This window comes from Mixophyes fleayi, chromosome 12 (genome assembly GCF_038048845.1).
Source record: "Mixophyes fleayi isolate aMixFle1 chromosome 12, aMixFle1.hap1, whole genome shotgun sequence".
Classification (NCBI taxonomy): Eukaryota; Metazoa; Chordata; class Amphibia; order Anura; family Limnodynastidae; genus Mixophyes; species Mixophyes fleayi.
Window position 1 is genome coordinate 9,870,962 of NC_134413.1, and position 57,820 is coordinate 9,928,781.

Consider the following 57,820-nt stretch of genomic DNA (forward strand, 5'->3'; position numbering starts at 1 on the left):
CTAACCACACAAAGTACAGTATCTTCTGTCCATATAAAATAAAAAGCTGAACAATACTTAAGATGTCACGCAAGAGTCGGTATTCCTTTATGTATTGTACTGTGAAAATATGGCACCTTATCACCTGAATTAGAGTGGACTGTTAGGTAGAGTGAGACTAAAAGTGGAACTAATCCTAAAAAAATAAAATACTTTTGGTACTTGTTAATTATACAGACACTGTGCAGGGGCAAACGCAGGATTTGCAGAGGGGGGTTTCCACAGCACGCCACCAGTGGGCGTGGCCAGCATGCATGGGGGCGTGGCTATAATTTTAGGCAGTGCTTGGCTGCTCTCCAACTCTCCCTATCCCCATAATACACATGAGCAATGCTGCGTGCACTACTGTTAGGTGCATGTAGTTTTCCCTTTTCAAGCAGAGCCGTGTGAAGCAGGGGCAGGGTCCAGCCACCTCAATTATACAGTGCCCCAGAGTTGGAGGGCGTTTCCAGGCACTAGGAACCCCCCCTCCCCTCAGTTTGCGTATGCTGTGTGAACTCCACCCACCTGTCGTCCTGTTCTTGACATAAATAGGGATCCTCAACTGTAGCTCTCCAGTATTCCCCCAGCTCCATTCTCCAGCCATATACTGCCCACCGCATTCACAATAAACAGCTGTCAGGCTTTCAGGGATGGGAGGGGTATCTATAAGCATTGCATGGGAAGCCAATATTTCATGCTTGCCAACTCTCCCGGAATGTCCGGGAGACTCCCGCATTTGATCTCTCTGATCTGCCCACTTCCTAGTGAAGTGGGCAGAATTCGGTTCAAACGCCGCGATTCACCGGGAATCGCGGCATTTGGCTCCGCCCCCGCTGTAAAATGACGCGATTTGAGTCATTGCATCACGGGGCGGGGCTAAAATGACGCAGATTTAAAAAAAAAATTGGGGGGGGGCCCGATCCCTACACGCACACCTCTCCCTGGCAGCTCCCGGAAGAACAATTTTAAATGTTGGCAAGTATGCAATATTTGGGGTATGTGGCTACCGCTAAGTGCATGCTCTTGATAACCAAACAACCAGCAGACGAAATCCATTTGGCATCCGTATTTTAAATTGTGAAACAACCAGATCTCTGCCAATTTGGCCACTCAGGCGTGTGATCAAGTAGATCTGTGCAGGGCTCCCATGCTGAATGACAGGATCACTATATGTGTGGCAAAATTAAGATTGGCTTTGGTTACAGCAGAAAATGGTTTATACGTTGCTCACTACATGCTACCATTTGATGAAAGTCCATCCAAAATAACAACCATTGAATTTACTCAATAAATACACCTATCCACTGATCTACTGATGCTTTTCCGTTTATATATCGCACTTAATACATAATAGACAAAACAACGTCATCTCTACATTAATATACAATTTTTAATTTCTCCCAGTATTGAGAAGTCATCATCGCAGCCACCAGCCAGCAAAGAGACTGTAGAGTTACGTCATTTATATATTTTACAGAAAGGAATTTTGTTCCTCTGTTGAGGGTTAATTGGAAACTTGTCATTTTGTTTTGTCTTCTTCTGGATCAACACAATTACAATTTATGAAAGGGCGATCCTGATGATGTGTCTTTTTACAGACTAACTATGTAACATGTATGGACAGAGATATGGGGTAGATTTACCAAATCGTCTTAAAAGAAAAAGTAGAGGCGTTGCCCATAGCAACCAATCAGAATCTAGTTATCATTTATCCAGTACATTCTATAAAGTGATAGCTAGAATCTGATTGGTTGCTATGAGCAACACCTAAACTTTTCATTTTTAGAAGGTGTGTAAAATCTACCCCATGGAGTTATAAGTCCTTCAATTGATTTGCGTTTAGTTTCAGTTGACAGTCCACTTTCTAAAAAGTTATTTAAAAAATGAATGTGCCCTCCCCTTACCTGAACAGGACTTACATGGGACCCCCTACCTGTCTATCAGAGAGGCCCACTAATTAAATTAGACCTGTCACAGGAGAGGGGATCGATGAGGAGCATAGGGGTCCAGTACCTCTCCTACTGCCTCAATCATATACTTACGCTCACAATCGTAATTACATTTCAAAGACACAGCTTGGTAACTATTGATGCTGGGAAGAGACAGAATGACCTAGCAGAGGGGCCCAATATTGAAGTCCGCTGCAGCCCACTCTGCATATTAATACATTCAGTGAACGTCCAATTTCAACAAGGGCCCTCCTTCTGCACAAACAGAGAGAGGACCCCGTTATTTACATAAGGAGGGTGGAAACTTGATAAATAATAAAAAAAAACAAAAAAAAAAACAACAACAATTTTTATTAGAACGTGTAATTAGCCATTAAAGACAAGAAGAGCAAATAAATGTACATCCAAAACAGACACACTAACAAATAGCTACCATGTATAAATAGTCAGCGAGTGCTGATTTAGTAACATGATGCAAATGTATGGCAACCCAGAGGAACCAACCAGGGATTTACATTCATTAATGGGCTGATCTAAGCTGATTGCTGATTGCCTGTGTATTGTTTTGTGATTACACAGGCTGCAGCTGCTCTCTGCACTGTACAACTTTATTCTGTATGCATTATATCACTGCTTCTTCATCAGACATTCATAGTTCTGCAACTACTAGCAAATGGCTCTATATACAATATATACGCTGCACCAAACTAAGGGGGCCCCAGAGGTTCAAATACCAAACAATAGTTTACAGCATACTTGCTAACTTTTTCTAACTCCCCTCTGGGGATCTCTGTGGTGGGGGTGTGACGATTCTGGCCCCGTCCCTCGCGGCAAAAAGCTGCAATCCTGCCATTGTATCACGGGGCGGGTTGACAAGATGCAGTTAGCCGCAAATGCGGCACTGAAGCTCCCGTTCCCCTGGGAAGTGAGCAATACGCTAGATGATGATGATGATGACGACGCAGGACGGTGGCCTGCTCGCCCAGGCGAACTACCCGAAATTCTGAAGTGTCCTGGACTTTCTGGGAGTTTAGTATGGTTTACAGGCTACAGAAGCTATGGAGGCATAAACAACGTTTGACGTTGACAGGGGGTGGTGGGTTAGGTAAGAATTGCCCTGGTCTGGGTCTCCCTTGGGGCCATGGATGGTGATCATGGTGATTATAGGGCAGCACGGTGGCTCAGTGGTTAACACTTCTGCCTCACAGCACTGGGATCATGAGTTCAATTCCCGACCATGGCCTTATCTGTGAGGAGTTTGTATGTTCTCCCCGTGTTTGCGTGGGTTTCCTCCGGGTGCTCCGGTTTCCTCCCACACTCCAAAAACATACTAGTAGGTTAATTGGCTGCTATTAAATTGCGCTTAGTCTCTCTCGGTCTGTGTGTGTATGTTAGGGGATTTAGACTGTAAGCTCCAATGGGGCAGGGACTGATGTGAGTGAGTTCTCTGTACAGCGCTGCGGAATTAGTGGCGCTATATAAATACCTGATGATGATGATGATGATTACAGGCTGCACATTTGTTCTATATTAGTAAATCACTCCAACACAGTCAGATTTGATTGGAAGGACCATAATGCGATTTCGATCATTTGTATTTAATGCAATCTACAATTCAACTTGTAAATTACTTATGTAAATTGTGGCCTATTTTTCTAAGCACCCTGAACCTCTTGTGTCACTAAGTACATAAAATATATACATGAAGATAAGACTCCTACTGACAAACTGATAAGGACGGACAGACGGATGTAAACAGATAGACTGCAGAGGAGAAGGACTGCAGTGTCTTTCCCTATCTTAGTTTGCTGTGTGTTTTATTAAAATACTGTTGTAGCGTTTTTCTCCTGCAGTGAACCGGCGAGTCTTGTCAGTGTTGGAAGAAGTAATCATGCACTGTAGTCAAGTTACAGAGAATATGCTGCTGTTCTGCAAGGAAGAAGTCTGCAGCTCGATCCCAGCAGCAGGAAGATGCAGTACAGCAACAGGCAGATAACACAGCAGACATTGCGTAACTGCCATGTACATGCGAGAAGCTGGCCAAGGGTATAATTTAGTGCTAAATGTATGCAGCTCTGCACAGCTGAATTAGGCCAAAAGAGCTTAATATCTATTTAGTTACCCGTAACATTCCTGTCATGGAATTATGTATTGTTTACGTGTTTCTTCCCTTATGCTTCTGGTTTGCAGTGTTTTAGTGATGTCGGGGCAGCACAGTGGTTAGCATTGCTGTCTCGCAGCACTGGGGTCATGAGTTTGATTTTATCCATGGTTCTAGCTGTGTGGAGGATGTATGTTCTTCCCGTGTTTGTGTGAGTTTTCCCAGGTTCTCTACTGTTAGGTTAACTGGCTTCTGACAATATGGACCCTAGTCTGTGTGTGGTAGGGAATTTAGACTGTAAACTCCAACGGGGCAGGAAACTAATGCAAATGATTACATAGCCTCTGTCCAGCACAACGCAATATGATTGGCGCTATATAAATAAATTAAATTATAATAGCGATGATGATTTTGTATTGCTTGTATTTTTGTTGTGGTAGTGGCATTTTCTGTCTACAACTGTATTCTGTCATATTGGCTGGTTGCTGAATAAGCAAATCTATCAAATCGCACAGTTCCACTCATTCAGATATTGAAATGGGTTCCCAATATTATGTTATCATTCAATCTGAATAAAAGTTAAACTGAAAACACAGACTACCAAATTATAATCTATAATAAGATTTTTTATTTTTTTTTAAAGGACCTCCGTCGTTTTCTTGGGTTAAAAACTATCTACTGCAGCCCAGCTCAACACCATTGTTTTACTACTTGATTATGTGCCTTCCTCTCAGTTATTTTGAGTTACAGTTATTTCCTCACATTAGGCTTTTTCCGCCCACTGGATTTCAATATGTGTGGATGTATCAGGGCCCCTGTAACTGGAATCAAATGGGTAGATTCACTTAAGTACCTAAAATGGAACACTGTAGGTGTTGCCCATAGCAACCTATCAGATTCTAGCTATTATTTTCTAAAGTGTACTAGATAAATGATACCTGGAATCTGATTGGTTGCTATGAGCAACACCTCCACCTTTTCCTTTTTAGAATCTTCAGTATATCTACCCCAAAGTATGACAAGCACAGACGGTGGGAGATATTCTACCCTTCTAATGATGCTTTTTCTACATATAAATAATTTAAATTAAAAAAAGACAGTAGGAAGTCTTATTATAGATAGCTCTGTGACAGGTGATCATTGTTTTCTACAAAGCTTTTTATTTGCAATCAATCATTTAATAGGAATTTATCTATTGATAAACAATATTAGCAGACACAACCTCATTTGTCTAATGGAGCACTGACTGTAACAACAATAAAATGCTAAGTAAAATGTATTATTTGCTAAATAACTTTTTCAGTGATTATCAGGTTAATATGTTTCAGAAATCCTTGTAGTTTGAATAATTTTATATTGCACCTTCTTAACCAGGGACATTGATGAGGGATTTTGCATCTGCACTCTTATAGTAACTGCCTCCACTGCTTGTAGATGACAGGTGCATTTTAAAGAAGGTGGGGGTTGGATGGGGCTGAGCAAGTCTACTGACTGACTGACACAAGCTAATTGATATATTTCTACAGAACCGTCCCTGCAAAATTTCTATTAAATTGGTGATCGCACCATTTTGCAGAAAGACTAAGTACGAGAGGATCTACCACAATCTCTGGGCTGTAGAACGGTAGCAGCAGATTCATCAACTGAAAATGTAATATACCGCAATAAATTCCCCCTTTCTTTTTTGTGCTCCTGAGGGACTTTGACAAATGACTCCTGTAGTATTATTTTGAGCAGATCGTATAACACTGGTATACGAATAAAAGGTGGGCTTGTATCAGAAATTGCATTATAAGTCGTGAACAATTTTCACCTGGTACAGCCATTCATCTGAAAAAAAAAACCCTGGCTCCTTCAAGGTCACCCAGAAAATAATCAGAAATGGAGGTTTTCTGGCTCCCATTTAAATCTCCGAATCAGATTTCCAGGAAAGCTCCTTTTACAGGGCCAAAATACCGAAAAACTTTCATATGACTTTTCTTCTCAAGAAATAATTTCTTGACGTTAGCCGGATAGGGTTGAACAATAACTCCTCTACATATTTTTGTTCCTCAATAAAGCCTCTGCTTGAGTAGAAATTGTCTGCTACCCTGGATCTCATCAATGCTGGAGAGTAAATACCCCAAATGAATCATATCTTGGAATCTTGGCTAATTTTAAAATGATCCGGTCAAACTGGAAATGACGTGACATTATCTATAAAACACGTATGTGTGCTGCATGCAGAAGTGTAACTGTAGTATGTTCAACACTAAGGACCATACGGTGTCCATATATACTTTCACTTTACTGTAAACACTTGTCTTAACTCATTCATGGCTGAAGGAGCCATCGCGTTTCCAAAGAACTCTTAACCTATTACTTTACAGACCAAGTGCATTGAGAACGTTAACCCCTGCCAGTCTGCTGAGCTCAGCTGAATACATGCTTCAATGATAAATCGGCAATGTCAGCTCTAGTGTTTCCTTATGTGAGGTTGGAAGAGTCCCCTGCAGGATTATGAAAGAGATCTATGTATAGTCTGCACAGGAAGTCAATGTATTACTGCTTGAAGGAAGCAATAGGCTATGACCTACCAAGCACTGAAGCTTACAAAGCTGAAGCGACAGTTATTAGATTGCAATCATATATTTTACCTAGCACTGTCCCTTTAAAGCAGGATTCACAAAACATGGCTGCTGCTAAGATGCACTGGTTTCAAAGGACAACTGCAGTAAGAGATTTGGAAATGAGGGGATTGTTAATATACATTGTAATCTGCAACCCCATTAAAATGCAGCCATAGAATCATTTTAGGTCATTTTATAATGAAATTCCATTTTCCTTTTTTCTTTTTGGAAGTGTCAACATAAAAATGAAACACTGTAAATATTTTATGCTTCCAAAACTCATATGAAATTCCAAAAGTAATATAGAGTTTTATTGTTTAATCAAAAGAAAGATTACAATGGACATGGAAAAAAATAAGTAAATTGTTATCCCTATTTCAATGGGCAATGTAACTGCACCATTTGCAATTGACTCCATTACTTCTATCCTTTTCTGGATGTTCACATGAGAGTTGTATAGGTATTAGAAAAGCAAGCATGGAAAATAAAAATAATCGATTCATACGACGTTTCAAGTTTTAAGTGGCCACGTTTTTGTTTTCCCACACGTTATTTCTGTTTTACAGAATACTGCATTTTTAGAGCGCAAGCTCTTTTGAGCTCTGTTCTCGTTTCTATTATATATCATGAGTAATCTATTTACATTGCTGAAAGATACAAGTCTGCAATAAAACTAAAGCAACCAATCATCAATCAGCTTTTATAGGTCTAGTTCAGGTTAAACAGTAAGGCTCAAACCCATTGCGAAAAAGCTCTATTGCGACGTCACGCCCCTAATTTTGCGCAAGTGAACTTGACTTTAAAATTAAGAGCATAGATTGATGGACAAGATATTAGAGTCTGCGGGGGCACAAAAGTGAGTAGATGGACGTAGCTGATGTTAAAACGAGAATTTGTGGGGACAAGATTATTTAAATGAAGTAAAAGGACAAAAACCAAAAACAAATTAAGACAGTGTTTTCTTCCTTGCTTTAAATGGCTAAGAGTGAGCCTCATCCTGTCACTTCTAACTGGTGAATTGAGCACATTACAGTTATAGACAAGCCCACTTCTAGCTGACCTTTGTCCACTATAATAAAAACCTTCAAGCACACAAAACTGACACATGAAACAGAGACATTGTCCCCTAACTGTCATCATTAAGTTCAGTCAATGAGTGAAGGTGAGCTGAGCAGTATTTAAGAAAAAAATATAACTGTTTAAATAAATTAACAAAAGGGGGTTATCCATTTTCAGGTATTACCGGGTCGGTGTTCCCAGCCTGGGAAAATAAACCTTCCCCTTATCATGTGCCGGTAGGAAGAATAGGCGTACTTGCACAAATATAAAGGCAATGAGTGTCCATGTTTTTTTTCAGGTCATAAATGAGCTTTAGTGAAAGCCAAATTGTTTTAGTACAGATTTAAACTTTTTAGCAAACCCTTCACGTTTGTGTAAATGTTACAATTATGCAATTATTCCAATAACCTGTATGTGCTACTTCCTTTGTACAGCACTTATAGCGGGCATATTAAATTGTCCGCGGTTTCTGCCGCGGAAAAACTATTACCGGTATTACGGTAATAGTAAGCCTGAGCTGAAATCCAGCGAGAAAGTACCGTAATACCAGTATTTACGCGCACTATTACCGTAATGACTGTAATAGTGCACGGATAATCAATCACCCAAAATAAATATTGGAAAACCAGACAATTGCAAAATTGCCTCAACATGTATCTGATTTGAAAGAAAATTATTTTAATAGCAGTTGGGTATTGTAGAAGTCTTTCTGTTTTTCCACCATATTGTACACTAATGAATAGATTTACTAAGACATTCTAAAAAGGGAAAAGCGTAGGTGCTACAACCAATCAGATTCTAGCTATCATTTAACTAGTACAATCTAGAAGATGATAGCTGGAATCTAATTGGTTGCTGAGGGCAACACCTCCACTTTTCAAACTTGCAATATGTATACATATAGTATAAATTTTGTGCATATCTGAGCACTTTGTAAAAACCTAAAGAGCACCAGCTTAGTTTGCTGCTTCTTTTTGTGCATTTTTTATGAACTTTTTGAGCAGTTTCAATGCACTATAATCTACAGGCGTTTTTTTTTTTTTTTTTACAGTTCTCTTTCTGTGTCGAAAAAGGGAAATCAAACCAACTGTTAGTGTCATAAGGGCACGAAAACATGTCCTATATTCACCTTTACAGTGTTCGTATTAATTGTTTCATGTTGGAGCTAACAAATATAACATGTGCTGTTGACAATACTGCATTGCATTGCTACTCTGACTGATGACTATTAAACATATCCAATACACTTCAGTGTGTTCTTTATTTAGTGGTATATAGTTAATGTGCCTTAAAGTGACTTACATATGAGATAGATTAAAAGTACTTAAAGATAATATAAAATAGCATAGATGGGAAGTAATACAAACAGAAAACAAAATTGCTGCTTTTAGAACTTAAAATAAAAATGTTACACTTGGGCAGTTAGTAAAAAAATATAAAGGAAGCTCAATTGCCTTTATTTGTTTATTTGTTTCCCACCAAAGCTTCAATGATAGGGGGCAGCTTTCTTGTTAAATGATGTGTCTGCTGGAGTCCTTGCTTCATTTTCTTTGTATAAGGTGTTAGGGTTATTCTGACAAAAAAAGAAAAAGGCATTTAAAATAACAAATTAAAAATGAATGAGGATATTGCAGGTATAGTTTAGGTGCAATCTCGAATCAGATGTGAAAAAAAAACACTTTTTTTTTTTTTTTAACATGTTAACTACTGTATTTTGTTTATCCTCTGCATGCTTGAATTGCCCTATTGTTTCACTCTATGTCACTCCAGCAGGGGAATCTGTGCCAGGAACCCACCAGCCTTTCACTAAAGGTCTCTTGAAGCCATTCTGTCCCACACCCATTTTTTGGTGGTGAATTGTCCCTAATCAACAGACTCCAATGTGATATTTGTAGAATGGTAATGTTATAAAGGGTTAACATTGTATAAGTAATAGCCTCACTTCAGTGCATAGGGATGACTGTGGCAGACAATTGCCCACTAAGGGTTACCTAATCCTTCCCCACCAGCACAGAGCACCTTCTCTGAATAAGCCCTTTTATAAATGTTTGAAATGTCCCAGAGGCATACATCAACAGTGAGCAGAGCTCTCTGGGTGGGGCTGTGGTGTTTGTTTGTTTTTTTGTCTATTTATTTGGGTCATCATTATTAAACGATTGGCCTTAGACAGAGGTCTCCAGAATAAAGTTAATGGAAGCTGCAGAACCTCTTGGGGAGCAAGAGCTGTCAATCATCACTATTGCAATCATGTCCATACACAGGCATTTGGTTTGAAATAAGAAAACTGACTTGCAAAGCCCACCAAGGCTATTCTGCAGCTGCAATTCATTCCACAAGTTGCCCTCTTCAAGAGGATTAGTGCATTGCCAGCCCTGCTTATTATACAGTGGAAGTGTGTGTGAGCTTTTTCTCTGGGTGGGGCTGTGGTGTTTGTTTGTTTGTTTGTTTTTTTGTCTATTTATTTGGGTCATCAATATTCAATGATTGGCCTTAGACAGAGGTTTCCAGAATAAAGTTAATGGAAGCTGCAGAACCTCTTGGGGAGCAAGAGCTGTCAATCATCACTATTGCAATCATGCCCATACCCATGTATTTGGTTTGAAATAAGAAAACTGACTTGCAAAGCCCACCAAGGCTATTCTGCAGCTGCCAAGTGCAATTCATTCCACAAGTTGCCCTCTTCAAGAGGATTAGTGAATTGCCAGCCCTGCTTATTATACAGTGGAAGTGTGTGTGAGCTTTTGCTAATCCTTCACTACCTGTGACAGTACAATTAATTTGTCCTTCACCTCTTAAACTTACTCTCTCCAACACCTACTCATCCAATAATAAAACAGTGTCGGTCATCACTAATGTTTCTCTCTCTTTTTTATATATATATTATATTTATGGATAAAGAAGTCTGCTGTGTGTACCCTTCCGCCGCAGTGAGAAAAAATAGTCCCCTTCACTTCTAATTCTTTTTATTCCTTATAAAGTCTCTCACACAACCCACAGAGCCTCAAATATGACATGGCTGTGAGGTTTCTCAATAAGTTTCATTCATATAACCCCTTAAATCAAAGGAAAAAACCCTTACTCCATAATAAAAAAAAAGAGACCAGATATCAAGGGGCGTAGAGATTGCAAACCCCAAACCCACGTACAAGAGAGAGGAGAGATGCGGCTCAACCGAACCAGACAAACGGAAGCGCCGGCTGCTGTTGGAGTGACGGGCCCGCCAGCCAATCGTGAGAGAGATGTGTTTCCAAAATTCCCAGGCGGCCAATGGGAAGGGGGAGAAAGGCGGGAGTAAGGAGGGGCAGCGGGTTAGGTTGCCTCCTCCCCCCCTCAGCCGCTGTGGCTGTGAAGCAGCAGAGTGGCCAGTGCTGGCGACGATGTGACGGAAAGTTGTCCCGTCTTCTCTCTGCGGCTGTAACGGGCACCGGAGGCGGCCATAACCGGCGGAGCTGAGGTCACCAGGCCTTACCCCACCCGCCTTCTGCACCCAGTTTACCTCAGCGGACCCCCCCACCCCCCACTTACACCAATGCCAGCCATGATAGAGAAGGGGGCAGAGGTGTCGGGCAAGAGGAGGGGCAGGAATAACGCCGCCAGCACCAAAAGTTTGGCCCCCAACGGCAACGGCAGCAACTCCTGGGAAGAAGGCAGCTCGACCTCCTCTAGTGATGATGAACATGGTAGGTCAGCCCCAGGTGGTAGCCTCGAACTCCCCCCTCCCCCCCTAGATCCCCCCCAGCCCCCCCTCTGTTCCTGACACCCCCTCTCTCTCTATCACCCCCTGCAGGTGGCGGGGGCATGCGGGTCGGGCTCCAGTACCAGGCGGTGGTGCCAGAGTATGACCAAGGTAAGTTCTGCACTATTGTGGTGGTAGCCTCGAACTCTCAGCACTTGCTGCCCCCCCCCCTCCTCCTGCTGCTGCTGCCAATCACCCCCCACCCCCCCTCTGCACCAATATGGGGCAACTCCAGGGGCTGCACTTCTTATCTCCTTCATATTTTCCCTTTTTTTATATACGGATTTAATGAGGAGAGAGAGAAAAAAAAATCAACTTTTTTTTTCTTCTCTCTACACCTACTGTTCAATGGGAGAATAGCAGCAGAGGAAACGTGTTCTGCAAACGTGCCACCACACTTCTTCTGCAACACAGGATGGGCTTCACTGCAATGTCTTATTATTGTTTCCAAATAAATACTGTCATCGCTAGAAGCACATTTTGGGGGTTTTAAAAAAATAATAGATGCTGGGTGCAGTTGGGTTTAGCTTGGAAAATATGCCAATAAGGAGAGGGGAATTACTATGCAAATGAGCATAAAAACTTAATCTGTACTTTGTTGCAATACAGTTAAATATTGGCATTGGTGTGAGTATGTAGGAGTCATCTGCTGTTACGGTGTTACTGCCTGATTGTACTAAATATAATAAGAGTATCAACGTTGGGCTACATGGAGGGTGAAACTGACTGAGGCTACCTCTAAAAATGTTATACATACTGTGTGAGGCTCAGATGTTTGTTATGACTTCACAGCATCCTTTATAACCTGTTTTTAATATTGTGGAGATTATATATATATATATATATATATATATATATATATTACACATATATATAAAAAATCTTTAAGAAATTGTTATAATGCAGTGTATTAGGGTTGGCTTGCACCATTTTTTTTTCCCCTTATTTGACGGAAGTTGTTGACATGGATTGAATGTGCAGCATCTGAGCCTACGCTGTCTGGGAAATGCACAGACTAAATCAAATACCTCTTACTGTTGTTACTTTCCTCCGTTGCTCATTGCGTTTCCATTGTTAACCGTTTCACCACTAGATTTAATCTTTTCTAGATATAAATGCATATTTATCTATACATCACCCTTATGCATATTTATCTATACATCACCCTTTACCCCTCTTTATTAACTTTGCTCATATTTTATCACCCTCCCTGGTTTTTCAATGAGGGTTACTTCAGATATGCAAATGGTGACTGCCTCAGCCAGGACAGATTCAATCACTAGTTCCCAGCATTGTATTTTTTGTGAGCTGTGAAACTATCCTCCCGCCCACTATACAATATGGTGAGCGTGAGCTACACAAGGGGGTGGTTTTGTAGCTATGGATGATTTGTAAAACATCTTTTTATTTTTTTAAAGTTGTCCTGTAACAAATTTTCCTGTTACATATACACATGGCTATCAAGGTTTCATGCAAAATGTTTTTTATATACCTTGTAAAATATAGGTATTTCTACATGCTGGATTCATCCCTGTACTGCGAGTGCTATGTTTAAGTTCCTTGGTCTCCTTTTTATTTTAAACTTTTTAGTTTTTATTTAATGTGGCAGCAGTTGTGTGTGGTCTAGTTAAACTGAAAATATATTTATATGTTCATTTACTCTTTATGAAGTAGCTTTACTCTTTATGAATGTCTACCGATCCTCTGCTAGACATATTGTTCTGTCTTTTTACATGCTAATTCCATTCATGACGTTTGAGTAATACAAGGGGGAACTCTTGTTTTTCCCATAATGATTTAGAGCATTACTTATTTCAAAGTATTTGTTCAGTGATAATATGAATTGCACAAACATATAAAAAAAAGCTCAATTTTCATAAGATTGTAAATACCACATACTATGCAAGTAGTGCACCGAATAAACCTGTTGCAACATACCATAGCTGTGACTGTGGGTAGGCCATAACACAATTGCAAACGGATTTGCACTGCAAAATGGGGTATTTGCGAAAAAGCAATAATTCTCTGTGGTTGATGGAGTACCTCAACGCACTTCAATCTAGTTGCTTATTTGCAATTGTTAACACACCAAAATAATATAATTGTTCTGGGCACAATATACTAACAAGAGCTAATATGAATAGGATACAGCAAACTAAAAGGCGTTACCATTTTTGCAAAATGTTACAGAGCATCTTAACCACACCAGATGTTAATAGTGTGTCAGATATGGTTTTATCCACTATTGTGGAAGGGATAATGTTTGATAATATCATGCACCTAGAAAAAAAAGCAAAGTTCACAAAAACAAATGTATTGTAAATATGAAAAATGATTCTTTAAATGAGTAAAATAAACTTAACGGAGTGCCAGAGCTTCAGAGGGGAGATTAATTGTGATAATGGGCATCAATTTGCCCTGTCCCCTTTAACTTTTGCAATCTTTTGAATGATCGCGACCCCCACAATTGAGTCTCGGTGGTCAAATTGGCTATTTGGCATGTGAGTTTATTTTGCACTGTACACAAAAGCAAGGGCTAAAAGTCACAATATTTTACGTTGTCGTTTAATAGTAAATATACCCAAGTGTTGTCTTGGTTTTCTCAACTCATTTTGGTGAAAGCCTAAATTAAAATAACTTTTAATGGCGCCAACTAAATTTGTATAACTGAACTAACGGCACCCAGATTTTTTCGGGAGTGTGTTAAAATAACACTTGGTTGCCTTTGTTATAATCTTGAAACAATCCTTTTTAATACAGAGATATTGGTGTGCCAGAAGTGTTGGCAATTTAGAGATGCTTATTTGCATTTAAAGGACAAATCTTTTTATTTTTAACAGATGTTAACTTCTCATAAACTGGTTCTGTTCCAGTGCTTTAGTATGACCTTGCTTTTTACAAACTATTGACCATGTGCTTGTGTGATAAAGTCATAATGGTGTTCTGCATGGAATAAGGCAAATTCAATCCTAACAGGATTTTCAAGGACCGCAGATAGCTTTTTATTTATTTATTTTTTATTAAATTTTACAAAACAACATAAGCAAAATATACCAAACAATATACATATGGGAAACAAGATGTTTACAAACATTGAAGAAAACTCAGAACTACAAGAGGCGGATAGGTATGCCATAATTAAGGAATAAGAACGTTTTTTTTTTTTTTTTGTTTTGTTACTTGAGGGGGTAGAGAGACTGGGGGGGGGGGGGAGGAGGGACATAGGGGTTTGCTACGTATTAAACTATGAATCAAATGATGGATAAGAGGATAAGTGATGCACATAGTTATGAGAAAGTGGGACTCGATTATGTAAATCTATCATTTAAGTGTATGTCATTCAAAACCTATAGAGATGATGTGCTGTGAATACGGGGAAATGTGAAGCGGTTGTTAATGGAGGTTCGGCATTGTAGTAATTCGTCCAGGAAGACCAAATGTTTTGGAAATTCAATGGTTTGTCTTTGAGGCCAGCTGTGATGCTTTCCATTCTGTAGATTGACCAAACTTTGCTGATGGTGGCTGAGCGTGAGGGGGGAGAAGTATTTTTCCAGAGAGCGGCAATTAAGCATTTAGCTGCATCTAAAATGTAATTGAGTTTTTGTGTGGGTCGGGTAGTGTCTGGGAAGAAAGGAGTATAGAGGGGAATCGGGCATTTTAATCGGTGTAATGGATTCAATAAGGTTATGAATTTGCCACCAGTAAGATTGTAGTTTAGGGCAATTCCACCAAACGTACAACAGGGTACCACGCAATCCGCATCCCCTCCAACATCGGTCACTGGAAGTAGGAAAGATGGTGTGGAGACGGGAATGGACCAAATAACACCTGTAGTAAATCTTGTAGGAATTTTCTTTTATTCTAACTGAAATTGATGTCTCTAATCTTTGACCATTCTTTTGGAGTCGGGGATCTCCCCAGTGTCCCGCTCCCAGGCTAACTCATGTGGGTCTTTGTCTGGCTGATCAAAGTTATTAATCAGTTGGTATAAAGTGGATATCAAACCTCTGGTAGTGGGAGGTATGCGGGATAGTTTCCAAGGTTGAGCAATGGTTCGATGGGAGAGTTGCTTTTAGGGATCAAAAAAGGTGTCTAAGTTGGAGATATTGGAAGAAAATTTTGTAGGGCAGGTCTAATCTTTTCTGTAAATATGAAAATGTAAGGAAAACCCTCATTGGGGCTGGATCCCAAGTAGGTTGAGAGAAGTCCAGTGATGAAATGTTTTATGATCTATGCCCAGAACAAAATTTTTATTGTTCCAGAGTGGGACAAGAAGCTGGTATTCAGATCGTAATTTATCGGCCCTAGTCGCTTGATCCCAAATGGAAACAGAGAAATGTGCGGAGGGAAGTTGGGCTAGGCGTCTTGTCCTGTGTTGGGATAATATACAGAGCATGGAATATGGGGAGTATAATTGTAATATATCTGATTCAATTTGAATCTATACTCTGATGGGGAGGAGAGTGCCAGAGAATACACTGGAACATGTGTTGCTTGATAATACTTTATTATATTTGGGAGACCCAGGCCTCCAGCAGTTTTGATGTTTAGAGAGAATTCCCTTTCGCACTCTAGGCTTTTGCCCTGTCCATAAAAATTTGGATATAATTTGTTGTAAGTGTTTAAGGATATGTAAGTGAACTTGCATTCAAAGCGTTTGCCATAAGTAAAGTAGTCTGGGTAAAACATTTATTTTAACAGAGGCCATTCGCTCAATCCATGAGATGTGAAACTTTTTCCATTGAGCTAGATCACCTTTTGATTATATTAAGAAGTCTGGGAAAATTGGCCGAATATAGGGAGGAATAACTCTTGGTTAAATAAATAAATTCCCAAACACTTAATCCTTTTTATGTTGCCATCGAAAACTATAATTTGTTTGAAGTGATTGGGTAATATGATGAGGAGTATTAAGGTCTAATATTTCAGATTTGCCCACATTTATTTTGTAATACAAGAGAGAACTGTAGAACGAAAATTCTTTAAAGAGGTTGGGTGGAGAAATGTGCGATCTAGATAACGTAAGATAACATCATCAGCGTACAAAGCTATCTTATGATCCCTAGAACTTGTGGAGATGCCCGTGATGTCCGGATTGTTTCTAATTCTGGCCGCTAAAGGTTCCATAATGAGGGGGAAAAGTAGGGGAGAGAAGGGGCATCCCTGGCAGGTGCCATTATTTATATTGAAGGGAGAGGAAAGGAAGTGAGACCGTTGGCTAGAACTGAGGCTGTTCCCTTTTGCTATTATAACAACCTCCACACTTCTGGAAATGCTTTCTAGATTTTGGAAGATGGCTTTGAGGATTTGCATCCATTCAGACATTAGTAATGAGGTTGGGTTCTGATGTTGGGTGGTAAGTCCTGGCGTGCATTCAGTATTTCAATTATCCTAAAGGTATTCAGTGGGGTACCTGTCCTCAACCCCATTGGCTCTGTGCAGGTCAGTCACAGTTTTCCACAACAAACTCTGAAAGGATTTACGTTCCACGATCTGTTCACTAGAAGTTATACATTGGGTCTAACTTCTCCCACAACCTCCACTCTTCGTTTTCCACCTGGTTCTTGTTTGACACTCTAGCCAACTCTATATATAATCAGTTTTCTAGGGCTTGTCTCTTGTCCTGCACTGATAGTAATCTGGTTTTTTAACCAGTAAATTCAGGAGGAGTCAGCTGCAGGTTTTGAAGAATGTATGCGTGTGTTATATCACATTCTATAGACAACATTCTTTATATCTTTAATGTAAAATCACCTGCCCACAAAACTGCTATATACTAATTTTTATATAATATTTAAAACATTTCGACTGTCTCTCCATAGAGATCAATTATCTTTTATGCTCATTTCTATTTCTCCTCCATTCTCTGGTGAAAACCCAGAGAAGAGACAGAATTAGAAATGGCCGTGTCCACATTGTTTAAAGGTAAAATCTCCTTTATATCTTAATCTATCAGAGGCCACTTTACTGTGCAAAATGATGACCTACTTATTTTTGCTTTTCAGGTTGTTGAACACATTACATGGTTTTTCTTTTAGAATCCATGCAATAGAGGTAAATACACTGTATGACACATGTCTTGCATTTTTGTTGTAGGAGGAATTTATTTTCTAAACAAAATGAATAAAATGTTGCAGCCGTTCAGAGATGTCGCTCCCCACATCCCCTTTCAGTTCACATTATGCTGACATTATGTACACTCTTCTGATATGAGGAGGTTGCTAATAACAATGAAGCATTAAGTCCTTTCCTGGAGTTGATGTGTTAAATCCTCCTCTGTAACAACATGTTCCCTTCTGTACGAAAACTCAGTGCTGAGGCAGACCTGACAACGGCTGGAGCATCCTAGGATGACGTTCTATTGAAATGTTACACACACAATTTCCTTGGTATAAAAGAGAGTTTGAAATGCCAGGCAGTCCTCGGGACTGCACAAACACAGGCAGATAACTGAACGCTGCATTGTAATGTATGTTCCCAAAGCAAAAGACCTCACTTTCAACATCCACAAATATCCAGATAATGCTAGGCTTGAAAATATAATCACGTCCTTGCTGTGCTCTGGAAGTTTTTTGTAAAATGATTATATTTAGAGCTGTTCTATTGCTATGTTCTTGGTTTTTAATACTGCATATTACGTTTTCACTTGGGCTAGTAAAAATTTTATACAGGGACAGACTGGGCTTTAAATAGGAGAACACAAACATGAAGGTATCGGCCCTGGTAGAGTTTTCTCGACATTCCTTGTATTTTCAACTGTGAAACAGATGGATCGTCTTCTCTGTTAGTGTTTATCAGGCAGTGTTACCAATATGGGGAACTACTGTTTCTGTACCATGCTTGTCAATTATTCATTGCTTAAAGGGGCATCACACTGAAACATGACAATTTTGTTTTGTATAATTCTTATTCTCATTGTGAAATAAAATATTGGGTCATGTTTCATTTGCCGATTTTGACAGAATTGATTCAGTGGGGTGTATATGTATTTTTATTTAGGATATGTTTGTAATTCCAAATGGCCAAATTGGGTGGGTGGCTATAATGCTGGCCACGTAGAACTGTTTCTTTTGTCACGTTAGTGTAAATTGCCCCCAGATCTGTGCACGTAACGTTCTATCAATATTTAGGTTTTGGTGTGTATTTTGTAGTTTATTTTTTTTATTGTTTATGTTTACATATATATATATATATGTGTGTGTGTGTATATCTATATCTAATCTCATTACTGGTGGGTAAAAAACATTGACAGATCCAATTAATGTCAATCTGTAAATCACTAGATCTAAGTGTATGTGGCCTCCTTGTCTGTCCTATATACAGCTCAGACTATTCTTTCTGATGATATACTCCACTTAACAAATGTAATTACTGTGTCAAACACCAAGTTGTGTATGGGGGAGCTGTTATCTATCTAACATTTATACTTCACTTCCTGATACAGAGCAACTGTATCTTTTGACTTCAGTTGTCCTTTTTTTAAAAAAAAAATAAAAAAAAAATGGCATCTCAAAAGATTTATAGTCCAGGCTTACTTATAAGATAGCAAAATGCACACAACTAAAATTTCTCTCTAGACTTGCTCTGCCTGTTTCAAGCATGACAATTTGGGTGCCAATGTCCCTCCCTATGAATGGCTCCATTGTGTAGGTGACCGGTTAAATACTGCAGGACAGTGCCAGAAGAGTCTGTTACAAAGCAGTTGTGGTGCCCATTGGTTTAGGGGGGAGGGGGGGCTATCCCAAGTAGGCTTAGCGTAAACTTGCCAGGCAAAGATTGGACCCCGGTTACTGTGGGGTAATAATGTTACCACAGGGTTTCTCACTGAAGTCCTGCACAATGGATAGGGGAGGCAATGTTTATTATAAGGGGAATATGGGGGGGGGGGGAATAACTAGCCCATAAAACTAAACTCTAGGAGATCATATGTACTATTGATGAGTCCAAGTAACCAGTCTTAATTCGCTGTTCAAAGGACACTGAAAATCTGCTGATCTATAGACCATCTGTTAAGAGTCTCCGTTGGGGCTGAAAGATAAATCAATTTTTATTCCTGGAAGTCCTGACTTAACTTCCTGTTAGGGAAGCATTTGTATACTGCACCCAGGTGGCTAGATCCCCCCTCTCTGCTTTACTGCAGGGGATATGCTCTCCATTATCACAGCTGCATACGTTAAGGAACGCTGACTACATATCCCAATCCTTTATTAAAGGCTTGTAATATCACACATAGTTTCTTTTATTGCTGCTTAATTATAATAGACCTAGTTGTGTTATCTCTTTGCACACGGTATTTATAAGCTTTGCCTGCTCTCACATTCTGGTCCTTTCTGAACATGCCCACAAGCTGTAGTACTATAATAGGTTTATCACACCTCAGTAAGATTCATGGACAACCTCTGAGAGGATGTAGAGAAGGGAAACAATGGCAATGTATTGAATGGTAGACTCTGTGGGCACAGCTACCATCTTCATCATAGAAGCTTGGTACAGTCCTATGATGAGAATAGTTTGATATTTTTTCAACCATTCCAGACCGCTCATTTAACATTAAAGTTTAAAGCTCCACTCCCAGTCAGGTAAGAGTGTACTAAAGTGCCCCGGGGGCTTCCGCATGCTGCCATTTTTCCTGGATCGCTACAGTTCTGTAATAAAGAACAGGCAAATCTATTCCATTCACCAACTTTAAATGGTTGGTCCTCTTGCTGTAATACCCCAATCACAAGCAATGTGACTGATCCTCCTGAACCATGCATCTGTCATACACTCTGTCTTACAGAATATGGATTAACCCCCCCCCCCCCTCCCCCCACAACTGACTCGATTCACCATTCACCCTTTAACACCAACATCCCCCCCCCCTCCCCGACTCTGCCAAAAAATCTTTGTCCCTGGCCAGACCTAGTCATTTTCCTACCATAAACAGGACTTTTTGCACCTGTGTGTAGATACGGCACGTATAAGGGGTTAAAAAAAATAGTTTACAACTACAATAAGTACTTTTTGCTCCTGGACCCAGTGACTGTCAAACCGTGAATAAAGTGTACATATTTGATATAGCTGAACATTACACAAAATAAGGGAACTAAAATGGGAACCAATTTTTTTATTTTTTTTTTCAATATTTTTTTTATTTGCTCTGGCTTCACCAGGGACATCTGCCTTGTGTTCAAACACTGAGGGATGTAGTGACGGCAAATCTTAACAATTTTCAGTCTTCATCAAAGTGCTTCCCCATCCCCCCACCACAATACACTAAAATGTTGCATCTTCCTGTCAGCATTTGTGAGCTGTAATTTCCATCAGAAATCTGGCCTTATTGCTTTGTGTATTTCACAGTTCGTATATTCTCTTTAACCATATCACAATGCAGGACATGATGGAAACTGAACAGGTAGCTACTGTAACACATTGCAGCCAATCTGAAGGTTTGATTTTATTCTGTAAAATAGAGAAATCAGTCTGGTTGCTGATGTTTTATATAGCCGCTTTTTTTTGCACGCTATATTTGTTTGTATAATTAATTGTTTAAGCATTATCACATTGGCTCACAGATCATAATCTCTGAGGTTTTTAACTATTATTCTATCAAAATCTGGCTCCACACTTCTATCTGGACGCCTGTGTGGAAGAGCCGTTACTCCAACAACAGACAGCTAGACTGACTTTACCCTGACTGTATTTGTAAGGTAGACTAAGTAAATTATTTATAAATGTCTTCTAGGGACTTGTTTAGTGAATGCAGATTTGGTTTTCCACGCACAGATAAGCAGACATTGCTGCCATTGCATTTATTCTGTGCCGCCTTCGCTGTGAGATGTTTTGGGGGGCTGATTGGGAGTAGGGGACTGGCACAACAGACGTGTGAGCTGCTAACTAGGAAATGTAACATATTGCTTCTTCAAATAATGGGGGGGAAATAATGATCTCTAAATAGAGCCCAGTTAGGAAGAAGCTGGAATGGGAGATTATTTTGCTTTTTTTTTTTTTGTCTTTGCAGCACACACTCTTGGCAGCCAAAGAGTGTAAGAGCAGATTGATTTGTACGCTTTCTATTTCATTATCAATGTATAAAATGAACTGAAGGTTAATGCAAGTTTGTTTTTTAGCAGTAGTGCATATAATCCTTCAGATTTGTGCCTTCACATCTCCTTGCCTCTGCGGTAGCTGTTTTGCTAGAATCATCAAAGTTTCCTCCAGCATCTCTTGCCACATATTTATATATAATTTTAATTTTTTAATGTGCAGCTCCAGTTATCCTCTCTACTGTACACACAGCACTACCTGATCTATGGGCTCACTTCCCCACAAACCTGAGTAGAATCTGCAACCTTCAGAGTTAAACTATCTACCAGCTCCCATTAAATTCACTTAGTACAGTAAAACTCTTGGGTATACTTTTTAAAAAACAAAACAAAAAAAACTTGTTCATATTGATTTTGTCACACAATAAACAGATATATTCGTCTTTAATCCAAGAGGGCAGGAAATACAGTGTGAAACGGGAACCAAAGCATGAAGATCATGTCCATTTGGGGCGGTTACAAAACGTAAATAGGTTGAAGGATTTCACCATAATAAACTATTGAAGAACCTTAAAGAGATGCAGGAAATGTGGAACCTGAGGTATACGATTTCACCCATTTAAGGTTTTAATAGGATGGTCCAAGAGTGCACTGCAGCAGCCCAAATGACTGTGTCCACCATGATCTGTCTAGAAGCACTTTCTATGGGATGCAAGGGAAAATCTGCTCTGTTGCTTAGCTGCTGAATGTCTACAAAACTATCCCAGAGGCATTCTGCAGCACATCATTATTAATTGAATTGTCCACTATGTGAAATGTCTTCAGACGCAGCTGCTTTACTTTAGTCAGTAGATCAGGGGTTCTTTGGAGGAGGCAACAACCCCCCCCCAAAAAAAAAATAAGTACAATCCTTCTTAAAGGAGATACTGGCAGTCCTTAAGGTAATGGGTTCATCTCTTCCAAGGTGGACGAAGTGCAAAACAAGTCTAAAGCATTTCCTGTGTTCAATTCCATTTTGGATATTTAAGACCAGGGATGGAAGCACTTGTAAAAGTACACTCCATTAGGAAAAAAGTTTTTGCCACAAACTTCCAGTGCCTAAAGGATTCTCACAGGTTTGGAACAAACTTCAAGATATTTTTTGGGGTCTGCTACTCACGGCATGGAAATGTGCATCTTTGACGTTCCATCTTTTTGCAAATCCCTATTTACCCTTCTTACCAGAAATATCTCCCAATTCACTGTTAAGCATCAACATTTTCAATCTCCATTCCTTCTCTTCGGTCTCTCGACTGCATACAAAAATCTTCTCCAAAATAGCTGTCCAATCATTGGGAGATGGGAATATAGCTTTAATCCTACTACGGGCACCCATCTATCACCAGGCTCTACAGGACATGTTAGCATGTGTTCAGCTCTTGTCAATTTCAGGAGCATATGAGACCCATTCCCATTTCATATTTCCTCTAGAGGTGCAATTCATAAGGTGCTGAAAAACTAAACCTTTTGTAGATATTTTTATTTCACATACCCTTCGCTCTGTAGTTGCTTTGGTGGACTCAACCTGCAATGTAAATCAAATTGTAATGTGGCCATATTGTCTCTCAAGATGCAGAACTGTGGTAATGTAATCTAATTTTCTTTTGGTGTTCCCAAAGGTGGGCAGCCTTTACTGTGATGTGTGTGGGTCTGAACACTGCTGTAAGGGAAACTATTTAATTAATTCCCCTTAGACGGAGGTCAGTGATTTCCACTTGTCTGTCAGACATATCTGTGTCACGGTGCCAGGATGAATGTCACAAGGAACTTTGTATATGTCCTTTGTATATACATTTGGCATTATACATTGGCTATAATTGTGTATGACATCCAAGAGCTGTTATCCACTTTGGTTTTCAAATACAGCTAAAGACAGATTCTGTAACACACATAGCATTAATAAGTTGTATCATTAGTGTGTATTGTGATATCCTCACAGAGCCCAGGATGCATTATGCTAGGTGTAACACATTTCTCTTGTGCTTCCTGCTTATTTGTGTGCTTCTGGTAATACTGATGGGTTAGAATAGTGTGTGTACTTCAGTATTGCTTGTCCTTACAGATCTCCATGATGGATCATTGGACCTGCCACCTAGAGGTGCATATTGAAACCTACCTCTAGTCATTTCTCACATCGTAGTATGGGAGAGGCTTACACTTATAGGCTATCGTGTGTGTGTGTGTGTGTGTGTGTGTATAGTTACAGGACATGCAGAAAAATATAAGGATAACGTATTCCATAAATAATAGTGAAGTTTCAAGACCACACACAATTCGAAACATTGCTTTCACATATGAAATAAAATTGTTTTTCTGCATTCCCTGAGTACCGTATATATATTTTTTTTATTTTTTTTTTTTGACCCAGCCATCAGATCTTTATTTACATGGGGTGAGTGCCCATTGTGTTCTAATTAATATAATTTTTTTAATTCACAGTAAATGGTCGGTTTAAACCAGGTCGTCCTTGACCTGTGATGCATCTACTCCAAGGGGTACTTCCATCAGTTAAACTGAAAACTTTATTTTTGACCTAAATATTAAACTGATACACCAAAAGGTACACAGTAAACTGCACAAGGGGGCACATGACACAAAAAGATTGAGACCAGGCAGTCTGTCATGCTCTGCACCGGGGCAGATGTATATCTGTTTCATTTTTGTATGAACTGAGGGTCTCTTGATGGAGATAAATAGAAAACGTGGAGCTGCTGTAATTGTCACTTCCTATTGCTACTAAAGGAATGAGAGAAAACGTCTTGTTGCTATGGATAACTCTTTCCATAATTGTTCCGCGCTACAGGTTTATTTCCTATTTCACAGTAACTAAGCATCATGAGAACTGTAGGTGCCCAGTTGTGGATGTAACCGGTTATCATTCCGGTCTATAGCCCCATGTATTCTGTCTTCATTTGCTGCTTGTCAGAGACTATTCTCAGCTTTTTTGTTGGCGGAGATAGAACAATCAATAGCCAATCGGACCACTGGAATATTGGCAACACAAAGTATTTTAATGGTTCCAATGATCCAACAACCACTAGAATTTGATTACGTGGTCACTGTCTTCTCCAGTAAAACCCGCCCACACGTGCAATTGCGTACGACAGTCTGTGTGTGAGTTTAACCGTGGATAAGGGCCTTGTTTGTGTCCTTTGGTTTTCAGTTTGGTTGAACTCTTCTACAAGTTCTGTTTATTTGCACTTTTGAATTGTAATCCTTTCTTTTACAGAAGTGGCAAAAGCCTGTCAGGAGCGTGAGAACCTGGGTATGCTGGTGTGGTCACCTAATCAGAACCTGTCCGAAGCCAAATGTAAGTATTTAATAATACACAGCACAAATAAATGTGTTCTGTAACTCTTATAGTCCGTAAGTAACCATAGTACCCTAAAACACAACTGTGCACTACACTAAAAGTGTGTGTGTGGTCCTTTGAAGTATCACAAGTTGTGATTTTCATTATTGTGTTCATTAAGTTATAGAACTTTTTGGGAGAAAACAATTTATTTTTGTTTGTATTATGGAGATATTCACAAGCTAATAATTCATAATTGAATTATTGGCTCTAAAACATCTTAAATTTGCTATCCTGTTCTAGGTTAGTTGAGGAAACCTGGTATGTAGTACCAGCTTACAGCCTGTTGGGGGTGGTTTTAGCAAAGCATTGTTGTCTAAAATATACTGTGTTTCCATGAGCAGCATTTATATTCTCATTAGTGCCAACTTATTACACCGTTCTTTACAGAGAATGTTTCACATCAGTCGCTGCTCCAGTACAGCTTACTGTCTAAATTCTCTAATGTTAACCTACCGGTATGTTTTTGGTCCATGTGTTTCCTCCACAATCATGGGGAGAACATATATTTCTGAGCAATTAAGATGACCTTTAAATGTCTGCTGTTTATGAGACCTTGGTGATGGAGCGTTAAAGATAACCCTGTACCATTGTTGTGGTCGTGCCGTGTCTGCACTACTTGTACTATGTACCCTCTGCCTATGCCAGCATACGTTAAAGCAGCGCTCCTGATTGCCCTTCTTTCCTGACCTAAATCATATCTTTACCGTTCCCATCAATTCTGTAGTACAGCGCTGGTCTTTCAGCCTATGGGGGGTGACTGCAGACCAATGAGAAGCCACCAACACAGGGCTTGTAATTTCTTATTGGTCCTTCTGCTCACATCCATCTCAGCTCCTGTTCTAGAATGGTGAATATTACAATATTAATGATTGTGAATTCTAGAAGATGGGGCTCAGCATTAGTAGTTCATCTGCTAGTGAAATGTTCTGCATCCTAATGGGAAAACTACTATCCACTATCCTATGAAATCTGTCTGTAACACTTAGATTGTCCGTCTAATCATGATATAATTTGACATTTTGTGTTGGAGGGTCCAATAATTCTAAGCATTTGAACCCTTTAAAGTTCAGTAAGGTTTGCTGGAATGTCATATTACAATGGGAATCCTAGCTCCACATTTCCAGAGTTAATCCTTCAAATGTGTAGAATCTTAGGTCGGTGAAATGCTGACATTGCAGTGCTATAAAGAAATGTCGTCTACTTGTATCTGTGTTTCTGCCACTAGATGGCAGTTGTGGTTTGTTTACATACATTATTCCAGTGGATCCCAAACTTTTTCAGTTCAAGGCACCCTTAGGGTCTCCAAAATTTTTTCAAGGCAACCCTAAGCCAAAATAATTACCAAGTAGCTCTTTGCCTTGCTTATTACTGGCCCTGACCAAGGCACCCCTGTGAGATCGATCGCCTAGGTGCCCAGTTTGGGAACCACTGCATTATACCCAATAATGCTGGTTTGTGGCCGTTTGCTACATGTACTGAATGACACATTTACACGTTACATTTACCAATTGTGGTTGCTCCAGCCTTGGTTTTGTAATTTTGAGTTCTTGCTTTGCGCTATTTTCTAAAGGTGCTCAAAATGTTTAAAAAGACGTATCCATGTCGGTGTGTTAGATTCAGTGCTGATGATTTGCAGTAAAATGAAAGAAAAATTAAGATGCTTTCTTGGGTGGAGCTTGAAATAGATTTGGCTGGGGTTTTCTAAAATATCTAAAAATGTGTTGAAGTCCTCCATAGATGGTTTAGGATCTCCCCTCAGTGGTGGTTTTAACCAATCAATTGTTCCCCCCATCTGTGCTTCAAGGAATGCGCAGAACTGGATACTTTCCTCTGGTAGCTTCTACTTAATTGGAGCAATGTGTTCCACACGTTAACTTTGACCAGAACCTTCCCCGATGCTGGACCCCAAAGTATCGTTACTGTCCCCACATGTCATTTGTTTATGCCTTTAGTCTACAGCACTGATGGTGTCTTTCTTTTGGTAAGCTTTTGTTAAGGCTCGTCATGTAATTCTGTGCTCTTGTTGTAAATAGTAATTTTGCTTAAAGTGTTACAAAGCAAATTAATAAAATAAGCTGCATATTAACTTTTGACTTCTGGGGTTGGGCATAAGGCATAGGACGTAAATGTAAAATGTGACTGAACAAGGTTATTTGTTTTGGCAGTCCTATTGGGTGACCATGTGACAGATACTGAGATTCCGACTTATTCGGAGACCTCTCAGGCAGTAGTGGCTTTGCTGAAACTGGTGATTGTCAGGTGGAATATAAGCACTTTATTCTCACCATGTGGAAAAGTGATCTGCACATCCAGCGTAAACTTTACTACGTTCATGATAACACGCATGGTTTGGGGTTTATGGCGCAGGGGACAGACTTACTAACTTTTCTGTAATTTGGTTTCAGTGGATGAATACATTTCTGTCGCGAAAGAGAAGCATGGCTATAACATGGAGCAGGTAACATTTTTTTTTTTTTTCCTTTTTTATTAAATGTAGATTTCTGCCACAACTAACAAAGTCCAAGTATAGAAACTATTCTGTTCTATTATTAGTAGTAGTTGTGTTCTAATTGTATCTCTCTACCATCTTCTCCAAGAAGCAGTCACTGTTTGCTGTAGCTCCTACCTTCTGGTGGGGGAAAGACTTTCATGGAAACTGGCACATAGAATAAAAAGAACTGTAACCCATAGCAACCAATGTGATTCCATCATTTTTCTAGTCTAGTAAATGAGGAAAAATGTCTGGTGCTGGTGATTGTTATAAATATCTCGGAGCTTCTTGGTTTTCCAAGCAAGATGAAGTGCAAATGATATAGCGCTGATAGAGGAAGTTGGATCCAGAGAAACACTGATTGATTTGATAAATGGGTTGAGAACAAGGATAGGATGTTGTCCTGAAGACCTAAGGAATGTAGTTGGTAATTGAACAGAATGGTCAACGATGTCAGATGAAGCAGATGGTCGAGGAGAATTTAGATGTGAGATTTAACATTATCAAATCATCGACCACCTTAGTCAGCGCTGGGAACCAAAACTTAACAGGGTCCAACAGGATATTCCTATTGGACATCACGTGTGGTCTTCTGTAAGAGCTTCAAAGTCAAATTCCTTAAACCCTGAGATTAGTCACATGACCACCGGGTTGCTTCTGTGGAACAGACAAGTCTGCGTGTAAATATTGGCATCTTACGTGTGACATGTCATTCATCCTCCTGCTCCGGCTAACATGATTACACGCTTCCCTTGCAGGCTCTTGGCATGCTCTTCTGGCACAAACACAACATTGAGAAATCATTGGCTGATTTACCGAACTTCACCCCCTTTCCTGATGAATGGACGGTGGAAGATAAGGTCCTGTTTGAGCAGGCGTTCAGCTTCCATGGTAAAACGTTTCATAGGATCCAGCAAATGGTAAGAACTTCTCGCTGGCTCGGATATACCAGTGACCCAATGTTTGTTAGGTGACCACAGAAGGCCGAAGCCTGATGTTCCAGATGGGAATAGATGCTTATTTAGCGTCCGTCATTTAGCTTTGGAAAATCGAACATTAATGGTACAGCCTGCGTAAAGGCCTGCTTTCACTATAAAGTTAATAACGCCCATACTAATCTTGATATAAAACTGTTCCCCCTCACTTTCTGTTTTCAACTTCCAAGCATACCATAGGCATATAATATTTTAGCTTTGGTAGTAGGCTGAAGATCTTGTGATACTAATCAATTGGGATCATTCTGAGCCAATGGGGAAGCCTGTGTTTTATATATTCAGGTCATTCCTAGCCAATGGGGTTCTCTTGTAAGTATAAGACAGGCTCCTGATTGGCTCAGAATGATTAGATTTCCTCCCGAGCAGTGAGCGTGCTCCAGCCAATACATGAACCACGTTCTCATTATTATACATGAATATTTATCTGTCCAGGCTATGGCTGACTACATGAAGTAATGTACATGGGGGAACCGTACAGGTATAGCACACAGTAAATGACATAATTAAAAAAAAAAAAAAATGTTTTACGTATGAAGATGACAGGTCCACTGTAAAGAAACGTGTTTGCTAAAATTGAACACACTTCTCTTGGGTGCATTTGCATCAAATTCTGCTCTTAAAGTTGTATATACATACTGGTTTCTATTGCTATTTTTGTTTTTTGTTTTTGTTTTTTTAAATGGTTTAATTGTACTTATTGAGGGCTTTCTCAGAGTTGTATTTCTTCAAAAGATGTGTTTTTTTGGGGATGAAATACAAAATTAAAAATTAATTTGGGAGAACATCATATTTTAAATGGATTTAGATAACAAAGGCATTTTCATTTAAGATCCTTAATGAATCAGGCCCCTGGTGTACAGGACATTTGTTATATCTCCATCCTACTCTTTGCCATCTGACTGATGTGCTGGTTTCCTGCACTTGCCACAGTTACTATAACTTTCCATTGTTCAACGTAATGTAAATTGTATTGTATTATCCTCACAACTAAATCTCTACCTTTCTTTAATACTTGCAGCTTCCCGATAAATCTATCGCCAGCTTAGTAAAATTTTACTATTCTTGGAAAAAGACGCGGTCCAAGACCAGTGTGATGGATCGTCATGCTCGCAAGCAAAAGCGGGAACGTGAAGGAAGGTAATTTCTACAGACACTGTTTTTGTACAGGAAATGTCAACAGAGGGGTTATATTTTTTGTTTTGTGAGAGGTGATTGTTTTATCATACAAAACACAATGTTCAAATAAACAGAGTTGTTGTCATCAAAATACAAAAGTAAACACTGTATATACCTCTTAGGCAGACTGAGGGGGTGCTGTAAGTGGGGCAGAGAAATGGCCTGAAACAAGAAGATGGTAGCTCTAGAGCATGGGGGGAGGGGAGTGTGCCGGGGGTTGTCCCCATGGGGGGGTGGGTGTCCCTATATTCGGTATCTGGGGGGGTGGGTGTCCCCATATTCGGTATCTGGGGCCTGATTCATTAAGGCTCCTAAATGAAGAGGATCCTTATTTCAGTCTCCTGGACAAAACCATTTTACAATGCAAGGGGTGCAAATGAGTGTTCGGTTTTGCACGTAAGTTAAATACTGACTGTTTTTTCATGTAACACACAAATACTTGATAGCTTATTTGTACACTGAAATTTAAAGTTGATATTTGTGTGTTACATGAAAACAGTCAGTATTTAACTTATGTTCAAAACATAAAACTAATTTGCACCCCTTGCATTGTAAAATGGTTTTGTCCAGGAGACTGAAATAAGGATCCTCTTCATTTAAGATCCTTAATGAATCAGGCCCCTGGTGTCCTTTTCATTAATCATCTAGGAATAGCTCTTTAATTAGCTCTTGATTCACTAAGGAGAATATACCGGCATTATCTGGTGACTGCTGGAAACTGGTGGTTTGGCCGTTACATGTAGAAGTTTTAGTATTTTCTGATACCGGAGTGCAAACCTCTGATTCCTGGTAATTACTGACCTCGTTGCTTCCACCCAATCAAAGCAGCCGTTTTATGGGTTGAGTTCATGAGAATATATCGTATTAATTCAGTAGGAACTAGTGATATAACTGAGGCATGAGTTGCTAGGCATGGGTACGGTTTAAGGAGGATCAGACCTTCATGTGAATATTCAAACCTTTTTTACAACATAAATGTCCCACACTGGTTTGCCAGGTAGGGGACCAATAGATGCATTCAATATGTTAATAGTGCACCAAATACTGTGTCCCGTCCATTACAGTGCTTCTGTGGAGCCAGGGACTGGTTGTGGCTGCGATTAGCATGCAGGACACTATTATACTGCTATCCGAGTAGATAGGCAATCATTGGGGGTCATGGAGCTTCTGAAGTTTTAGTTGTAACTGTTTGCATTGGTTTTATTTTTGTTTTCATTCGGCAGTGGCGATGAGCTGGAAGAGACCAATGGTACTAATCCAGTTGATATGGAGGTCGAACAGCCAAAGGAGCCCAAGAAAGAGGCAAGTGCTCATTTGCTGCCCCCCCCCCCCCCCCCCCTTGATTGGTTTCATAATTGTTTTTCCTCTCTGGTGTTTGAGCGTTTTATTAATTTTAAATGTACAACTGCTCTCTCCAGGAAGACCCAGAGATTTAGACAATATTGTTTCTCTTGTATTTTTTTAATTTCCCACATGTTTCTTAAGTTCATTCTGGTATATTTTTTTTTTTTTATACAAGAATGGGCGTGCACGTTACTGTTTAATGACACACCAATGGTCTGAGTTCTAAGCGATGGTGTTTTTTGTCTCTGGTTCTCTGTCTGTTCTGCATTTACAAGCTAGTTAGATTATTCATTACTGAGGAAACTCCTTGTACAACAATTGTTCTTTCTACTTTTTTCTCTGTTTTATCAAATTGGAGGACTGTGGGGTATTGGGGCTGGCTGAAATCTGCACCATTTTGAAAGCTACTCCTCTATATCTCCTCCAATCGGGGAACGTCCATTTCAACCAAGTGCCCTAGGAGTAGGTGCTATAGCAGTGTTTACTATTGTCTTGGTTGGGAGAAACAGACGTGACCAGCACCTCCGCTCCTGGGGGATGATTAAGGCCAGAATTTTGGCCTTGGTAGTTGCTGTGTGGAATAACTCTGTGGCTTAGAGCTTGGGAAATGGTAGCAGAATCCAGAAGGACTTAAGAAGTTGGCACGAAAGGGGAGAAAGTCATTTGAACCGGAATTGGACAAAATTGTTAATTGGAACATGTGTGAGGAAAGAGCTGACCCAAAAGGTCTGATATTTTGATCTTCTAGTTTCTCGGGTAGGTCTAGAGGCTCCAAATCTAGAGGTCAATATTCATCTTTAGGTGGAGCAAAACATAGGGGGGAAACTGTCCTCATCAGCCAAACAACTAGCCTCCAAACCCTCTGATAAACACTTGGTATGATGGGCTCCATGCCCCACCAGGAGATCCTGTGCTGGATCCCACCTTTTCTTCTGTGGTCCAGGTCCACTTTGGACTCCTGAGTGAGAGGAATAATAACATGAGGCTACATCATGGACCTCCTGAGATTCCAACCCAAAGACTTCGTCTTGTCTCTTAAGACCAGTGGTGAAAAGATTGACACTGGGAGGTTATTCAGTCTTTAATCTCTTTTGTGGTGGTGATCACAGAGAACAATAAGGGTTGGAATTTTATTCCAATCTGTGTTTGGTCATGAAAGTAGAGATGTTTTTTTGCCCCATCTTGAATCTGAATCTAATGTCCCAGTTTTAGTTGTACAGATTCAAGATTGAGTATTGAAGATCAGTAATCTGTTGAACAGGATGATTTCTGTGGTGATGATGGACGTAAGGGTCTGCGCTTGGCTGTCTCAGAGCGTACCCCACCTTGGACAAGCGTTGGAAAGTCCACTCAATTGGATGACAGGGAAAACGGGATTTTTGTATTTACGTTAAATTCATTTCTCCATTTTATTATGGTTTTAAATATTTCTGAACTTGTAAAATGGTTCTTGTTGTTTTTCTTCCCTTCACTATGGCTTAGTTGATGGATATTTCCTGATTGGAGGTGATAGAGGGGGGAGGAGCTTTCTAAATTTGTCCAGAATCCTGGGCCAGCCTCTCTGCACCATGGTTGCAGTTACCCTCAGAGAAATAGATTTAATATGCATACAAAAATCCTGTTTTCTGTCTTTAACTAAAACTATATACAGCTGTTATGTTCTTATGGTGTTCTTATATATATATAAATAGCTGATGATGATGGTACAAATTGTGTCCTAGGTATTTAAAAAGACACTCCCAAGATGTGTTCTGTAATCAGTTGTGTGAGGATTGTGTTGTAAAGTACTTCTCCCACAGGGAGGCGTTGTTGCACTAGTGTAGCTTGTTGATTGATTGTTTTAGGATTTGTTTGTTTTCTTACTACTATAGCAAGCAATATGTCATCCACTATTAATGATCATTAATGCACAGAACAGTATAGTGTATGTATATATTAAACACACACACACCCCCTTGGGCTTATGTCATTTTTATCTTTTAATTGCTTAAGTGCTGTTTCTGCTAGTTAAGCATAGCATTAAACCCTTTCATTAATGTGTCTCTAAGCTTCCCTGCAGCACAGTGTATTCTGTAATTAAATATAATATATTTTTACATTGTTTCCCTTTAAGAACAGTTGGTGATTGTTGCCTTTTTTAAATTAATCAACGTGCACCTAATATTTCTCATTGTTTGTTCCATGTGTGGACAGGAAACAAAAAATGACACTGTCCCCCATGTAAAGAAAGAGAAGCATCCGTCACAAGCCAAGAACAGGGCGAAGAGGAAACCCCCAAAGGGGATGTTCCTCTCCCAGGAGGACGTGGCAGCCGTCTCTGCAAACTCCAACGCTGCTACCACCCTGCTGAGACAGTTGGATATGGAGCTGGTGTCTATAAAGAGACAGGTAGGTACCGCTCCGTGGCAAAGGACCACATACGTTTTCTCATTAATAAAATGGTTCCTTATTGTTTTACAACTGCATTTAGTTCTTATTTATTGGTGGAGAAGCGCCAATGACACTTTCTCAGTCTGGTTCCATGTTGCAGAGAACCAATCACTTGTTCTGTCCCTGGTCACTGTGAGGACTCTGGGAATCCCTGGTGTGTGTGGTAAAGGACGACCACGCTTTAACCACACGTTCTATGAGAGAAGATTACTTTAGCGGAGGTTTTAAACGATGTCTCGGTCCTGTTTGTTCAGTGATAGATGGGATTCTAAGTCCTCTGTTTGCCCTGTGCTGAAACCTTTTCTTTTTTCTTTTAGATTCAAAATGTCAAACAAACAAATAGTGCACTCAAGGAAAAGCTACAAGGTGGGATAGAGGAGTACCGGATTCCCGAGGTAAGTACAAGACTTACACTCCTTACACGCTCCCTCCAGCACTAATATATCTGGTGCACATGGGCGACACAAGCTTAGAGCCGTAATCATATTATACGTTTCTCCTCTTTTAGGCTGCTCAGAAGTTTAATGCTCGCTGGACAACAGAGGAACAGCTTCTTGCTGTACAAGGTACCAAAACAAAAACCAATTGTCATGTGTAGTAACTGTAGTCTTTAGTTTAAATTAACCCCCCCCCCCTTCCTATTAGCTAAAGCAGAAAGTCTCCTCCCACTGCGGCTATTCTGTGCTGGCGAACTTGGTCCCTCCAAGTTATGTAAAAATATCCACTCCGTCTGACACTACAGACGGTCTGTAGTCTTTAACATGTATAAAGCGGAGGGCAATAGCAAAAACCTGCACAACCACTGCCCTATTATAATTGACGAGCTGTGGGATAATGGTTTCTCCTGGTTGCCAGGGGACCACCACATTGTTACTCACCTGGGCATCAATAGGTTTCAAATCTTCAGCTCATGAGCTCACCCAGCATCAGGCATGATGTGACTTGGTTACATTGTTATATTTCTATATATATATTTTTATGTTCTATACATTTTGTCACAGCGATCAGAAAATATGGACGTGATTTTCAAGCGATCTCTGACGTGATTGGGAACAAATCGGTGATTCAAGTAAAGAACTTCTTTGTAAATTACCGCCGTCGCTTCAACATAGACCAGGTTTTACAAGAATGGGAAGCTGAACATGGGAAGCCGGAGGAGAACGGAGAATGCTTGGAGAAGTCTATAAAGCTCCCAGATACTGCCATTAAGATGTCGGATGAAGAGGAAGAGGTAACGCCTGCTGGAGAGCGTGTAGTTTCCACTGCTGATGTGATAGTGGCAAGGTAGCGAGTGTCAGCCAATGGAGAGTTTGAGTGGTCTCAGGAGGTGCGCGGTGGCCTTGGGTTTTGGTTCCCCCACTATTTAGAAAAAAAAAAAAGACTGAGTCAGCTCCGAAATCTAGCCAGGGGTGCAGCAATTCTCTGCTGTTTCATTGTCCTAACATGGAGAAATTTCTGAAGTGCTCAAATCCAATAAACACCAGCTATTGCTCATCATCCATGAGTTTCAAGTATTAAACATGGCAACAATTCCACTGCACTGGTTATGAAAGACTAAACTTTAATACATATGTAGAGGTATAAGTGTATATTCCTTTCAATATGGCCCACTTCGCTTTGAAAATACAGGAGCACACCTATGAATGACAAATTACACAAACCTTGGCTTCATTTAACAGGTGGTTTTTACGTTTTCTTGATTCCCAACCCCTCCATTCCACCAGATGGCGCTCTAGTGCTTTTGTGAGGGTTAGTAACGCTGTAAGGAATGTAGGAAAGCCTCCACTTAACTGTTTCAGCTCCGTAGACTTAAAATTTACATTAGCTCCCTTTCACTTCCAGAGGATACCCGAGAATGACCATGAACAGCATGAGTCGGTCGGGGGGAACCTCCATAGTTGCTCCATCATGTTCCAAAAGAAGGGTGAATTTAGGTCAGAATCCCTCACCAGTGTTTCCCTGCAGGAAGAAACTTCCCAGAGCAGCTTCTCTCACGGTGCCTCTGGTGCTATAACATGTGTTTATCATACTCTCACATGGCCTTGTATGTCCTGGACGTCCAAACTGTATTCTAGAATGTTCGTGTAAAACAGGAGCAAAATAAAGACTCAAAACAGCGTCTACTTCCTTTCTTATGACCCCAGGTGTAGAAGCGGCTTCTCTAATAATTACATAGTAGTAACCCTATAATTATTAAAAGCTGCAAAATAAAATCTGGGTTATGTTTTGTGGGTTCATTTGTGTAAAAGTTGGACATTTTTTATTTATTTTTTTGTTTCCCCCCCTCTTTTTTGCTAAAATGTCTGTAAATGTAAAAGATACTGGCACAACTATGGTATGGAAAGAAATTCCTATTTGTACTATAACTATATAGCAGTCACTTGGGTGCAGAATTGTTATTCCTGGCTAAATAAGCGCATACCACAGAAGTTTGAGATGGTTAATCGGGGACTCTGTCACTTCCCTGTTATTTCCTCCAAATACATACAGGGTACCCCGGTAACTGTGTTTGGAGATAAGTACAAGGGAAGAACATGTATATTTGGGTAAAGCGTATGGAAAGATCTGGTTATACCTTGAGGATATCTATAGGTTTAGTCCAGTGATGGGCAACCTGATGTACTTTGTGTGACCCTCCCAACCTTCAGAATGATCGGACGTTTGCTGTAATAAGAATAAGAGGCTGTAAACTACCTTGGCTCCGCCCACTTGCCCCGAAGTTCTGCCCCATGCCACTCAGACCACCACAAGGCTTCAGATCCCACGTGTAGTCCAGATCTCCCCCACATGCTCCCCGCCCCAATACCAAAGTGCGATCGGGAGCAGCTGGTGGAGGCGATCTGCGGCCCCATCTGTTACCCATCACTGGTTTAAGGATTTGTTGCTTGTTTGTGTTTTGTATAAAAGTTGTTTTATTTTATTCAAGTTCTGTACCTTTGTATTCCACAGGCCTCCCTTTTAGACGTCCGATACGCCTCTGCTTCGTGAGACTAAAAACTGTTAGTTGACTACTTAATTTGCCCGGAATTTCAGGTATTACAAGAACTCAGCCAGCCACCCGCGTCGCGTTCTGTGGACAAGCAGCTACTTACCAAAAAGGCAAATAACTTTTAGCACTTTGTGATATCTGCCTTAATCATCTCCAGGACCCCCCCACACAACTGCTTCCACGCTAGTTACCGAGGACGCAGACTCTTTCTCCATCAGCATCTTAAAACTTTTTGGAACAAGGAAACCTTTGGCCTGTAAATACAGACATCCATCGCTGACTCTGAGATGTACCCAGCTGTACCGCTGCTTAATGCATGAACTTGTGTTTGTACAATTAGTTTAGCATTAATACTGAACACTTCTTTAGCTGCTCCCTTTTTTTTTTTTCTTTATAAACATATTTTACATCACAGTATAGAACCTAAAGCTGAGATTTGAAGATCGATTGCAGACATCAGTGCGCGCTTCTTGTGGATTTATTCTCTTTTAAAGTCTTAGTAATATTATATTCTTGCCTTTCATCAATCAACCATTTAACCACTGATTATATATGCTTATATCTACCGAGGGCAAAAACAACTCTCCAGTTTAGGCCTTGTAATTCCCTAAAGACTAGGGAATCGGGTCCATTTTTATTTTTAGACATTTTTTAGATTATATCATGTTTTCCCATCTGTAAAGACCGTCCTTTATTTAAATGGCCGCTTGGCTTCATAATCTGAATTTGACACTTAATCAAGCAAAGTAATTATGTAATTTGATTTCCCAGCGTTATCGGATGCGCAGTTTTCAGGAAGCCCCACTTGTAATCCATCGTTTTATAATGTACACGTGCAGCTTCTATACATTTATCATTTTAGCTTAAAACTAGACTTGCACTGTGGAGTAAGTTTTTATGAAGCTTTTTTGTACCAATTTATTAATCTTCATAATACTAATTAATACCTGCTAAGAAGTATAATTTATTTCCGCTACAAATCATGTTTATTTAATAAGATGTGTCTTCATTTGCATGGTTTGTGCCTACACGTCTTGCGGCTGCCTAGTGACCCGTATGGGAATATGTGTAATGAGGGATCTGTGTTTTAGTTTTTACTGTCATTTTTTTGTCATTTTGTTTTTGATTTTTCTCCTTTCGGTTCAGGAAAAAATATATATACATGCATTTTCAGTCATTTGTTTTTAAAACGTTATTTTAGCAAGTTTAATTTTAACTCGCACATTGAATGTTGTAAACTTGACACAAAGTTGTGCTAGGAAAATATCCGTATCTTGAGTTTACAGTCAACTCAAAAACAATAATATGGTAAATTAGGATTTTCATAACCTTGGAATCTAGTCTTTATAGTGCCCGATAGAATTGTTTCCAGCTGGTACAAGGTTCTATGCCGGTGTTGGCTAACCTGTGACACTCCAGGTGTTGTGAAACTACAAGTGCCAGCATGCTTTGCCAATATATATAGCAGCTTATTGCTGGAAGGGTATGCTGGGACTTGTAGTTTCACAACACCTGGAGTCACACAGGTTAGCCAACACTGTTCTATGCTGCTGTGATGTGTAGATACAAGACCTCTCTACGTCTTCTGTATCTGACCCTTGTGTATCCTTTGTATGTCTGTTTGAATACAGGATTCCTCCTGATCTTGCCCGGTCAGTCACATGGGTTATTATAGAGTAGGTGGATAATTGCTGGAAGACTATATAACTAGTTCTCATTTCCTGCTTGTCAGCACACCGGTACTTCTGCCTCGCTGTACTCTTCTCATACAATCTAAGGTCAATGATCACTCAGCTCCTTAAAGCTTCACGAGAATCTCTTGTTTTTTAACTTTTTATTTAACTGTTACAAGTAAAGACCTTTTAGAGGTGAGTGATAGCGGATGCTTGTTATCACATGTTGGTAGACCACAGGTTACGTGTCATAAGTTGTCACTTTGTGTAGGTTTGCGGCATAGGAGCCACCAATGTTTGTGCCCCCACTAACTGGGTCTATATTTTCCAGTCTTATGGGAAGGAAGTTAACGAGGGGTTCCTATGGTCGGCATCATTTGAAGGCAAATTATTTAGTAATGTAGTATCTTCTATTAAAAACACTGCAGCATGCCTGCATGGCAAAATGCGATGGTCTTTTAATTGAAATCTGAAGCATATCTTGCTATATTTATCTGTTAAAAAGCACCCCAAGAGCAAGAGTGTCTGCAGCCTTGGACAAGTCCTCTTCGTTTGCCAAAACGCTTATCTCTGCAGCCTAGAACTTTGTTTTAATGGGGAATGTTGTGTTAGAGGGTAGTTCCTAAAATATATATTTATCATAGAGTGTGTGCGTTTTTTTATTTTCCATTCTTCTTTTACTGCCAGAGAGTGGGGAAAAGAGGAAGAGTAGTTAGTCTGTGAAGGAGTCAACACGCCGGCTCCATGAATTTGTATTTATGTAAATTGACACTTCTAGTTGATTAAGACTTTTAGCGAATTAACTTTTGAAATGAGGGTCCACAAAATTCTTGCCTAATATATTAATCATTTTTATTGTGCAGAATTATGAATGTGTAAAATTATATATTTTGGTGGGAGCGTATTTCTCAGAAATATAATAAGTTATTGTGCAAGATATATAATTTATAGCAAAGACAACATTTTTTAGTAATAGTTTTTTTTGGTGGTTTTTTTTTTTTTTGTGTGAACTTAAATTTTGTATTTAATTTAGGTTAAGTGAGCACCAATTTTTCATTAACTGTGTGACTATTGGACGATAAACCTATCAATCATGTTCAGTCTGAACTAGAAGCCACAGTTTTTCAGCGTAGCTATTCAGACCTTTGTATTACATTGTACATAAGTATCCTACTGTATTTATTTCTTATTTCCTTGTGGGTAAGGTGCAAATATTATTTAACCAAATCTCTGCCTAGACACAGTGGAAGCCACTGTATTCGTGAGAGCGCAGCCTGCTGATTCGCTAGGAGCCAGTGACATCACTTGATGCGCGTTGTCTCGTGATGAAGTGAGGTTGCTGATTCCTTGTGAAATTGATGGCATGAATATTGTTTTCAACCCACACAATAGTTGCTTTCACTATGCATAGATAATAGGTCCACTTTAGGCTCGATAGGAACATCCGTAGCCACTGTCTTACACCACAGATTTGTATATCTGACTACACTGTTAAAACAATTTTTAGTTGTGTTTTTTTTTTTTTTTTGTTTTATATATTCAATTAGTGGGAAATTGGTTATTATAGTCTGTTTAATTGCACCGCAGCTCAGGGAGGGTGTGAGTTTTGCGTCTACCGATCAGGATAAAACTTCTTTGGTTGAGATGGCCTTCCTAAACCGCTGGACATAAACTATCAATATTTAACTTTCAGTGCTTCAGTTATTGGCTTTACCCCGTATAAGGGATAAGCATGAATATTTACATCCAGTCGGATTTTTACATTGCAGTTCCCGAAATAAACTCCATTGTTTCACACATACATACAGCATCAATGCAATTCCTATAGGAGGCAAAGCACAAGAGCCGGTAGGCTTTGTAAAACGGGATGTCTGCTTTGACCAGGGGTAAGTCGCGTTCTGGCTGTGCTTGGATTACACCTCCAAGGACGATGGTGGTTGTAGTTCAGCCCCACAGCTACCATGCCACAGACTGCCAACCCTTGGCTTAGACTATGCATGTTGTATAATACGGTGTTTACATATTTTACATTGAATTTATACTGGAGTGTATGATATTCCATGATGTCGGAATTAAACAGCTCTTTTATGCTCACAATTTGCTACAGACTTACAGGATAAGAACAACATGCGATACGCGTAGAGTGATAGAAGTGTACGTACAACATAGCTAGAGGAGGGGTTAGACATGGCGTGTTGTGATTAGGCGTGTTTGTAAGTAAATTTATTGTCCTTTTTTTGCTCGTTCTCTTTTTCTACTTTAATTGTGATGAATGTCCTTTGCTTAGCAGGCCTGCTTAGTCACTGGCTGTTTATTTTTTACGTTGTTTATATTTTACTGTAAAATATAGTGGAAGCTGAATTTGTGATCTTACATAATTAAATATATTCTTTATACATGAATAATTGTGTGCTTATTTTTTTTGACTGATTCATACATCCATTTCTTGTATTTCTTTGCTAAATTGCTGGACAGGAGCTACGCACCTCTGCTCTAATCTAATCCCTTTCGCTGCCTAATCTTGTTACCTTCACTACCTCCCAGCAAGACCCCACTGCCGTCCTTCACCTTCTAGCTTATAGAAGACCCCCTCAACAGCGGGACCAACGTCGGGCGCCCTGCTGCCGTCATGACTTGCCAATTGATCTTTCAAGTAATTGTAATATGGGCTTATTTTCTTTCATCCTATCTGGGGCGACACTGTTACCATGGGTTGTGTGAGAGGAGCTTGGAGTTGACACTTAAGTCATTAACTTTGTTAAATGTATCAATGCTGACAGACCCCTCCCCTCTGCAACCTCCTGTAGCTTCCTAGTTTTGTTTAAGTGCCCAGGGAGTTGGGCTTGCTTTTTATTTGCAAGCATAGTTTTTAACTTGGTTATTCTTTTATTTTTTAATAGAAATAGTGTTTTTGTTTTTTTGCTATCTTATCTGAGAAGTGTTCTCGAGAGAGAGAGAGCACACTCTGATTAGGCAGCAGCACTACAACTGTCTTGTGAGAACCGGACGGCTCTCACTGTTTCAGTGCCAACAGGCGGCTTAATGAAGCCGCTGTCACACTGACAGCCTCCCGACATACCGGCGCTGCCTTGACGGGTATAGAGCGCTGATCTTATGAATTTGGATGAACCCAAATCTTCGGATCAGGGTCTTTTTTAAAAAACAAAAAAAATGAAGATGTGCTATCCGTTTTCCAGTCAGTGGAATTTACAGACATCGCAGAAGCAGGTTGTAAGCAGCCGGACCGGAAGTTTACTATTCCTAGGAGTGCCTACCCTGTACCCATTACAGGAAGAGGATCTGGCCCACTGGTTACAGATTCCAAAGGTTGACACTCCGGTAGCTCCATTGACTTGTCACACTACACTTCCAGTGCCAGGAACAGGGTCCCTGCAGGATGCCACTGAGCGCAAGGTTGAAGGTCATTTAAAATCAATCTATGTAGCAGCAGGCACCTCTTTCAGACCCATGTTTTCATCGGCATGGGTTGGTAGAGCAATGGAAGCATAGGCCGAACAGTTGGCGGAGGGACTGCAGGGCTCAAACTTGCCTCCACTTGTACTGCATCTGAAAGAGGCATCTCGATACTTGTATGAGGCGGCCCATAATGCAGCCTCTATTTCGTCCTCCATATCTGCTTTGGCGGTGGCAGCTAGAAGGATCCTATGGCTGAGGTCCTGGTACACAGACACGGAATCTAAGAAATTGCTTGAAACATTACCTTATTCAGGCGCCGTGTTATTTGGGCCTGAATTGGACAATATTTTTTGCCAGGCCACTGGTGATAAAAGTACTTTTCTGTCAGTAAATGTACCCAAGAGGAAAACCACCTCGATTTGGTTCTTTTCGGCAGCCCTTTTGAGGAGGCTCCTTTGCCAGAGGTCGGACGAGTAGAGACAGATCGACTGATAGCAGGGGGCCACTCTTACAGAGGTAGGTCCTCCTTCTCTACATAACTCCCGTCTTCCAAGCTCCCAGAAAAACGGGCATCCTGACTCATCCAACCCTTCTAGCGACACCAGGAAGAGGGGGGGGGGTGGTTGTGTCTGTTCAGGGAACTGTCAATAGCGTCCTCCCAAGACCTGAGCATTTGCGGGATCATGACGAAGAGGGTACATGATAGACCTGTTGGGTCCAGCCCCTCGTCGCTTCTCTGCAACATTCTTGCCCTGCGTTCCAGGGAGGAGGCAGGCGATGCGGCTCTGTGTCGCTTCTCTTTCTGCAGGAGTCATTTGCACAATACCGGCCAACCAGAAAAGGGCAAGACTTCTATTCAAACCTGGCTCTGGTCCCGAAGCCGGATGGATCATTTTGACCCATTTTAAATTTAAAGATGTTTAAATTTACACCTACGAGTGGACAGATTTTGCATGGAGCCCCTTAAATCAGTAATCGATGGATTGGGGCAGACAACTTTTTAACGTCAATACATATGAGACACTTACCTTCATGTCCCCATTTGGAAGGGACATCAGTCACTTCTCAGATTTACGGTGGGATTGGCCCACTACCAATTCCAGGTACTCCCCTTCGCCCTTTCCAGAGTGTTCACAAAAATCATGTCAATAATGGCGGCGTGTCTTCGGTCCAGAGGGGTCAAAGTAATCCCATATTAAGATGACCTCCTTAACAAGGCCACATCAGCGAATCTTGCAACAGCACCTGGCTCTTACCATCAGGATCGTGGAGCACCATGGATGGTTAATAAACTTGCACAAATCACAATTTATTCCCTGCCAGCGAATGACCTTCCTGGGGCTCATCATGGACACCAAAGAACAAAAGGTTTCTCCAAGAGGACAAGGCCAGGTCGTTACGGCAAGTAAGTTCACGGGTCCTGGCCTACTGCCAGTCCTACCATTCACTTCTTATCTGAGCTGACCCGAGGGGCTTTTGTTGAACGTCCCCATGGTTGAGCTGTGGATAAATGATCAAAGAGGTTTTTTTTTTTGTTTAAATCTCTGTAAAATCCATTTCTCTGAACCCATGTTGGGGATACTGTGTTGCCTCATTTCTTTTGTTATTCAGTTTAGTGTTGGAGTTCAGTCCGATCCTCTGGGATTGCTATTTAAAAAAACAAACAGGTCTAACAGGGGGTGGAGTACAGTACAAACAAGTTTTGCAAGACTGTAATTGGTCACCTTTTCTGCTCAATTAGGATAGACCTAGTTTTGGGTGGATCTGGAAGTAGTTAAAGGATAATTGTCTAAAAATATTCTCTTGATAGAACTGAATCTAGATTCTATGATGACGCCATGGTTTCCTTAATAGTACAATAGCCTCACTAAAAATCTTCCTATTTAGGGGATATGTTATTATCCTCTTGACTGGTAAAGTAAGGTGGGGGTAATAAAGCATTTATATTACAGACTTCTATCTACCTATATGTTAATGCTTTGGTGTTGATCTCCGTGAGCATAATTCATACAGATCATTGTATTCGCCATTGGATCTTATTATGTAAACTGTATATCCAGAATATCCTATTTGATTTATAGCCTCACCAGATATGACGGTGATGGGCCTATAGAGCATGTGCGCTTCTAGTGCAATGACTACATACAAGATTAATTCTATAATACAGGTCTGCACTTGTGAATGGAAATGTTTTCATGTCTATTTTTGAGAACCATATATTTTATACATATTATATCCACTGTTGAATTTTAATTCGTCATGGTGTTGCATCATTATAATTTTTTTTTTTTTTTTTAAATCTTTGGAATAATGCTGAGGCTCATGAGACCAGTTCATCCAGGGTCATGTGATCAGATGCATATATTAAGGAGACTTTAAAAACGGGTCTGTTGCTCACCTGGAGGACTACATTACCTGAAGGCGAAATGCGTAGGTTTCCTAAAGGTGCTAATTTACCTACTGGATTGACTTTGGAATTGCTAACCACTCCTGGTGCTTTTATTCGGCAGAAAGGACACTTGGGGTGGGTGAGGTCCATAATTTCTCTTGATTGGAGAGTCTTTTACAGATAAACTATCATATGTTACGCTGACATACGTGACATGTTTATTAAAATGTTTTAAAGCTTTATTATACTGTGTGTGTGCACATAGATTTTTGGAGTTTGCAGGAAAACGAGCGCCTGTTGCTCTGCTTTCTTGTAGTGATTACCTTGGTCAATTCTAAGAGTTAGACATACTCCACAATCTAAAATAGAACACTAGAGGTGTTGCCCGCAGCAACCAATCAGATTCTAGCGGTCATCCAGTACATTGTAGAAAATGATAGCTATAATCTGGTTGCTATGGGCAACACATCCGCTTTTATTTTTTATAGCATTTCATTAAACCTCCCTCTCAAAGTGTATGAAGAGACCCTGTCGTGGATTTGAGAAGATCCTTTTGTGTTCCAGGTGACCACCTAATTCTTTTTTATTTTTTATCCGGATTAAATATGAGCCCATCTTGCTGTATAAAATCGTGAACTCGCTCTGTAACACAACACAAATGTGTGCATGATGGTTACTATAATATTAGTTTTATTTGTACACTAAAACACTTTAAGTAGTTTACTGGGAGAAAAAGAAAATCTGACAATACATTTTATGTGTTAAGAGATAAATTGGGCATTTCTTCTTTTATCAATTAGAGACATAGGGCTAGATTAACTAAGCTGCGGGTTTGAAAAAGTGGGGATGTTGCCTATAGCAACCAATCAGAGTCTAGCTGTCATTTCGTAGAAGGTACTAAATAAATGAAAGCTAGAATCTGATTGGTTGCTATAGGCAACATCCCCACTTTTTCAAACCCGCAGCTTAGTAAATCTAGCCCATAGTGTGAGAGGCTTACAGGTCATCCATTCTTAAACATTGGACACTTTATTTTTTTTTGGGACACTTTGCATACTAGAGTGTATAAATGAATGCACAAAAATCGCTTCCAGGGGGCACGGCCCGAGTAAGAAGCCACAATGCCTCGTGTGGACGGTGACAGGGAGAGACTACCTCCTGGAAGAGTGTAAGCTTTTGGGCCCAAAGGAGGTGCGTCCCGTCCTGTCCTGCTAACTAAACTGTATATCCGCAACCTATTAACTGTAACTATCACCTGTGCTGGACAGGAGTAAGGAATACTTTAATCATTTGTTACACGGAAGAAGTGATTGGCTGGTTGGCATTTATTATAGACGGATCAACCACAAAATGGCTTCGCGTTTGTTACTATGTGGGGAGAGGGTAAAATTTCCTTTAAGACGCCAAAATAAAGTTCCAGAGCTGGGACGACCCAAGTCTGCTTATTGGATTTATGTGCTGATCTGTATATACTTAAATCAAAGTCCTAGAAATGCTTATAACATGGGGGACAACTGGATCACTGTAATATCATTATATAGACTCTAATCCATAACCTACAGCCCTGTGTTATATACGTCTATATTAACCCCTGACTATTGTCAGTTTTAGCCAATGCTTGTTCTAAGCTTTGCTGTCAAAATGTAAACCTAGAGAAGCCAGAAATTATTCTCCCCTTTATCGTTATTTACATTGCTTCCTGATACACCCAAAGAACTCCATTTATTTGCCAGCTGTAACTAAAGCTTTTCGTTCCATTTGCAACCAGAAGGTTATCCGACCAAAATTGGAATAGGACGAAATGCCTGAAACGATTCATCATAGTGCGATACACGCGTTTTCCTCAAAGGATAGTGAGGAAAACACTGACGCGTTTTGGAATGAGGCGAAAAAGGACTGCTAATGCGGGTGATGGGGGGGGGGGGGAGCAAAGTCACGTACAGGCTGGTTTATGAAGAGGGGGGGGAAGAGGGTACAGCATTGTGTGACACTATCTGGTGTTTAAGTCTACTAATTTCCTTTACATATTACAGTGTAAAATGCAGAATGTTGCTGATATGCATATATACATAAATGGTCCTCTATACATTATGCACTTACAAACTCTCCTTAAGGAGTCAGTGCAAGTTTATTTTTATTTCCCATATTGTGTTGCATTAGAAAGATTCAGGTTTCTATATTCCGGGGTCCAACAGGATAATCCTATTGGACCTCACGTGTGGTCTTCTGAAAGAGCTTCAAAGTCAAGTTCCTTAAACCCTGAGATTAGTCACATGACCACCAGGTTGCTTCTGTGGAACAGACAAGTCTGCATGTAAATATTGGCATCTTACGTGTGACATGTCATTCATCCTCCTGCTCCGGCTAACACGATTACACGCTTCCCTTGCAGGCTCTTGGCATGCTCTTCTGGCACAAACACAACATTGAGAAATCATTGGCTGATTTACCGAACTTCACCCCCTTTCCTGATGAATGGACGGTGGAAGATAAGGTCCTGTTTGAGCAGGCGTTCAGCTTCCATGGTAAAACGTTTCATAGGATCCAGCAAATGGTAAGAACTTCTCGCTGGCTCGGATATACCAGTGACCCAATGTTTGTTAGGTGACCACAGAAGGCCGAAGCCTGATGTTCCAGATGGGAATAGCTGCTTATTTAAAGTCCGTCGAACATTAATGGTACAGCCTGCTTGCACTATAAAGGTATTAACACCCATACTATCATCATCATCATTTATATAGTGCCACTAATTCCGCAGCACTGTACAGAGAACGCATTCACATTAGTCCCTGCCTCATTGGAGCTTACAGTCTAAATTCCCTAACATACACACACACACAGACAGAGAGACTAAGAGCAATTTAATATCAGCCAATTAACCAACCTACTAGTATGTTTTTGGAGTGTGGGAGGAAACCCACGCAAACACGTGTAGAACATACAAACTCCACACAGATAAGGACATGGTCGGGAATCGAACTCATGACCCCAGTGCTGTGAGGCAGAAGTGCTAACCACTGAGCCACTGTGCTGCCTATTCTTGATATAAAACTGTCCCCTTCACTTTCTTTTCAACATCTGCATAACTTACATTAACGTTTGTAGTAGGCTGAAGTTCCTTTGATCATTTGGGACAGTTCAGAGCCAATCAGGAGCCTATTTAGCCTATTTTTGCACATTCAGATCATTCTGAGCCAATTGGGAGACTGTACAGGTATAATAAATACACAGTAAACGTGACAGTATTATTTATATGGCGTCTATTTACGTACAGGTTCTGGTTGCTATAAATGAACACGGACGTAAGTGTATTTACAGAAAATTCAATATTAAAAGGCTGAAAATCCATAGTGGCGGAACTACCACGGGATCAGCGGGTGCGGTCAGTATGGGGGCCCAGGCGTAAGAGGGGCCCCACCACTTGGTATATTGCCATCCTTCCCTCTGCCCTCTAACTGGTTTGCGCCACTTGTCACAGTTAATGTAACTTTCCATTGTTTCATCCGCAGCAGAGGGGTTTGTGTCTGCCCCAGATTTGTCCCCGTACTTCCTGCTCTCAGCGCAGTATCTTACAGTGAAGTGTCCTTTTTGTTAATCACTCCAGGAATAAGCTAAAATAGCCCTCGATTCAGTGAGGAGAAATATCCATAGCAACATTATGTTCTGTTAATGATCGGCCTTATCTGGGGACTGCTGGAAACTGGTTCTTTGGCCGTTACATGTAGAAGTTATCTGAGTATTTTCTGATGTTGGCGTATAAACCTCTGATTTGATAACCGACAAACAAATACAACTATTGCTCTCATCCAATCAAAGCAGTCGTGTTAGGGGTTGAGTTCATACTTCCTATCGGTTCGGTAGAGCCAGTGACATCACGGAGGCATGAACCGATGGACACGCGTTAAAGACAACTTTGACATCCATGAGAACATTCGAACCTGTTCCAGCAAAAAAAAAAAAAAACAGTCCATGCCGCGGCTTTGACCAGTTAAGAGGGACAAATAAATAACGTGTTCGGTGTGCTAATTACGTTCCATGCCAGCGCTTACGTGGTGCGGCGATAGTTGTGGCTACAACTATCAAGCAGCCTTGACTGTTATATGGTAAGTCTGGGAGACTCCTGAATTTCGGGGAGTCCTCACGGAAGAGCAGGCACCCTCCCGGACCACTCCCACTTCACAATCGAAGTGGGCGGAGTAGGAGCTTGATGATTCGACTTGCGTCTTAATAATCCTGACCCCAGCTGTTTGATGCCGCCCTTGCGGCGTGGCACTGCAGGGGCGTGGCTGCAGTGTCTTTATCGCGTTGCCGAGCGTCTATCAAGGAGCGTGAGCTCACGGTACTCAAGCCTCGCCAGCAATGCACGCTCTCTGGACCTCCTAACCGGGGTACAGTTGTAGTAATCTGATCTACACGCCTGTACCCCTGAGAGGCAAGAGCCTAAACATGCTCATAACATTGCATCATGACCACTGTCTCCACTGGGGGGCAGTGTTCTATAGGAATCTGGTTGCAAGTTACTCTGCAGAATAATTTATTTTATAAAACTTTTGGTAAACCACACAATCATATCTAAAGGAACAACAGACCTCAATTTGAAACTTAATACTATTCTAATGTGTGTAACACAGGTACAGAATGTATTTTGGGGAAGCTTTTGGGGTTGAATTTTGGTCGCTGTGATGTCAGATGGTTTAGAAACATTACCGGAACTAGGGAATGTGTGTAGCTGTGCGGATTTCTTGGTAGTTTATAGTTTTGATTGGTTATGGTAATTCCCATCTTCTATCTTTCTACTGGTGTGAGGATTTGGAAGAGACCAATTGAGTTAGGACATCAATCACAACTGAGGAAATTCATCATGCAACAGTTGTCCGGTCTACCTTATGTCTGTCTAACACTAAAAGTACACACAGCTGTTACGTGTGATGGTGTTGGTGCGATTTATTGTGTCCTGAAAGAGACACAAGAGACACTAACTAAGCTGTACTCTGTAGATTGAGGGATTGGATGTTGTTCAGCATTGCTGCCACACAGAGGCGCTGTTACACTGCAGTGGCACTGTCATTGCTTCTTGCTAAAGCAAGCAGCATGTTACTGCTATTATTAAACATTAATGCACAGAACAGTAAACTATGTGCGGATATCAATACTTTGATAGTTATTCGAGTCAGAATAGTCTCTTGTTATGAGTATTAAATATAATAGTCCTAACTGAGATAGAAATAATATTTTTAAAAAATAAAATAGACATTATATTGGTGGCTGAGTGGGTATAAAAAATAAACGAAAGTCGTCATGAATGAAAATATTTGTATCTGTTGTATATGAATGTGTGATAACTAATGTTTAATTATGTGTTTATATAAGTGAATAATTGAAAACTGTTTCATTCTGTGTATTATAAGTGTGTAAAATGAATAAGATGGGGAAAAAGTGAATTTTAGTTAATTGTTTTTCTGTTTTACAATTCTCAGATCACAATCAATAAATGTGTTGATCGTGTAATAAAGTGAAACTAAATACACATAGAATCATTATTCTACTTCATGTCTGTTGTCTGGGTGCCTCCGGATTGTTCATCCTCTATCAGGTGGGATTTTAATTTTTCAAGGGAACTTTAAAAGCTATTGTGTGTTTTGTTGTTTCTCCAAATTGATTTATAGGGAAAAATATATAACAATATTTAGTGTGATTTATACCTAATGCAGGATGTGAATCTGACTGATGAAGGACATGCTTTCTTTAGTTCTGATTTATAGCAAATTTAAATCTTCAGTCGTCCATTCCACAAAAATTATTTCTACATCTTAAAACACTGTCAAACTAGTGTATCTATCTATCTATATCTATATATATATATATATATAGATATATATATATAGATATATATATATAGATATATATAGATATAATATGGCTACACATTGCACTCATACTGCTATCAGGGATTATCATTAAAGGAAAGATAAAAGTCGAGAGCCATTCTGCAGATTCATGGATGGTTTCAGGTGCAATATGTTGTTCACCATTCTACGCGTTTCGCTCACTTTCTCAGAAAAGGTCTTTTTTTTTCCCCCCTGCATATTTTTATTGCACTTAAGGACACTGGAAACCTTTCTGTTCTATAGAAACTGGGAAATGGGGCTGTGAGACTCTAGAGTTTAAGGTTCCTTTGTGGCGTTGGTTATCTGCACTTCTCTTGCCTCCGAAGCAGCAGTCTACGTGTAAGTGATATGCCAAGCTGCTCTCCCACAGTACCTGAAGAGCCAGAACATGTGTAACCTTGCTCTAACATGGCCCTGTATGTCAGACATTTTATAGCATGTAGTATACATGCTATTGTACAATAAATACAAATCAGGTGATTCCCCCTAAAGGGATTAAAAGCAAAATACAGAAAAAAATAACATTCACTTCCTTTTATTTTGCCCCCCACGTGTAGATGCAGCCTCTAATACAGTTACATTGGTGATCCCTGAATTGTTAAAAGTTCCAGAGTAGGAAGTCAGGATAATGTTTTATGATTTTACAGTTGCTAAAGAAATAATTATGGAAAGTGTTTGGGGTTTAGTATTTTTTTTCGCTGTTTCTGTTTGTGGTGTTTTTCCTGCTTTTCTGTATAATGGCCCTAAATGTAAGAAATCTGACTCCACTTTGGCAGAAAAAAAGAGCCCGATTTGTACCATAACTATATAAAGTTCACTTGGGTGGAAAAATGATAAGCAGGAGATCCAGTCAGTTCCCTGTCACTGAAGGGGTGGCAGTGGGATGCTGTTACCATCCCAAAAATTACCAAAAAATGTGTGTGTGTGTGTATATAATATATATATATATATATATATATATATATATATATATATATATATATATATAATAAATTATAAACAATTTTCCAATTTCTTTTTTTTTTCCTCTGATAGTCTAAGGACATCATCTCATATTAGATTTTTCTGCTTTCCCATATAGAATTAGCCATGTAAAGCAACAATTTAAGTCATTGCGCTTGTAGACCGTGATTGCATGTAATCATGTAACTGTTTGAATAATGACCATGAAATATTAAGATGCTCATGGCGTAGGTTGTTGCTGTTTGCACTTTCAGTTCCTATTTTCTGATTTTTACTAGTACCTCTCTTTTTTTTTTTTTTTTTTGGTGGATGCAGCTTAGTAGGAACTTAAAGGAAATGTATTAATTGGATGTTTAGAAGTCCTGATTTTAAAGAATCCCATAATAGCGCCATCTAGTGTCAAAAAGTAAGTACTGCTTCTTCTTTTTTTTCAGGCTGTGGTTTTTTTACGGCAGGTTTCCATGGCGATCCAAATAACCTATGAGACGTTAAAAGCGCTTGACATGGAAGAATAATTAAAACAAAACAAAAACACATAAGCAAGAAAGTTCTGTGGCTCATTGCGTATTTTAGACTTGTACGACTCAAATCTTCTATCTCCGGCCACATTATGTTACTTTTATGATGTATGTCTCCAGTTACTATAATTTAATTTTATTTTTGGCCTGCGTATTATCAGTGCTGGAGATCTTACAGCCCCAAATCTAAATCGCCCTAAGGCAGCTGCCTCTTCTGACCATTATGCAGAAACCCCTGGTCAATGGTAAATTTATTCTGATTGTATTTTCGAACCACTTTTCACCCCAGCACGGATGAGGGTTGGATGATTGTTAGAGCTCATTAAACACATTTTAGAAATCTAAAACCATCCGTCACATACACTCCTCTGGACCACTATTCATGAGAATGCAGACTATTAATTTATTAGGAGCTGTTGTGTCATAATTGATAAAATATTGGTTCAGTTCACACAATAGGACATGGAAGGGGAGTTAGACGAATACTCGGGGGTTATTTTCACTCCGAAAAACTAAAGTGTCTATTGCGCTTTAAGTTGAGTGTGACGGGCAGTTTTGTAGTGCGCTCCTATTGGCTGACAGGATTACTGCACGATTTCAAGTGAGTTGGCTCTTTGTTGTAGGCAAAAGGATGAGGGTCTAGGGAACGGAGGATCCCCTCTATTTGGGGACATGTAATTAATGAAAACTCCACTAAAAGTGAAAACTGTCCTTTAAAACATACCTGCACCTAAATGTCACCTACACACAAATGGACATCAAACAGATTAAAAGGCTGATATGACTTCCTTTACCTTCTAATCCTTATTTAACTATACCTTAAATAACTGTCACGAGACCTGAGTGTGTCCAACGTCTGCCGGGCCAAACCAACTGTCCCAGCATTAACCATTGGGACCTCATCAACTGGGGGACAACCAATCAAACCCTGGGCGCGCATATTAGCGGGACATCGCGTCCTGAGCATTACAGGACCTGCCCATCCTCTGAGCTAGATGGAAAACAACCACATGGCAACCCACAGGGGCGGTACGTGTACCAAGACTATAGCTGATTCACTCGAAGAGAGGTGGGTTTAGCGTGCCCACTACCGTAATGTACACCCCAACCACTGGCCGTCGACTGTACTCCGTTTTCCAGCAACTCTCCAAGGATCACGATCCGCCGTGCCAGTACGCCAATAACTAAGCACCAACAAGAGAATCATCCAGTCCTGTATCCGTGCCACCAACTATTGCCAACCAGGGAGGGTGGGTGGTGAAAGTCCAGGATGCAGAGACTGTTTAATTTTCCGACCCATCCCACTTATAGACACTGACTACCGCTCCCCTATGACACCAGGTGCGCGTACTCCCATAGGAAACTATTAAACTCCAGAGAATAATCCAGTTTGAAGATACAGCCTCAGCTTTTAAATTGCCTTCAGGCTTATTTCATCCCTCAATTCTTAATCTGAACACACAAGCATATAACTGCACGCATATTTACATTATTGTGTATTACAGCTGCATACAGTGTCCTATATTCGTCATCATGAAGTGAGCCCTATTCTGGGCAGGTCTGAGTATTAATGAGGGTGACAGACCACAAGCTGACGGTTTTCAGCGTATTGTCTGAGAGACACAAAAAGCAGAACCCTACCCCCTACCCCACCTCTTGTCTTACCGCCTACCCCTCATCTTAAGCTACCGCCTACCCCTCCTCTTACCCTACCTCCTACCCCACCTCTTACCCTACTTCCTACCCCTCCTCTTAAGCTACCGCCTACCCCTCCTCTTACTCTACCGCCTACCCCACCTCTTACCCTACCGCCTACCCCACCTCTTACCCAACCTCATAACCCACTTCTTACCCTACCGCCTACCCCTCCTCTTACCCTACCACCTACCCCTCCTCTTACCCTCCACCTACCCCACCTCTTAACCTACCGCCTACCCCACCTCTTACCCAACCTCCTACCCCTCCTCTTACGCTACCGCCTACCCCACCTCTTACCCTACCGCCTACCCCTTCTCTTACCCTACCTCCTACCCCACCTCTTAACCTACCTCCTATCCCACCTCTTAACCTACCGCCTACCCCACCTCTTACCCTACTGCCTAACCCACTGCCTACCCTAGAGGGGAGGGGCCTGGACTGCGCTATCCAGCAACAATATTAACACGCTCCTTTTAAGCGCCACAGACTTATTTAATCTTCTCAGCTATATACATATATGTAGCATCGCTCAGCTACCACAGTGACATTTTAATAGTAAATTGTGTGGACCATGATTATCACTGCGATTGATAAACAGACCCCACCATATTGAGCTAAAACTGCAAACTGTTATAAATAAAACAATATGCTGGCTATTATATAATATAGTATATAATATATTATTGTGTATGATATACTATTATACTATACACTATACTTGTGCATATAAGTAGAGGAATTTTAATGTGTATATTTTTAAGCATCAATATCCACCAATTACACCCCTGTTCAAGAACACAGCGAGCGGTCCCTAGCAGCAGAGGAAAGCCGCACCCCTGGAGCACAGACATTTGGTATTTTAGTTTTTCTACACTCATATTGAGGTTTTGGGTGGTTTTAGCCTTTAGATGATTTGGTGTTACTTTGTGTGGACTGTGTATTGTTCCCCTTGTGGCTGTACCACCTGATAATATCCTGCGGCTGCTCCATTCCTTTCAGCCTTGGATGAAAGCGGGGACGGAAGTTGGGGGATTGGACCGATCACAATCTTTCTTGTGATTTCGTCTTCCCACTTCCACCCTTAAGAAGTGGTTAGTAATGGTGGGGTTTTTTGGGGGGTTTTCTTTATGGACAACCACGGACCATTGTAATGATTACAGATGAGGAGCCAGGAATTTGGTGAGTATTAAACTGTTTTTTTTTTTTTTTTAAAATTGTGATTCTTTAAAACCAGGACTTCTAAACATCCAATTAATACTTTTCCTTTAAGTTCCTACTAAGCTGCATCCACAAAAAAACAAAACAAAATTCTAATAAAATTCTTTTGCCAACGAGGTGCAGGATTTATTTAAATGTTGTCTTGGTGCACTGGCAGCCATGGGTATGCTGGTGCTTGTAGTACTACAAGCACTACTACAAGCACCACCATGCCCAAACTGTTAATGGTAGCTTGGGCTTACTGGGAGTAATGTGTTTGAGCTACATTTTTGTGTGTTTTTTTTTTTTTTACTTTTTAAAATAACTATTTTGTGCCAGGCATTCAAAGCGCAATGCCAGCGGACCCGCCCGCTCTACACCATTTTGATGTTGCCGGTATAAGTGTTGACATTCACCGTCGACAGAATGACAACATCCCGTTGCGACTAGGCGGATGGCCGTCTTACTCACGCGTTTTACTTAGGCGGTAGTGCAGCTTTAAAAAGCAATGTTTTAGGAATATGTTTGTAATCTTCCTTATACCTCACCCTGTTGTGATTACTTGCTGTGCTTATCGGCACGACCCTACCAGTAAATACCTGGTACTTCCCTCTGCTCTGAGTGTGGGGCTATTTCTGGTTTGTGCTTTCATTTTTACCGTTCTATTGTCTCCTTGATAAATTGTGCATGAACCATTTCCCTGCGCGAGCAGCTGGGGTATCCGACGGAGACACAAAAAAACAAGAATTAACCACTTATCCCTTCAATAATGAACACTGAGCGCTGCAATTTGTTCCCGGCATTGCCAGTAAGCAGAGGAGAGTAATTCCCAGAGATGACGAGACAACAGGTAGCCGCAAAGCATCATGGGAAACAACTCTTTCAATACCTTAAAGGGGAAATACTCATATAACCTTTGGAGTTAATTTAAACTTCTATATTGTAGACACAGTTTTGTATTCTGAATGGACACATCGCTTATACAGGGCTCAAAGACGGTCCTATTTGCTGTCAAGTTCCTGTGTGGGAAAGTTTATTTGCTTAATGAAGATTTGGCCGATCTCATATGTGAGAGAAAGGTCTGGAGCAACAGGAATGGAGGGGCTGCACTTAGTTTGTTGGTACTCACATTATAATTATTTTAATTATATATAATAAACATCTAACCATGCGCAGAGCTATGGGCATGCTCAGAAGAAGCTATTTTCATAACCAAATTTTGCTTTCAGGCTCGCTCTGTGTGGATTGGTGGGTTCATAGACAGGGACGGGGCCGGTGATGTCACAGCAGCTCACATGACTGACTCAGCTTTTTGAACTGCATCAGATCCTATAGGAATCGCCAAACGAACATTCATTGCAACAAACGGAAAAAGCGTAATTGAACGGATGAAGGCGTTCAATAAATCGGGAGAAGAACATGTTGGGTATAGCCTTAGCTATCGCTCTGTACACCTATGAGCAAATGGGATTGTTTCTGCCTCTCCTTTACCGTATCATTGGAGCATGGCCAGACCTGGCCACATCCCAAATGATCACATCCAGTCCTGCTGCTCTTCATAGCTCCAAGCTGTTGTATTGTGGGAGGATTAGTACATGTGAATAAGACTGAGGTGTGTATGTGTATAGTTTGGTAAACTCCCGAGAAGGCACATGAGGAATTTACAAGAAAGGGGGAGGAAGCAGACAGAGGAACATCTGCATAAAATTATGCTCCAAAGTTACTGACCTGTTTTTTAAAAGTTAGTCGCCCGCGTAAACAAGGATTAAAATATATTCTTTTTTTACATCATTGTCATCATCATCATCAGCATTTATTTATATAGCGCCACTAATTCCACAGCGCTGTACAGAGATCGGAAGAGATCGTTGACATTGCATGTTCCACCCAAATCCTCAGCCGCAGCCTTCTAAAAGTTATTACATACCAGACAACTGTCCCGATTTAGGCAGGACAGTCCCGATTTCAGCCCAGCCATCCCAACACTCCGCACCTTTGTACTGACTGCCAGGAATATTGGGAGGTACGACCCGGTCACCACTGGGGTGCATGATAATTTTAAAGATCTTTTCAGGGGTGGTGAAGGGGAAGGAAGTTGGAGCAGTTTAGTGCTTTGATTGTTCCAATTTGAACCAGAACTTTGTTAATAGACCTGTTGTCCGCAAGTTATGATGCAGCAGACTGGCTGTAAATTCCTCTGCCTGTTTACATGTATCGCCTTATACAGACGATCAGAGAAAGGAATTTCCCATATTATACTCCCGGATCACAAAGGACAGCTCCACTCCTTGTCTGCTCCAATACAGCTGCCAGTCAGGTGCGGCTGAGATTGAAGACTGGTTAATGTCAGCCCCATTTATCGCTTACACATGTTTGGACAGATCCCCCATGCACGATGAGTAATACTACGTCCACACGGACATTCTGCTTTGTCTTCAAGTGGTTTTTCTTATAGGCTGAAAAGTTTTATGTTTCAATTTTATTTTATTTTTTTATTTGACGCGTTTTGGGAAAGTAACTTGTACCTAAGGTTCGCTGAATGTAGAAGTGCGCCCGCATCATTTCCGGCACCCCAAACAGCGGGGGAATAAATCACCCCAATTATTATGCATTATAGGACGTATATTGAGTTTAGTTCCTCTTTACGAAAGCTCTGGTAGGATGTAGGTATAGGCTTGTACACTGCATCTCCATATATAGGAAAACTTCAGTTCTTCAATTTTAGAGTTGTCCTTTTTGTATCAAAGGGACCGTCGCTTTATAAAGATAAACGTTGGCATTTAATAACCATGTTGCAATAATCTTGTGATACAAAATGAGGACTAAATATGTTTTTTTTTCTTGTTTTTTTTTTCACTTTTAAGTGAGCAATCATATAATGAGCTCTGTTATCACGGTGCTATTGAATATTGCTTGCAAATGATCACAGACCTCTCAACTGTTTGTCTTTAAATGTCCCAAACGCCCCTGTCCCTCTTTTTTTTTTCTCCTGACGTGCCCCTCTTTCGGACCGCCTACATAAATCTATTTGGATAAATCCTCTGTTTGCACTCAAAATAGCACAAATGTTTTAAAAAAATAAATTAAATGTAATTTATATAATAGTGATATCCACCCTGTTTAATTTATTTTTACACCTATTTATTTTTTAACTTTATATTTGGAAAGTAAAGGAAATATTAAAAGATGACTGTATAACTGTATTCTTGTTATACTAGTTTGCCTAGTTGATGTGAAGATGTTACAAAGTCAGCCTGCAGAACAAACCATTCAGTAGACTGCCATTTTTTTTCTCTTAGTCCCATAATCCCCTTGTTTCCTGTCGGATTTCTCCCGTTTGTTTTATTCACGTGTGATTATTCTCTCCTGGCACGAAAGCTAGATGACACCTAGTGGTAAGGTGTGGGTATTACACCATGGCGGGCATGGTATTGAGATTCTAAAGCATCATCATCATTGGAGCTTACAGTCTAAATTCCCTAATATAGACACACACTCCCACACATAGACATAGACATACAGACAGAGAGGTAGAGATTAGGGTCAATTTTTTGATAGCAGCCAATTAACCTACCAGTATGTTTTTGGAGTGTGGGAGGAAACCAGAGCACCCGGAGGAAACCCCCGCAAACACAGGGAGAACATACAAACTCCACACAGATAAGGCCATGGTTGGGAATTGAACTCATGACCCCAGTGCTGCAAAGCACAAGTGCTAACCACTAGGCCACTGTGCATGGCTTGGGTCTTGTCACACT

At 40.4% G+C, this 57,820-nt stretch overlaps 1 protein-coding gene across 1 annotated transcript; it reads left to right on the top strand.

The window, feature by feature from the left end:
* Nucleotides 1–11,042: 11,042 nt before the first annotated feature.
* RCOR1 (REST corepressor 1) lies at nucleotides 11,043–40,397 on the top strand. Its single transcript, XM_075193006.1, has 12 exons — nucleotides 11,043–11,419; nucleotides 11,527–11,586; nucleotides 24,769–24,849; nucleotides 27,300–27,352; nucleotides 28,144–28,305; nucleotides 29,399–29,517; nucleotides 30,780–30,858; nucleotides 33,094–33,288; nucleotides 33,648–33,725; nucleotides 33,839–33,896; nucleotides 34,332–34,561; nucleotides 36,280–40,397. Exons 1-12 carry the CDS (start codon nucleotides 11,269–11,271, stop codon nucleotides 36,316–36,318), a joined length of 1,305 nt encoding a protein of 434 aa, XP_075049107.1. The 5' UTR covers nucleotides 11,043–11,268; the 3' UTR covers nucleotides 36,319–40,397.
* The last annotated feature ends 17,423 nt before the right edge of the window (nucleotides 40,398–57,820 follow it).

Bases quoted from the DNA above. Each gene is read 5' to 3' on its own strand.
- RCOR1 (XM_075193006.1), top strand. From the start codon at position 11,269: ATGCCAGCCATGATAGAGAAGGGGGCAGAGGTGTCGGGCAAGAGGAGG. The intron at 24,850-27,299 runs GTAAGTATTTAA...ATTTGGTTTCAG, and splicing joins GAACCTGTCCGAAGCCAAAT to TGGATGAATACATTTCTGTC. The intron at 27,353-28,143 runs GTAACATTTTTT...CTTCCCTTGCAG, and splicing joins ATGGCTATAACATGGAGCAG to GCTCTTGGCATGCTCTTCTG.